Consider the following 72089-nt stretch of genomic DNA (forward strand, 5'->3'; position numbering starts at 1 on the left):
TCCCCTTGCCTCTTAAATTTTTCTACTATCAGGATATATGTTAAAGGTTATCAGTGTTCCCCATTAAAGGACATTCCATGAAAGCACAATATGTGTGTGTCTGTGTATGTGTGTACATGTAGGCTGTGTAAGCATATATAATGCACTAAGAAATTATATGAATGTGTTAGGTAAAGTCTTCCATTATATCAGATATCAAGAAGTTATCAAAGTAATACTGCATTAAAATCTATAAGCAAATAAAAATAATGGAAATTAAAATGCTTTTTATTAAAAGTTGATTTTAACTTCCCTGTTATAAAATTTAAAATGCCTATCAAATATAATTTTTTCAAGGCAATGCTCTTAAAACAAAGCATTGAACTTTTAAAACACCTTTGATTTTTAAGCTTTTTAAATGATAAACATTTTGAGCAAGTTTTAGTTATCAAACTTTAGTTGCTAAACTTTAGTTAAAAATTTAGTTAGTTCATTCAACTCTTGGAATATCTGTCTCCTATACTGAATTTCTCCACCTCTATAAAACCTAAAAACAAGAAAAAACTAAAACATTACCCAACTCCTTTTAGAAAAGAGAGAAGAGGACCTTTCCAACTTATTTTTGGGGCTTACGTAGACTGTACCTAATGACAACACATGACAATCAGATTACATTTAAAGAAAGCTGTGGAGGAATATCCCTCATAAAATGTAGACACAGAAATCCTTAAGACAGTGAATTCAAATAATTATTTTTTAAAAATGCATGCCAGAACAAGTAGGCCTTATCCCAAGAATGCAAATTTAGTTCAACGTTCAAAATTAATTAATGTGCTTTTCCACATTCATACTATAAAAGATAAATAACATATGATTACTTTAAAAGACACCAAAAAACGCATTTGACAAAACTCTAACAGTCATTCATGATAAAACTAAAGCTTTTTCTCTAAGACTTAAAAGGAATTTTCACAATCTGATAAAAGGCATCCAAGGAAAACTTATTGCTTCAGATTAGTTCATTGTTCAACATGCTCTCAATAAGTCTTTTGCTATCTTTACTATTTCCCTCAATATATGATCTCTAGTGAATTAACATATGTAAAGTTTTTGCAGCTGTGTCTGGCATATTATATGTGTTACATAATTGTTCGCTTTTAGTATTTACCCTGAGGCACAGGTCCTTTTTCTTCCTGAAGTATTCCATGTGTATTCTTATGTAGGGAAATAAGGTATCTTTTATAGTATCACATCTCCTAGTCACACCTTCTAGTGATAAAAGTGTTAAAATAAGTGTCCAGGGAGACATTGTATGTTTTTTCATTAAATCATCCTCGTGCCAGGACTTATCATTATAGTCAAGGTAATATTAATATTGTGTTTTAATTTTCTATTGCTCAAAGCTCTTCCCTGCTTTCACTATCTTTAAAGGACTCAACTGATTAGGTAAAGTTCACTCAGGATAATTTTCCTTTTGATTAAATCAAACTCAATAGATTAGATATTTTAATTACATGTGCAAAAGTCCCTTTATCTTTGTCATACAGCATAATCCAATCATGGGAGTTACATACATCATATTCACAGATTCTACCCACACTCAAAGGAATTATAAAAAGCACATGCACACCAGGGAGTGGCAATCTTCATGGCCATATTACAATTTTGCCTACTACTTATTAGAAAGTCTCTTTTTACTCTGACCTAAAATTCATGTTATTCCTTATTCTACTCCAAGTCATAAGTAACCTACATTCTCCTTTATTCCACCAGTCTTCACTATGTGACCAATAAACTTCAAAGATTGTGGCTAGGGATATGTATTTATGTTGCTGTTATACACAAAATGAGGTTTACTTCTTTCCCCTCAGTAGAGGTGACTGATAGAGAATCATAGATAATAATAATAAATGTAGTTAATTTCATTATTAATAAAAATAACAACAGTAAATTAATGTGCCCTTATATAGATTACATAATGTGTTAGGTTAACTGATTTTGGTCTCTAGATCACTAAGCCCAATAAAAGATGTTCATCATTTTGCTCTACTTGTAGCATGGTAGAATATAGTAGTGTTCATCTATCTTCATTACCCTCTCTGTGATACCAGTCCATGCAGGAGTATTATACAGTGTTTCCCTGTTGAACTTTAGACACAGCTATAACATGCTTCATGTAACTGAATGAGAGTAGAAATGACATATGTTATTTACAGACTGAGGATTTAAGAAATAGTGAATGGTTTACCACATTTTCTCTTCCCTTTTTCTGAAATTATAGAAGTATGTATTGAGAGGGAGCCCCATTTGTTATTGCAAAATGGACATATTGGATGAGGAATAATTACATTTTTTGTAAACTATTGGGATTTTTTTTGATTATTTGTTATATTAGCATAATTTAACTTTTTTCAACTGTTCTCCTTAGTTGTGGGGCAATTTTGCACATCATTTTTATTATTGTTAATCTTTTTTGATGTCGTTTTGTTCATGTGTGATATATGAAAACACACTTTCATTAGCTTCCTCCCTTACTAAGTTACTTGCAAGTTAATTTTTTTTTTAGATTATGGACCTTCATTTTGTTTACTTCATTCAAATTCTATCATGTGGTGTGGTCACTTTCCTAAATAAAAAAGTTTTTCAAAACTTTGCTTTATTCTAAGTTTCCCGCCTCCTCTTTAATTGGCTTTGATGTATATTTTGTGTGTGTGTGTGTGTGTGTGTGTGTGTGTGTGTGTGTGTGTATGTGGGGGGGGTTGTTTTGATCTCCACCTTAACTCCTTCATCGTTCCTTATAAGTACTGTTTACCACATGTCTTTCTTGATGATGTCTCACTTGCTCTGGCTTCTGACTTTCAATCCTCACCTCACTACAATTCATTTTGGTCATGTCGCGAATTTTTTTCTCATCCTTTTAGCTCTTGAGGATCAACCAGCTTGGCACAGGCACATTAATCTGCATTTTTACCAGGTTCAGCCACAATACTTAACAGATCCTTATACAAACTTGCACAGAGCAGCACATTTTTCACACATGCTCTCTTTCTTACAATAGAATCCAGTCATTGTGAAGGGCAGTAGCTCAATGCTCTTTCTGTTTATTGCTCTATCATAACTGTTCAACCTTATCAAGGACAAGTCAATTTATTTTTAAATGTTGAAAGTAGGATGGTACATGTCACTTGTCCTCTGATATTTTGTGAAGCCCTAGTAACATTTTGTTCTTTTTGTTCTCACATTTAGATTTATGTAAGAAACGAATAGACCTGGAATCAAGGGAAATTTTAAACTAGCTTACAATATTTTCAGTTCTTATAAAAATATACAACGAAACCTGAGATTTTGTCATTTTAAAATAGAACACCAGGCAAGCTTTGACAGACATATTTCAGGTGTGTCATGCCATTCTTCTGAAGTGAAACATCAACTTTATGTCGACCTAATATTACTCCTAATCACTAATAATCCTTGGATGACATATCATATCAATGTACCACAAAATGAACTAAAGCACGTGCTTGTACCTACAGAGTCTTAAAAAATGAAATAAAGGTGTTAGGTTTGACCCTGGGGTAAGCCTCTTGAGTATGAGTTGTCAAAGGAAAAATTTTTTTAAGTTGTTTCAAAAGACATACAGCAGGCTTATTTTTCTCTCTGTAGTATTTTGACAGTGGTTATAAAATGTTTGATATTTAAATTTTGAATTTACAAAATAAAATAGACTATAAATTTAATTTTAATGCAGTGATAAACATAAGGCATAGAGTATTCATTAAAATGGCAGGGTTTTGTTTGCATATAACTCTACCTACCTTTAAAATAGCAGTAGTCCACAAATATATCCATATGCATTTATTGAGGGCCAGATTATTATATTTTTGTCCTAATTTAACTATAAGAGGCATCTTTTCCCTTCCAGTTGCTGACAATTCAGACTCAATTGTGTGTTTGAAGGTAGGAGAGCTGAGACATTCATATTTTCATACCCAATAATAATTCTTTCAAATAAAATTTTAAAATATTGCACATAAAGGAAATAGGAAGGCAAGATTAATACTAATAGAGAGAAGAGACTGCATTCAGTGAAGTCTTCACAAAAAATAGCATATGATTTTAGAAGGAATTTTAAATAAGAGATGAGAAAAATACATGTAATAAGGTACATGTTATCAGTCTGTGCAGCAGTTCAAGACATGCTACTCCAAAACATGCTGCTTTAGTTTATTGATTATTTTGAGCAGAAGGCATTTGAAAAAACAGCAAATGCAGGGAAAGTCTTTCTCTGAACTCCTGTTATTGGTCCAAAGACAAATCCTCTAAAGGAACCAGATTGTCACAAGTGCCCTCTCCAGGAGTTTCATCAACCAGGAAAGATTGATACTTATCACAGAAGAGGAGACTAAAATTTGATCCCACACCCAGACAAATTTTATCACAAACTCTTGTATCTCCTGTCTGTCATTCTAAAGCCCCCTTTATCTTTCCTAAAAGTGGTATACTCTCTCCTAAGCTACCTCCATCTCCCCTCCCGCTCCCCTATTAAGATGGTACATAAGCTCTCCCATGTTTCTGCTTTTTTGGGGGTATTCACTTTTCTTCTGTAATGCCCTCATGCATGTGATATTAAAAATTAATAAACTTATGTATCTTTTCTCCTGTCAGTCTGTCTTTTATCAGTTTATTTCATAGAGACAGCTGTTGAACCTAGGAGGGTAGAAAGAAAGTCTTTCCTCCCCTACATCAGCTAGGGCTGCCATAACAAAATACCACAGACTGGTAGCTTAAACAACAGGAATTTATTTTCTCAGAGTTCAGAAGGCTGAAAGACCACAGTCAAGGTGCTGGCAGCATTGGTGTCTCTCCTTGGCGTGAAGACAACCACCTCCTTGCTGTGTCCTCACATAGCCTTTTCTTTGTGTGCTTGTACCCCTGGAGTCTCTTCCTCTTCTAATAAGGACATAGTCTTATTAGATTGGGGCCCCACCCTTATGATCTCTTTTAACCTTAATTACCTCTTTAAAGACACTATTCCAAATAGTGTCGCATTCTACGGTACTAGGGATTAGGGTTTCAACATATGAATTTTAGGGGGGGAACATAATTCAGATCATAACAATACATTATAAAGAAATGGACAAAGAAGGATAGTAATGAACTTGGAAAGTTAGGCAGTGATAATGCATATAAAATGGGAAAGATGTATAGGAATATAAGAATGATATTATTTTACACAGTTTGGTTATAATGTTTTCTGTTTTGCCAAGGTGTGTATGTGCGTGTATACATGTCCATGTCCTTTGCTTTTTTTTTTTTTTTTTTTTTGCGGTACGCGGGCCTCTCACTGCTGTGGCCTCTCCCGTTGCGGAGCACAGGCTCCGGACGCGCAGGCTCAGCGGCCATGGCTCGCTGGCCCAGCCGCTCCGTGGCATGTGGGATCTTCCTGGACCAGGGCACGAACCCGTGTCCCCTGCATCGGCAGGTGGACTCTCAGCCACTGCGCCACCAGGGAAGCCCCCTTTGCATTATTTTTAAAATCAGAAACAAGAGCTGAATTTTTTTCGAATGACTTTTCATTCATGTAGTATGAGGTTTTATTCTAGATTGCCTATTTTCTTAGTAGTTATAGATATAAATTTAACTATTCACTGAATTTCATTTAATATTTCACTCAACATGTCATCATCTGTATTTATAGGTGTTTTCATTTTTATAATTTTTGGTTTTATTTTTATGATAAATACTACTTCACAAAATAAATCATTTTCCATCTGCTATTATCAAAAATAGTTTACACAAAATGGCAATTGCTTCCTTTACCTATTACTGCATCACAAATCACCACAACCTGAAGTGACTTAGAACAACAATTTACTATTTCTCATAATGCTGTGGGTTGTCAGTATGGATAGGTCTTCTGTGGGTCATGCCTGAGGTTGCTCATATGGCCATAGTCGCACGATGCCTTCACTAGGATTGGAGTGTCTCAGATGGCCTGATTCACAGGTCTGGCAGTTGAGACTGATTGTTGGCTGTGGTATCTCTGTTCATCTCCATCTTCCAGGAGGCTCTTCAATTCACCTCCAGGTGAATTCTGTTTTCTGCCAGGCACTTAGTGGCAAATACAATTCTTTGCCTTCTCTCAAAATACTTACAGTCTAGTTTGGGATAATTATATGTATTTAGATAAATTGTTTTATATGTTATGATAGAAGAATGCATGGTAATATTTTAGCAGAGATAAGAATTTATTTTTTAACCATTTCATAAAGAAGACACATTTAAAGTGAATTACGAATAATGAGTAGGTTTTCAACAAAGAAACAATGGGTATAAAATTAGTTTTTTACTTCTTTCCTCTTAAATTTTAGCTTTTCTTGTCATTCTATCATTGGCCTACTTATTTCTACTTCTGAATTCCTTATAATAGGAGCATTTATTGGAAGTCAAAACTATAAACCACTGCTAAATGCTAATTATATGTATAGACAGACATATAAACAGGTGAACTTATAGACAGAGAGATTTTTTTCCAGCCAGGACCTGCCTATTAAATATAGGTACAATGATATTTAGACCAAATCAAACTCCGGAATGTAATAACCTCCACTAGATTTCTGTAAACTTTAGAGGACTTACACAGTGAATAACCTTACTTGCACTAACTTATTCTTTTCTGTTACTTTCTTACTATCTGATATGTGTTTTTTGTTTTTAAATTAGCAATGTCTGGGGTCAACCCATCTTGAGTCTTTTATTTAAAAGAATCATTGTTCAATTAATTTCCATAAGTTTGTATTTAGCTTAATATTATATCAAATTATTAATACCTAATCATGGTTTTGAATACTAAACAAAGTATTTCAGGTAATAAGTAAACTTTAAAAGTTGCCAGATGCACAGTCAATATGATTAAATTAAGTATATTTCTGAATAGTAGTATCAAACAATTTAAAAGTAAAATTTTAAATACCATTAATAACATCAAAAATATAAAATCAGCAGAATACATTTGAGAAGATTTCTAAAACCTACAATAAAGAGTATAAAACATTGCTGTAAAAACATTAAAGAAGTTCTAAATAATTGAACAGATACCAAATTTGTGAAAACATTGTAAAAGTATCAATTTTCCTCATATTCTTATATAGTCACTAAAATCTCAATGAAAATGTCTAAGATTTTTTTAACTTTTGTAGAAAGTGAGAAGGTGATTCTAAGATTTAGTTTGAAATGCAAAGAACCTACAGTAGTCAATATATTCTTGAGGAAGAATAAAATTGGAGGACATACATCCCAGATTTGACAAATTAATGAAAAAGCTAGTTATTAGCATCATAGTGTACTGGCATAAGAATAGACAAACAATATCAATAGTACTAAAATAGATCCATATATTTGGGCACTTGACTTATATCGAAGATTAAACAGGTGAAATTATGTTGAAGCAATAAATTAATGAAAGATAATTGAATCAAGTAATTTTATCTCTATAATGGTAAAAAATAAATAAAACTTGACAACTATCTTATACCATTCAATGAAATTGACAAAACTTAGAAAGTGAAAACACCAAAGAAATAGTAGAAGAAAATATATATTTGCTATATGTATGTGCTGTAGGACTCATATTCAGAATATAGAAAAGACTTCTCCAAATCAATAAGGAAAAAAATAAAAATAATGGGAAATGTCCCTTGACAAGAATTTTCATATAAATTATATTTAAATAGCTAATAAGCATAATAAATATAGTCAACATCACTATTCATCAGGAAAACACAAATTAAAAATACAAAGAAATACTGTTACATAAATACAAATTAAAAGTACAAATAAATACAGCTACTAGGACAACTATAATTAACTAAGAAAGAAATTACCAAATGTGTGGGATAGGTGGAAAAATTGAATACATGGCTGGTAGGGATGTAAAATTATAAAACTGCTTCAGGATAGCTGGCCATTTCCATTATTTCCACTCCTAAATGTATACACAAGAGAAGTGAGTCCACACAAAGACAAAAATATTTATAACATATTTATTCATAATAATAAGCATCTGGGAAAAACCCATATGCTTAACAATAGAGAATGGATAAATTGTGGTAAATCTTATGAAGGAATATTACAGAGAAGTACAAAAGAATACACTTCGAATATATACAACATGAATAAACCTAACAGACATAATACTGAGTGAAGTCAGCTCAAGACAAAAGTAGTAACTGCTATATGATTCCATTTATGGCAAGTTCTAGGATAGTCAAATCTAATTGATGAGGAGAGAATTCAGAATAGTAGTTAAATCTAGGGGCTAGTTTAGACTGAGAAAGGGCAAGGAAGTGCCTTCATGGGCACTGAAACAGTTCTGTATCTTGTTCTGGGTGGTGATTACATGGGAGAATACACATGTAAACATCATCATGCTGTATTTGTAGATTTAGTTCACTTCATTCATTTTACCATATGTATTTTGCCCCTTGATTTTCATAAGACAAGTAAGTACTTACATATGTGGAAAATGTATCTCAGGCAACTACTGTTATAAACAAACTCATTTTTTCCCTAAGAAATGTAATATTCAAAAAGAAGAAATAGTCTGATTTCTTCATTATCAAAACAATAAATCCTTATTCTTGTCCCTAACAATTGATATAAAATAGGTTCATCTTGTTGCTAATAATCAATTTGGAGATAATATTATATAATAGAAATGGTATCGTGTATAGTCTCCTAGAGAATTTGCTATATGAATGCTGGCAGAAGGGTGGACTTAAGTATGTAAAAAATACAAAGAAAATAATCAAGAGTATTTCCACAACAATATTTGAACACTAAAGAGTAGCCAGATGATCTAGAACTTTAAGTAGTTATGCCAATTCAAAGTTATGTTCAAAGAGAAATACACAGTTAAGCAAGTCAAGTTCATTATCAGAAAACGGTCTGTCTGTTCAGACATAGCATGTAGTTTCACACATTTTTGTTTCACCTTTTGAAATTTTCAGTCATTAATAGAGTCTTCTCAAAAAGCTTTAATCCATTGTGAGATTCTTTTCCTGATAAAAAGAGCATTATAATTACAAACTTTGATGTGGAAATTTAAAAAGCACATGGCAGACATAGTTCCAAAGTATGTCTTCTAATTAGTCATTAGGGATGCTTTGGCTAATACTTCCTCACTAATGGTCCGTCTTTCTACAAAGTTTCAGACTTTATGGAAGGAACTCTTCCCCGTAATGAGAACCTGCCAGCACATTAGTAGTACTTACCCTATCCTTTTAGAAATTCATGATTAACACATATATTGTCCTCTACATTTAATTGTTTCATTCTTTATGTAATATTAAAGAAACCCAAAGGAGAATTATTTTACTTATAATTTTTTTTTTCAAGCAAGTATTTTCATTCCAAACTGATTAGGAAGTCCAAGACAAGAAGTATTTTGACAAATGTGACCAGAACTAAAGTAAAACCCGGGAAATCTGGAAAAAAATCAACTCTTTGATTCACTTGCAACATTTTGCTACAGAAAACGTAATAAAACCTTAACCTCTTTCTTGCACAAGGCTTTTAACAAACGATCTCACTCAGGAGAAGCCCATGATAAAATGACTCTCTTCCATACACACGGACCATTTATTCTGGGATGATGGCTGTATGACAGCATGATGTAAACACACTAATCCTACAAGTCAAGTAGTAGCAGCTACTATCTTCTTCACCTGACCCTCAATATCAATAGATGCTATTATCCCCATTTTACAGATTGGGAAATAGAAACTTTGCTAAAATCACAGAGCAAATTACAAACATTACTTAAGACAGAACCCAAGTAGATTAATAACACCTCCCACCAGCACAGACTTTGCCACCTTCCAAGCCAACCTATCACACCAACATGAGTTTAGATATTAATGCTTTGTAACAATTCCTCACAAAGGTCGAGTGGTCAAAGGCTTAAAAATCACTTATAATAAGTGAAAGATCCTGCCAAAATTGGAAATTAGAAAGCAGTGCAATATTCCAGGGATCTATATCCTGCACTGTTTATACCTGGGTTATACCAGGTCTCCATGTGTGAATTTCTTCAGCAGACACGAAGCCAAAGCCCCCCCAGAAGTTCAGGAACATTACACCCTCTTGGAGGCTCTATTCATTCCATGGTTCCGAAGAGCTTCTTTCGAACAGTCTGGGAGTCTCAACTATGAGCTGAGATGCATCAGGAGTTATTCTCCCCTGAGGGAATCAGTCCGCAGTTCCTGATCTTCCCGCAAGTTTTCTTTAGCAAGAAACATGCATTTCATGTTATCTTTGATGTCGAAGGGCACTTGAATGGTAAGGACTAGTGTCTGGATGTTACAGTCTATGCCATTAAACATCTGGTGCAGAGCGTCCAATGCCAGGACACAGCAATCCGAGCTAACCCAGTCTTCACCTGTTGCTCACACCTCAGAATCTGTGGCGGGCCAAGCAGTGAGAAGCAGTGGGAAAGACAGGAAGCTTTGCTATTTCAGACGTGAGCATTTTCAGCAGGATGTCTCATGCAGTCTTGACTTGTCACAAATCCAATTTCTTCAACTGCTCATATGTCACAAAGAAAATAATATTCCAAGGACCAAGTCTCAACCAATTTGTCCAAAACCCTTTATATAGAGCAAAAAACCCTTCATTCTTCCATGTCTGTAACAAGCAATCCAGGGAACCTGTGTAGCCAGGGCATCTGCCATCTCGAAGGACTCTCTGATTCATCATACGTGTTCTCACCACATCAACAGGGTTTGAGGCCAGGGCCCCCGCCAGCCCACAGGTGAAGCTTGAGAGGAAATGGGTATACACAGTGTCTCCCATCAAGCCCGAGAGAATAAGATGCTTCTTCGTGAGGTCGTAGACCGGCAGCTCCACACCAACAACAATAGCGGCCCTCTGAGCAGTAAGGGACACGCCCTTCCAAAGTCCTCTTGTTCCCTCTTGCTGGTAAATGTGAATGAAGTTGCCTATCATTCCTCCTTGAAGGGAGCTATTTTGTACTTGCATCCGAATTTTCAAAACATCAGTTGGATTAGCAATGGTTGAGGATATGACTACAGAGAGAATTCCACAGACCACATTTATCAGAAGGGTTTCATCTTCCGGGCGCTTGACAAATAACCGCTTCAAGCTCTGGTAGGCGCCTATCTTGATGGTGCCATAGGAAGCCTGGCGCAACATCGCAGGAGCAATCCCTGAATACAGTGCTTTTAGGCCTTCCTCTCTGTCTATCCTCACTAACGCATGCAACGTTCCTCGATACCTGATTTCTTTAAAGTTTGCATCATTCTTCTGGCCTTGAATCTGGAGCCGTGTCTTGGTTAAATCAATTGGAAAAGTACCGCACTCCGCTGTGATGGAGGCCAGGCCTCCGTACACGAAGGACTTCCAGTTCAGGGCTGACATGCTCACCGCTGTCCCTTCTCCTTTGTTCACAGACGCATAGCCTCCAACAGGGTTTTTCCGGGTGGCGGCTGCCCTGCACCTCCTACTCCCCAGGCGCAGCAGCTGCCAGTTCCAGCGGCCGCACGGGAACTGGAGGAAAGTATAATTTTTTAAAATAGGGAAACTGAGGGTCACAGAGGTCAAAAGTTCAGAATTACAGTTAATAGGAAGTAGCAGTAAGGCTTGAAATCATTTAGATTATGTTTCCAGAAGCTAAGTTTTATGGGAATGAGAAGATTTTGTTGCTAAATTTTCTCAAATCATTATGGAATTTTAAAAGACAGTCTTATATATCAATTTTCCACCATAAGCCTGTGAATCAGTTCTCACCATGCTGAGCAAAAGAATTGATTTAGGGTCAAAAGTCACAGATTGGATGTGACCTACATTTTTCATTTGAGTTCTTTAGTTACTGTCTCATTTATTGTGATCATCTACCATGAAAGATATTAAATTTGTTCTTGAAGTACTAACGATAACCCCAGAAAGATGCTGTTATAATTTAAGCAGTGTTTTAATATTCATAGAAGGAATAAGTGATATGTAGCAAGAGAAGAAAGGCACCTTCACTGTGAAGGATCTTACTTATTGTCTCAAACTACATTATTTAAGAGACAAGACTATAAATCACACAGAGGGAGGCTAATGAAATTTACCAATCCACATTTTTTTTGGAGCACTTGACTTAACTATATTGAGGTTAATTCTGAAATAAAAAGAATTTACTATCTAGTACACCGATTAATAAAAAAAATCACAGTCTAATGATGACAATTAAATACTGAATGTAAAAAGAAGAAATACAGTGTTATTTTGAGTAAGGTGATAGAGATGTTAAGAAAAAATCAAATGGAAAGAATTAATGATTTTTTACTGTTCCATAACAGTGAAATTGTGCTAAGTACTTAAATACCAACATTAACAAAGTTTTCTTTCACCAAATTAAAGATTTTCAAAGATATTGATAGTGACAAAATACTAAAATAATAATAGTAATAATAATAATCTTAATATTATTTCAATGTCAAATAAAACACAATATTATTCATTTAAAATCATGCTAAACTACTAATGTATGTTCTACTCTCCATGTTTCTATATCTTATTACCTGAACATGAAATAAGCATTTAATATTTAATGCAAGACAAAAATTCGTATTTTGGACTTAAGGAACAAAAGCTAAGACATGGAAATTTAAAACCCTGTATACTATTAGAACTTAGTATTAAGACATTAATTGATTTGACTTTATTTATATGATTTTTTTATTTCCAAAAAGCCAAAAATTAAATTAAGAAAATATTTTAATTGAATGTAATCATAAATATATATGAATATATTATTTATAACTTGAACTGAAAGTAAGGAACGTCATAAATTACTTAAATATATATTCATGTCTGTCTGAATGAGCTTTTGCAAAAAATTATACTTCATGGATTTAGCTGTATTATTTTCTTAAAGGGGTTTATTTTTAAAAATGTATTTTCACAGTGTTTGAATTTTCTCTCCAATTGTTTTACATCTATCTCATTTATCTTGAAGAATATTGGGAACAAGTCAAAACTGGAAATGCTTTATACTTTTTCATTACACATTTATATTTACCTTATACATTATTCAGTAATTCTATGCAATGAAGTCTATTAAAGTGACATGAACAGGGTACAAACATCTGTCAACTTACTTGGGTGATAGATATCATTCCTGCACTACTGCTGGGAGCTTTTATACCCCAGCCCTTCTTAATCAATCTCTCTCTCAACTCTCTCTCTTTCATTCTCTTTTGCACATATAACACATAAAATTCTTAATCTTCCCTTCCATTCACACATAAATTAAATTTGATCAACAAACCTAGTTGCACCTTTTGCATATTAAAAAAAATCTTAATAAGATCATTTTATTGGCATGTGCTTTCATAAGCTTAATCTTAATTTTCATGAAGCAAATTTTAAAATGTAAAACGAATTTTAAAAACTCAAAAATGGGAAAATATAAGAACTTTCTCTAAAAGGATCAGCTTATTTTGTTAATAACTGGATCTTTGTAATAGCTGTTTAATCTTCTTCTAAGCACTTATTATGATTTGTATTTACTTACCTTTAATATTGTTTTTCCTATTTTCTCCCAGAATTGTGAGCTCAATGAGAGCAGGAATTTTTTTTTTTTTGGCTTTTTAATCACCATAATTCCATTATCTAGAACAGTGATTGGCAAATAGTAGGCACTTTGGAAATCATTGACCAGATAACAGGAGATAGCTAATAATTATTTGTTGGATAATAAATAAGTAAACACACAAATAAATCTAAAATTAGAACTGGAATTCCTACTAAAATATAATCTATAGAAACTAAGGAACTCTCTTTTGAAAATTGTCTTGAGTAACATTGAAAATTTAGAATTTGAAAGACCTATCTTTTTTTTCTGTCATTACAAATCTGAATTGATATTCTGAAATAAATATGAATCTATTATTTACATATTCTTAAACTTGCTGAAGTTAATTTAAAGAGCTTTCTGTGTTTTGCTCTAATTTGAAACAAATCGTGCTACTGGAAATAACCAATAATCTTTATTAAAATAAAATTATTTAAATTATATTTCTATTGTTTCATTATTTATGTTTGTAAATAATAATTGTGAGTAAAATCACATGCAAATTTATTATATCAATAAAAATTCCATTCTTCTTAGATAAAGAATAGAAAAGTATCTAGATTGAAAATTCACTGAATTGAGACTTTTAACAAGGATTAATGTTTTACTTCTGCATTCCCAATGTTTTATGCTCCTTCTAATACTAAATTAGAGTGACTGGAGTATTAAACTACCAATTGGGACCCTTAATTCCAGCTATAAATTCCCACAATTTATTCACAAATCTGTAACAGAAATAAACAAAAAAAGTTCTCCTTCCTAAAAAATGGAAAGATACTATAGTAGCTATGAATATATGTATTCTTAAGTTACATTTTATTTTAGCAATATTATAGTATATATCATTTGACATTAATATGCTATATTTATAATGACATTGTTTTACAACATTCTTAAAATATAGGGTTTCATTTTTTCATTTCCTTATTCTTAATCATCAATAAGGTATTAAATTAGATGCTGGAGTAAAATGTCAAAAAATCCTAAACACTTTAGAAGGAGATAACTTTGTTATAGTTGCAAAACTAGTCTCTTTAATGCATCATATTAGGTTCTGACATTTCAATCTATTACAAGAATCCTTTGTTGACTGGATTTATCTCTTTAAATCCAATTTATCTCCACCTAAGTGCTACTTTTCTTGACACATAACATGATTTACCTGGATATTAGAGATAAAGTCTAATAATATTTCATCACTTGCTTAAATATTTGCTACATGATATTAAATTTTCCTTTATTACTTTGGAAAAAAACATTATATATAAATTTTATACTGAATGAATAAGGAAAAGATACATAGTAAGTACCTAATATATTTTCCTTTCCCTTCATATTTTAAAAATTTAATTACCCTCCTCACTAAGTTTCTCAAAAATCACATGGTTCAGTTTAGTACTATCAAGTTTTCACTTTTCAAAATACAGAACATTATTTAAGTAATCACCAAAAGAAGGAAGAAGTAAAAATAAAAACTATTAAAAGTATTTGTCTCCAGTAAACTGGGCTACTTTCAGGGAGTGGTGAAGTAGGGGATTATTGCTTTCATTATAAATTGATTTTGGCCTTATAACTTAAAATATCTGGTACAAATTCTACTTACAATAACAATTATAAAAATACTAATTCTCAAATATCTGGAATTCAAAAGCATTTTTAAATTTAGTATTATGTGGCTCATGGAAACAGACTATGAAAAACATGTGCAAAAAATAAAATGAACAGAATTATTTTAAAAAGGCATAAATGCTAAGAAAGCAATAAAATAGCACATATTCCTGAGAGTGATAAAGGATTAGGAGTTCGATGGTCAAGAAAAACTGAACAACAATTCTCTATTTTCTCCTTTCCCTGGCCTTTGGTAACCACAATTCTACTCTCTACTTCTATGAGTTTGACTATTTTAGGTACCTTATATAAGTAGAATCATGTAGTATTTGTCCTTCTGTGACCAGCTTACCTCACTTACCATAATGTCTTCCAGGTTCATTCATGCTGTCACATATGGCAGAATTTCCTTCTTTTTTAAGCCTGAATAGTTTGACTCATGAAAGATGAATAAGTTCTAGAGATCTGTTGTACAACAAGTTGCCTATAGTTCGCAATACTGTCTTATGCACTTAAAAATTTACTAAGTGGTTAGATCTCACGTTAAGTGTCCTTACCACACTTAAAAAAAAAAGAAAAGAAAAGAAAAAAAGACATGTTGGAAAGGTGAAAAGGAGCAGATACATAAATGAGGGAGTCAGCTTTCGGAAGATCTGGTGGCAGAATATTCCATAAGAAGTAAAGAGAAAATATATCTTTAAAGTGGAATAATAAAAAGACAAGTGACTATGGGAAAAGGGGAAATGAAAGTGAGAACAGAGAGGTAAACAAGGTCGGACTGGGCCTTGGAAGACGTGTTTAAAATTTAATCTCTTCGAGAATTCTAATAGGGTTCTAATTCCAATGGGAATTCACTGTAGTGTTTGAAAATGAGAATGATGTTATCTAATACATACATTAAAAATACAAAAAATATTCTCAAAAAAAATGAAGAAAAATTCTAGAGGAAAAAAAGTTGTACATGGACATGTGATTGATTACTTCATGGGTCTTTATAGATTTCACCAGCCAGAAATTTTCAAGGATGCTCTATAAATGGGGTTCAATTAATTATGTCTTTCCTGTCTTGGATGGTGTCCTTGGTTGATCATCTTATTCTTGGATGGTGAAATTGAATTCCTAAATAAAGTCTGTCACTCTATTAAGGGCATTTAGTTATTGTCAAAATAATTGTGAATAATTCCTCACATCTAACCCAAGCTCCAATAAAGTTTCTAGATAAAACAAAAAATATCTGAGTTCAGAGCTGCTTTCCAGACCATTAAAAAAAACCCATGAATCATTAATATAATATTTTTCTAAGATTCCCTTAGAGATAAATGACACATAGTCAATTGTTCCAAATGACATAAACCTAACTAAGAAAATAGAAGAAAGAATTTGAGAAACGACTTGAGTTGAGAGTCAGGGGCTAAATAGCAGAATAACACTTTGGAAGCCAACTCTAGAGCTGTAGATGTAAATGATGGAGAATAATCTCAATGTTGAACTAAGAGATTTGAAAATCGCTCCCAAGATAGAAGGGTACATTCCATCTGTCATGTTTTGAGCTTCCTGTTCATAGTAAATTGTGAAGAGAGAGAGAGAGAGGAGGGGAGAGAGAAAGAAAGAGAGAAAGAAAGAGAGAAAGAAAGAAAGAAAGAAAGAAAGAAAGAAAGAAAGAAAGAAAGAAAGAAAGAAAGAAAGAAAGAAAGAAAGAAAAAGAAAGAAAGAAAGAGAAAGAAAGAAAGAAAGGGGAAGGGTAAGAATGGGAAGGAATGGGAAGGGATGGGAAGGAGGAAGGAGGGAAGGAAGGAAGGAGGGGAGGGAGGAAGTTAAAAAAAGAAAATTAAATAAAGAGAAAATGAGCACAGTCTTTTTCTTCAAGAATTAGTCTTCCTGATTAAAGCAAAATTTTAAAGTATTTATTTAAGATTTAACCTAAGATAAGAACAGTGAAATTACCTGGAAATATAAGGTTTTGGAGTAAATATTTGAATTTTTTACTTTCCTGTAAGATCTTGAAAGGTTTCACCTCATTTCTATTCATATACTAATACTGACACCAATTCATGCTAATTAAAAAAAACAACAGTAAATATAGTAAGAGTGGGCTTAACAGAACTTTAACTAAAATTAGGATGTAAACTCATAAGTTAAAATGTAGATATTTGTCTATGATATCACTATCTGAAGTTTTACTGCTGAATATATGTGCTTTAAACTGACTATAACTCTACTAAAAAAAAAACAATTGGAGGCTTGGATTTGTGAAATCTCCCACAAAGAGAATACACTGATGCTTTCATAAATTTTCATTATCTGCTCCTTCATGCTGCTCTGTTCTACCTGGCTGTCTCCAACCATGATACAAATTTTGAGGCCCAGTTTAAAATGCATCTCCCCTGTAGTAATCATTTAGTTCCATTGCTTTCATAGTAGACAACTATAAATTAATATACCCTCTTTCCTTAAATATATTTGTACCATTTTACCTCATACTGTAATCATCTTTGGCATGTTTTTCTAAACCCCACCTTCCTTCCTAGTGCACACTGATCTGAACCAGGTCAAATAACAAGGTTCTTTGTGGTAGATGATACCACTGATATAGTTGGATGAAAGCTGTAGGTTTCCTCTCTCCCCTAAACATTACCAGGAGGACGCTAAAATTAAAGCAAGTACCAGAAAAAAATCCACCACCACACACACCCATATTTATGAGTAAAAAGACACAAAAACTTGTACAATCTTTTCTTAAAGATTCAGTAAATTCCTAGCTTTCTAGCCTTTATCCACCTTCATACAACTTATGTAGGGTTTGTTTCTGACAGAAGTAAAATTACTTTAGTGTAAGATGAAATTAATCTCAAGTGGCAAAATCCTCTGAATCTAAGCCCTAGGACAATAACAACACTCAAAAGTGTGTATTATATTAGGTTTTTCTGTAAATTCAAAGTCAGAGATGTTGTTATAATATTTCTAAGAAATCAATATATCTTGAATGTCATTTATTAAAACAAATAAAAAATTAATTTCTTGTAAAATTTTATTCAGATTAATAAATCTCTAATATTCATCTAGGAAATCTAGAATTTCTGGAGCATAGATACAACTGACACTTTTCCTCTCTTCCTCTCTGCCCCTCACCCCGCACTCACATTCAGCTTTCATTCTTGAATAGGACACTTAAAAGTAATACATTTTGCATGTTGATTAAAATTCACTAAGAGATTTATCTATAATTTTAATTTCATTTCTGCTAGAATATTTGAAAATAAATTTTAGATAGCATATTTCACAAACATCATATTTAAAATTTCCTCAAGTCAGTATTGTACAAATTTATGATTGTAAAATCCTACAATTTTAGGATTGTGTTAGTTTACAAAATATTTGTTGTCTCTTCACGATGAGAGGACTTACATTCCTATCTCATTAACTCCAGGCTTGACTATTGTACTTACACTGAATTTGACCAATAAAATATGAATAGAAGAGGGATGAGGCACTTCCAAGGAAAATCTTTAAGAACTTTTGATGGTTCCATCATTTTATCTTTTCCATTTCCCATGAAAACAGAAATATCTTTAACTGGGACTGGTCATATAGCTCAGTTCCTTTAATAAAAATGAGAAGCACATCCACAGACAAAACATCATGAACATGTCACAATAATAGGAAATGCATCATTTTTATTTCCTTTTTTGTATGTGCCCCTGAAACTTTATGGTTTATAACTTAAGCATAACTTAGCTAAGGCTGACCAATGTGAGTACACAATTTTTTGTTTATTTGTTTGTTTTGCATATATATTGCTCCAAAAAAGAGGAATGCTATTTTTCAAATTTTAGGTGCTTAATAATTATTTTTCCTATGACTGAATTTTGCTGTCATGTATTAAGTATAAACTTGCCATAGAATATTTAAATATATTGTTTTTCTCTATTTTGTTATTTAGGTTAAAACACAGTTACTCACATCTCTTAAACCTTATTATATCCCTAAGGAACGTGTGTACGCATAGATAGATAGAGCAGCTCTATTTTGAAAGTTGAATCAAAATCTCTGAAAGAGGGACCAGATATTTGCATATTCATCAAGCTTACTCAGATAAGTATAATGCACACCAAAGTTGTAGAACTGTTGTTAAATGCGATGACACCTAAATCTTTTAACCATTCATGAACATAAAAATACAATATGGCAGAAATAATTTTAGTTACTTGCCATTAAAAGCAAAGAAAATTAAAATGTATATGCAATGTATAGATGTTTTTTATTCAGGACTATTTACCAAATATATATAATTTTATGTATATGTAATTTTATATATAAATTTCAAAATTTATGCAACCTATATATAAAATTTTAGAATCTATAAGTAAATTCTGGTATTCTCCACATTAATGCATTTATCACTTGAATCTTTCAGAATTGTTTGTCAGAGTTTCTCTGCCATTTCCTGTTTTTTCACTTGGAGTCATTTTCATTTCTTTAAACGAACAATTACAGATTATTTAAGAAAAAGATTTGTCTTCTCATTAGGGAGAAAAAATAAAGATTTATTAATTGCAAATTCCTCCTAATAAACATGTGGGGAAATTTACATTTTACAAGGAGATATCAATGTTTTTCCTTCTCTTTTTTAACTTTCCACTACTACTGTCCAAATAAGAATGACATATTAATTAAGCAAAATCAAGATGTTACCTATGAATCTCACATTTTGATAAAGATTGCTGTTCTTTTGATTACATTCCTCCTCAGCTTAGCATTAACTTATCATTCACCTTCTCTCTTAACCAGATATGACATATTATGGAGATACTACTACAAAGAAATGATACAATTTAGAAGAAAATGCTGGATAGGTTTTAGGACGGGTTCTGCTGCTAACAAGAACAAAAATGTTATATACGTTTGAAAAATTGTCAAAATAGCAAAAATTGTCAGGTCAAGATTTGAGTAAAATAAGAAAGCCACAGAGGTAACATACAAAAAGATAACATACAAAATGTGCAATAGATTTTTAAAATTATATTGAGATATATCACAATACACTTTAGACTGAGGTTCCTCAGCCTTAGCACTATTAACATTTTGGATCAAATAAGGTTTGGTTGATGGGAAGGTTGTCCTCTATATTGCAGGATAGTTCGCAGCATTCTAGTTTCTACCTACTAAATGTCAATAGAAAAAATCCTGTTGTGACCAAAAAAAAAAAAAAATGTCCCATTGAGGGCAAATTAGCCCTCATTTAAGAACCAGTGCTCTAGGTCAGTAAATAAAATTGAGGTTAAAAAAAAAATGTTTTTTTAAATTTCTGGAAATACATAACCTACAAAAATTGACACAAGAAGAAAATGAAAACTTAAACAATCCTTTACTCATAATAACAAATTAAATAGTACTGAAGCCACTATCCTCATCCACAAAAATTCTCCCTCCAAAATAATATTTCTAGATAGACCACTGCATAGAGGATTTCTACTGTGCCAACACAGCTAGGCTGATGCTGTCTTTTTCCAGAATTCTCTTTCCTACATAATTACAGGTTAGCATAGACCAAATGAAGCACTTTGCAAGAAATTTGGAAGGGAGAACTATGTAGCAGACACATTACTTTTACATTAGGAAGGTTTTTTTTTTTTTTTTTTGTTTCTTTACTTTTATGGCTTCCAAATGGGCTGTGAAATTTGGAGCAAAAAAAATGATGAGTTCACAACACTAATTTTCCTGCCCAAATCTCATATAAGGGAGCTGACTACCATAAAATAAAACCTCATCTTCTATAGACATAGTGCTCATATTTATTAAAAAATCATACCTGTGTCAAAGAGTGTTTTCCCTGTGTTTTCCTCTACGAGTTTTATAGTGTCTGGTCTTAAATTTAGGTCTTTAACCCATTTGGTGTGTATTTTTGTGTATGGTGTTAGGTAGTGTTCTAATTTCATTCTTTTACATGTAGCTGTCCAGTTTTCTCAGCACCACTTATTGAAGAGGCTATCTTTTCTCCATTGTATGATCTTGCCTCCTTTGTCATAAATTAGGCAACCATATGTGCATGGGTCTATCTCTGGTCTTTCTAACTTGTTCCATTGATCTATATTTCTGTTTTTGTGCCAGTACCATATTGTCTTGATTACTATAGCTTTGTAGTATAGTTTGAAGTTGGAGAGCCTGATTCCTCCAGCTCCACTTTTCTTTGCAGTATTGTTTTGGCTATTCAGGGTCTTTTGTATTTCCATATGAATGTGGTACTGATGAATATAGTGGCAGGGCAGGAATAAAGATATAGATATAGGGAATGGAGTTGAAGACACGGGGTGGAGGGGGAAGCTGGGGTGAAGTGAGAGTAGCATTGACATATATACACTACCAAATGTAAAATATTTAGCTAATGGGAAGCATCAGCATAGCACAGGGAGATCAGCTCGGTGCTTTGTGACAACCTAGAGTGGTGGGATAGAGAGGGTGGGAGGGAGGCTCAAGAGGGAGGAGATATGGGGATATATGTATGTATATGGCTGATTTAGTTTGTTGTACAACAGAAACTAACACAGTATTGTGAAGCAATTATACTCCAATAAAGATCTATTTAAAAAATCATACCTAAATTATAAGATTACAGAATTGAATTCTCAAGCTTGCAAGGCTTTTTATGATAATTTAGGGTATTGATTGGGAAGGACTGGGGTCCTAAATATTAGGATAGAGGCATATGGAAAAATTCCAAATAAGATTGGAAAGTTGAACTTTTAAACTCTGCTAAACTGCCTTTCTTTTAGAATTATCTCTTCAACCTCTTGTTTTAAAGACGTTAGTTTCCTCTTGTTTGAAAAACTATAATTTCCTCCCCACTGAGACATTTCTCTTGCAAGAAGAGACTTCTAAACCTCTCCATATCCTGTCTCCAACAATTCTTAATGCTCCTAGATCTATAACCAGAGTCAAGTTCCAACAGGGCCCAGAAGGTAATGTACAAAGTATGATATGGAAAGTATTACACATACCAAAAATTTTTCACATATGATTTTAACATTCTACATTTACCAAAACCTAGGTAGACAAGTGAGAATTAATCCTAAGGCTTTTAGATTAAGGTAGAAGAAATACAAATTTGGCTCAGGCTGAGTAGAGCGATAAGGTCTCACTTAGCCAAGATTCTGGATTCAATATGTTAAATCAAAAAGATAGGAGTAGCTTTAACATTTTCCTTTGCAAATGACTAAAATCTGGGACCAAAAAGTGCTTACATTTAATTAAATTAAATGCTAAAAATTCCCTGTCATATTACTGAGGGATATAATCAAAGTCTTAGTGAGATCTGAACAGTAGAATATATTTATGATGTCATATTTGTTTATTTATCTCCTAATGCACCCCTCAGGTGGATCGGAATACATTCCCTTCATTAAGTCTGGAAGAAATATATTCATGGGGAGTCCCCAGTGTCCTTAATGAACTCCTTTGTGATTACATATTTTTTTCTTTTTAAATATTTATTTATTTATTTATTTAGCTACATCGGGTCTTAGTTGGGGCAGGTGGGACCTTCGCTGCGCCCTGAGGGATCTTTCATTTTGGTGCATGAGCTCTTCATTACCACGGGCAGGCTTCTCTCTAGTTGTGGTCCACAGGCTCCAGAGCACACAGGCTCAGTAGATGGGATGTGCAGGCTTCTCTCTAGTTATGGCTCATGGGCTCCACAGTGCACAGGCTCTGTAGTTTGCAGCATGTGGGCTATCTAGTTGTGGTGCACGGGCTCCGGAGCGCACAGACTCAGTAGTTGCGACACACAGGCTCAGTTGACCTGTGGCATGTGGGATCTTAGTTCTCCAACCAGGGGTGGAACCCGTGTCCCCTGCATTCTTAACCACTGGACCACCAGGGAAGTCCCTGTGATTACTTTCTATTGTTCAGAAATATAAGCAGAAACTACTGTCATGGATCTGAGCTCCCAGAAATCAATGGGGATAATGGAATTCCAGGGTGGCAGATGGCAACTAGAGGCACTTAATCCCCAGAGATAAAATAGTAATGGTAACTCCACTGCAGAGCAGAGCTGAAGCAGGAATCAGAATGTCTATGCTGCAAAGATTTTGGTGTTGAATAGTTCATCATTATGTACCTAGAACTAAAATAAATCAGTAGTCTGTTAAATTTGTAAAAGTAAAAATTCCCAAATGTGTTAACCGTGATCTGTTTTAGAACACAATACAGTCACAGACATCCCTCACCCAGTTTACAGTAACCAGAGTCATTTTAATGAAAAGAAGACTGAGTACTCTTGAGGAAAGACCTAGCTATATAGTCCAAAATGGATATTGTTAATATTTCTCCTAGCTTTTCCCCAAGGACCTGCAAATATTTACCATGGTTACTATGAACTGGTGAAGGTGAAATCATCAGACTTTTCAAGGACATTTGACATTGACTCTGACCTCTCACTGATGCCTGGAGATAAAAATAGAACTGTAATGTACTAGTCAGAAGAGAGGCTTATGAAGGTCAGATAATCAATGGAGTGTGTCCATTTCATAGTAGACCCAATGGACACCTAAACCCACACCATGACTATCTTCTGAGTTCCAAAATACATAATCAGATAGCACATGCTCATCAGTGGACTTGGTTCTTTAACCCATGGAAAGGGCATTGTTATGGTAGGGAAAGCCTAGTGAAAAACACTAGATCTTCCTTTACACATAAAATATAAAACCAGAAACAGCACCACATCCCAAGAGGGATTTCAGAGATTGTCACTATCAAGCACCTAAAAATGCTGGAGTTTATTCCTACCACAGCTAATTCAACTTACCTATTTTGCTTGTGCAGAGGACAGATGTAAATAACCATTATGAAATGAGATTATTGAAAATATAATCATGCAGTGACTCCAATTGCATCTGCTAATCTAGACATAGTTTCATTGCTGGAGCAAATCATTACATCTCCTGTCAACTGATAGGCAATGATAGATATGGACAATGCTTTTCTTCTCTAAACTTTTGAGCAAAGAGGTAGTTTGCTTTCAGCAGGTAGAGCCAGAAACACAATTGTACTATTCTAGCTCAGGGGTATATCAACTGTTAAGCTTTCTGTCATAGTCTAGTCTGTAATGACCTGAAACACCTCTCAATCCAAAAGGATGTCATGTTTATACATTACATTTATGATGTGATGATTTTGCATCTGATGAACAGGAAGTATCAGCAACTCTAGAAACTTAGGTAAGACATGCATGTTAGCATTTGGGAATGCATCCCACAAAATTCAGGGACTTGCCACCTTGGTGACATTTCTAGGGGCTCCACCTTATAGGAATGTTGAAATATCCCTTCCAAGATGAGAGATAACTTGCTGCATCTTGTCCCTCTACTATTGAGAAAAGTTTTAACAGTCTATGGGTCTCTTTAGATTTGGGATGCCACATATATCTCACTTTGCTGTATTATTCTTGCCCATTTATTTAGTATCCTGAAAAGCTGCCAGTTTTGAGTGAGACTAAGTTTCTGCAGAATGTCCATCTGCCAAGAAAGCTGTTCTGCTGCTTGGACCATATGACTCAACGGATCCAATTTTGCTTTAAGTGTTTATGGCAGAAAACAAATGTTGTATTGAACATTTTGCAGGCTGGTACAAATGATTCACAGAATGGAGTTTTGGAATTTTGGAGAAAGCTATAACAGTTCCTACATATAACTTTCCTTCTGAGACATCACTTCTTTTTGATACCTTGCCTTAGCAGAGATGAAGTGCTTTAACACAGGGCAGTCAGTTATCATAAAGCCTGAGACGCCCATCATGAACTGGGTTTATCTCAAGGAAACCAATTACTGCTAAGAAAGTACATGAATACAAAAATTCAAATTTACAAAGTTCTATACAGGATGGAGGCTGACTTTTGCAAATAATACTTTAATTTCTTTTGGTTAAAGGAAAATAATTTTTATATTCAAATGCATATAAATCTTAAGCAACTTACAGAATTTATCGTTGGAGTAAAAATGATTTTGGGAGCAAGACAAGCACCTCAAGGAGGAGAAGCAAAGATTAAAGAATTGGGGGCTTCCCTGGTGGCGCAGTGGTTGAGAGTCCTCCTGCCGATGCAGGGGACACGGGTTCGTGCCCCGGTGCGGGTAGATCCCACATGCCGCGGAGCGGCTGGGCCCGTGAGCCATGGCTGCTGAGCCTGCGCGTCCGGAGCCTGTGCTCCGCAACGGGAGAGGCCACAACAGTGAGAGGCCCGCGTACCGCAAAAAAAAAGAAAAAAAAAAAAAAAGAATTGGGAGCCACTGTAATCAAGGCAGGCTCTGCCTCCCAGATACCCTGCTCCTGAGCTGTGTTCTTTCCCAACAAAGCCTGCTTCCTGACAGCACCAGCCCCTGTACAGAAAAAAAAAAAAATTGGTTTATTTGTTTTGTTGAAGTAAAACGACAAATGGTCTTGAATCGGGAGGGAAGGGGGCAGGGCACAACCTTTAAAAGAATGATATAGCCATAGGACATGACAAAAACTGTTTAGAACCAACCAGGTCCAAGATGGCAGAAGATTTGACTCCCAGTGGACCTTGGGTTTCATTTTATGCTCATTGTAATACATTAGCATGCTAAATGACACACCCACCAGCACCATGACAGTTACGAGGCTAACTGTAAAAGACCAAAAAGTGGGCGGTGGCCCAATTTCTGGAAATCCCCACCCCTTCCCCCAAATAGTTGGAATAATCCTCCCTCTCATTAGCCTATGAAATTACTCACCCCTATAAAAACTGACAACCCTGTACCCTGGGGCCTCTTACCTTCAGAGATGGCCCACACTCTGTCTGTGGAGTATGTATCTCCCTGAATAAACCTTCTTTCACTTTACTATAGCTCCCTCTTGAATTCTTTCCTGTGCGAAGCCAAGAACCCACACTTGGCAGCCGTCCCAGGGACTCTCTCGCTGAGACCCGGGACGTGACCATCTTCTCGCACTCCACTTTATCTCCTGCAAGTCTGAATTGAAATAATAAATATTAAATTAGCTTTCTTCTAAAGGGATTTGTATATCTTCTTTAGTTTATGATAAGCCTAGAATGTGTGGTAACTTGGAATAAGAAAAAAAAAAAAGATTTGAATGCAAAAGGCTGTGATGAACTACAAGGGGATGATTGGGTTCTATGGATAAACTGAGGAAGATAAGGATGCCAAAGATTCCACAGTTAAGTCATTTGCTGTTTTGTGTTTGGTTATGAGTTCTCTCCTGTGTGGTCAGGTCACTGGAAGTTGCTGTTCTCTTGCTCTCTGTACATCCCCAACTAGACCAGTGCCTGGGGTCTAGCTACACCCTACTCACATGACTGACCTTCCTACATACTGTCCCCAGGCCCCAGCTAGAGATTGTTCTTATCAAAGAGGAGATGAGGGGCATGCCTGCTGCTAGTTTCCCTGGTAACCAATGAGCTAACCTGACTTCAATTCCCCTTATAACTGGCAATCTCCTCTTCCCCCCAGGAGCAAAGACTGGCACCATGTGCTGCCCGCCATCTGCTGCACATGGTGGGGTGTTGCTTCAGAAGTATAAGATCCCGCTATCCATTAAACCATTGATGTCTCTGTCACTGACTCCGGGCTCTTTCTCTGTCTTGAAGTTGGGCAACTACAGGCCTTGAAGGCCAGTAGGGTGCAACCCAACACCTCCTTAATGCCCATATCTTGTTTACTGCATACAATCAAAGTTGTTATTGAAAATTTGGAGAGTAATGCAAAGGACACATTAGTGGTAGGATGTCAGCAGTTGCAAAAAATAAGCCTCAATTTTGGTGATTTCAGATTGAGCTGGAATAGAACTCCCTTGGAAAATTTTAAAGTATATTTATAATAATAAAACCAACAACAATAGTGGTAGTTGTAATAATATAAACAATGATAATGACTGCCAACATTAATGCACACTATCTGACTCAGGTATCGTTGAAGTGCTTTACTTGGATTATCACTTAATTATCACTATAATATATGAGGTAAAACTATTGTTCCCTCTGTTTTCAGTGAAGAATTTGAGTCACCAAAAATTTAAGAAACTTGCCAAAGATCAAACTTCTTACAAATGAAAGACTCAGAGAGTCAGAGTTGGTAGACTTAGCTAATCACCCCTACACTAGTATACTCTCCATTTACAGAAATGAGGGGAGAGGGAATTTAACCTTTGATTTATATTAATTGATAGAGTAATTCTAGAACACTGAGCTTCTTTGGGTTATGAATGCTATATTTGTGTTTATTTTGTATTTATTTCCTACCTTTTAAGATTATTTTTCATTTTATTTATGTGCAACACAATTGTGTCATGAAATAAATATCACTAGAAATATATTTCTCATACTGTCAGCTGGTTGCCAAGCCACGTACTTATAACTGATTAAAACTGAGCAAGTACTATTATGTAAACAGATGTTTCACCCTCCATAAGACTGGTGATTTATGAAATACATTTTGTAATAAGTTAAGAAGACTGTAGAAATATCACTTCCCCATAAATGAAACAAAAGAATCGATTTATTACACAGAAAATGGGTAATGTGGAAATTGGATTCTGTGACAACTCATTGAACAAACAATCATGAGCAACCACAATAAAATGTAATTTCCTTTACCTTAAATTCTTTAAAGTTAGCAGTTAAAGCTGGATTCTCATATATGCCATTCCATATCTTCCAAGAAAATGATTTTGTGTGTCAAATATCTGTAGCAAGGATAATTCATGAGCTGAGATTTTAAGGGTGAAGAAACCAATGAAAAGTTGCACTGGAGTTCCTTTGCTTCAGACTTATAACTGCACAATGTTAATTTTTTTTTCAGTTTTGTGTGAGCTCATGTAGCGGCAGGAAAGCATAATATAATCAAGACAGCAGGGAGCTTCTCTCTACAACTAGAATGAATTTACGTTTGTCCATTATGTAAATGATTCTTCACCATTTTCCTATTTGCCTATTTGAAGTAGCGGCAGAGTGAATTTCCATGTGCACTTATGAAAATGTTTTCAAAGTCTTTCTACAATGATACAAAAATACTCATTTTTTCATTAATATTAAGATAAGTTACTGGTGTATTTCTATCAGAAATAAGAAATTGGTCAAATGTGTTCTTATTTTCTTTCTTTATCTTGTATATGATTTATCCTGCAAAGCTAAGTCTGTTAATAGATTTATTTCATAACCTGAATTAGCCATGATTATAGTTTTAATAGTTGGAAGTCATTAAATATTTTGTATAATGTTTTTATAATAATTAGTAAATCCTCTAAATTTTTCACTTAAAAGGGTGTGAAAACTATGTGTTAAACAAGAACAAAAATAAAATAAAAAATATTATCACATTTTTGACAGATATCTTTAATCAATAAATTCTAGAAATTTATCAATTAGAAAGTTTCCAGCCTCTGCAAGTTTTGAATTATATCCTTCTGGTTTTATTCTCTTGTAAGATAAATATAGTTGAATGAATTTTGCTGTAAATATGAAAAATACTTTCAACCCCAGAAGTTAAAGTGCATTTTAAAATGAATGCTTTTCAACATATTTCATTTAATAGTCAACTTTACTTTTGACTCAGTGAATGCCATATATTTTTTATTCCTGAAATTTAGTTCACTTTATAGCAGTTGCACAAGTAGTCACTCACTCAGTCAGTGCAATTAATAACATACGGCAGGCAAGTAGTAAAAGTGTTTAAACCATTTATTTTCTTTAGTGCAGACTTGGTGAGGTTTGCTATGGCACAGATTTTTCACTAGTAAGCAAGTTTCTGTTGAGTAGTGTATATGACATTTTTTTCTGAGTTTATTTTCCAAAGAATAGTCTAAGCCCCCAGCTCCATCCTCCTCAATGAATATTTCTCCCAAATTTCTCGTCTACTTTTATGCTTTAATTATCACGTTTGTGGTCACAAACCTCATATTAACAACCAGTGCTCTAATTTTTTGTTTCTCTAATTATCTATTCAAAGCTACCTTCAAGGTATCTCCACTTTTATTTTCTCCCAACCACACAAATTTAATAGTCATAAACAAAAAGCTGTCTTTCTATTGCTCTTGTGCCTCTTCTTTCCCTAGACTTTTCTTTTGCATCTGTAGATCATGCCCAGTCTGTCCTCTGCCCAGACTTGAAGGCTTCAATGTCTACTTCAGTGTCCACTTACGTCCAGTACCTTCCATTGCTCTGCTCTGGGCTTGTGTTCCTGCTTTAATTTGTTTCACAAAATGCCTTTATCTTGTAGTACCTCTGTCATCAAACTAAATCCCTTAGGCATCTAAGACTTTTCTGTAACTAGCAGAATGATTTCTTTTCAGAGTCATGCTTATTTCTTATAACTATGCAAACCAACACCTTTAGTAAAGTCATCTTTATCAATACTACTTCTCCCCTTGTATCTCCTTCTACACACACACACACAAACACACACACACACACACACACACATACACACTTTATTCATATCGGCAACTGTTCCTTTCCTCATTTTATGCCTCACATGGGCAACCGTTTCTAATATGCTCAACTAATTCAAACCATATATTTTACTCTAAAGGTTGCCTAAGAATTTTCTTGCAAATTCTGAATTGCTTATGCTTAAATATTTCAATACTTGACATTCTCTTTTTACTACCTCATCCACTGTGTGATGCATGGTGACCTGGAATTTAAGGAAAAATTCTAGAAGGAATTTCTAGAGGGTGGATGTTTTCTTTCATTTCAATTTTAATTAAATACATTGACATTTTTTTAACACAATTGCACTTGTTTAAAAATGTTTCCTTATTTATAAATCAGTTAGATATAATAGTAAAGGTCATAAAAACCAATTGTAATAAAACTATAAGTTTCAGGATTTCTATGGGGACCTAATGCAAAATGTAATTCAGAAGAGGAAATATGAAAGCAGATTCTGTAGAAATTCTCTGAATTCAAATATGTCATCGTAGATTTTCACTCTGCTTCCAAATGACACAAGCGTGATTTAAAGTAAACCTCTTTAAATTTTTTATCATTTAAATTTGTGGATTTATTATCCATTCCAGCTTTTTAGTGTTTTTTAAAGACGTGGGTGGGATGCAGGCATTACTTCTTGCACCATTTTGGCTTCATACCACTAGATTTAAGCTTTTAACAGTTGGAAGCCTCTTACATGTGCATTTGTAGAAAATGAACTAGGGAGGATGGTTTCATAGTGACTCTCCTACCTTCTCTCTGCTCCAAGTGGAACATCTGCTGGAGGTATGTGCACTCTTTCTGCAAAGACGTGATGTCCTTGTACCCATTTTCAATTTCTTAATGATTGTCAGTGAGAACTGGTGAAGCGTGAAGTAGAGAGTGCAAGTTTGGTTGTCAGGAACAGCAATGATCTGTGCTAGATAGGAAGGTTAGATAGGAAGATACAGGTTAGATAGGAAGAAAGGAGTTGATGTATTAAAAACTATGCTGGATTGAGGTCCTCTGGAAACCAAATCGGAGACATTTATTTGCATGAGATGTATCAGACAGTGCTCTTAGTCACAATTGCCATAAAGGAAAGGAAACAATGAGAGTATGAACCTTGATGTAGTTGAAACAGAGATTTCATTCACTCCTATGAGAAGCTCTAGTTTGTATGGCAAAATAGACTACAAGATCAAAATGAAAAATTGCAACAATGACATAGAAAATTAAAAAGAGGAAAGAAAGAATGAATGAAAGGGAGAAAGATTGAGAAGAGACTAGTGAATAGCTGTAAAACTAATCAAATTGAAAAGGAAAATTTTTTTAAATGAATAAAAAATCATAAATATCATGAAAAATAAATTAAAAATCATAAACTGTATATCTTGGCAGAGCATAACAGGAAATATCTCATAAAACTTTGTGCACTGCACTAAATTTGGGTATCTTCACATAGTAAAAATCTATTTTAGTATTAACATAAAATTTCATGTTGTAAAGCCTCCTAAATAACCATTAACAAGATATAAGGACACATTTTTAACAGAATTAACTTGTAATTTTTAATGCCTGGATTTAGGAATAGTAAAATAAATACTGGGTTTTGATAAGCCCAGTGGAACACCAGGATATTTGAGAAGATAAAAAATTATTAATTTTAGTCATGAATTAAATTAATCAATACATAAAATATCTACTATGACATTAACAACACTCAAATACAACTGATTTTTTTCAGGCAGTATAGACCTTTCTTCTTTCTTATGTTCCCTATTTAGCAACTTTTTGCTCTTTTTCAATTTTTTAAATTTATTCCTTGTTTTTTCCATCTGCCTCTTTCTAATGTTTATTATTGAAGCTAGATTTATGGATGTCAAAGGAACATATTAAAAACCACAAAATTTAGTAATAATGACTCCTCTGAAAATATGAAGTAAAGGCCAAATGTTGTTGAGTGGCATGTAGATGGAAATTCAAGAAAAAATAATACTTATTATAAAATTAAGCTTATCATCAAATTTGTAAACATGTAAATGGTGTTAGAGACTAGATTTTTATGTCAGTTTCTCTATATCAGTAGAAAAGGCAACAAGTGCAGAAAAATAAACAAGCAACAACGAAGACCTTCTACATGCTACCTGCAGTCTCAATATTTTTGTACTTATTTGACATAGCAAACTCTTAATGAAATGCATGCTGGGGTAAGGAATGGCGCTGGGGCAGATCGTTGTAACACTCTGCTGGTAAATAACATTGCTCCCCTCCTAATTCTAAGAATCATTCAGTTTCTCTAAGGAAATATATATATTTTGTTGTTGTTGTTGTTATTGTTTGTGGGAGGAGGATGAGATGTCAATTTTGAAGCAATGGAAAAGAAGGAAATATGTAAAGATAAAAACTGGAAAGACTAATTCCAGAACTGATCTTCAAAATTGCCTGAGAAAAATAATCTATATTGTCAGAAATCAGGATAGTGATTTCCTTTGGGAGTTGCTACTAGAAGCAAAGATGAAGAAGGCTTCTAGACTAAAATGTTTAACAAAATTAGTGTACCCCCTAAAACAGTAGCTCTTTTTTTTTTTTTTTTCAGTACGCTGGCCTCTCACTGCTGGGGCCTCTCCCGTTGTGGAACACAGGCTCCGGACGCGCAGGCTCAGCGGCCATGGCTCACGGGCCCAGCCTCTCCGTGGCATGTGGGATCTTCCCGGACTGGGACACGAACCCGCGTCCCCTGCATCGGCAGGCGGACTCTCAACGCGCCACCAGGGAAGCCCAGTAGCTCATTTTTAATGTTCAATAATACTTATAAATAATTTTTTTTAATGATTAATGTAAACTATGGAAATAGCACACAAAATAAGTACACAACTAATCATGGTAATTCATACCTGTTTTTTGTTGTTGTTTTTGTTTTTTTCAGCTGTGCCATGCGGCTGTCAGGATTTTAGTTGCCTGACCAGGGATTGAACCCAGGCCCCCTGCCGTGGAAGCCCAGAGTCCTAACCACTGGACCACCAGGGAATTCCCTCATGTCTGTATATTCTAATCATGTGATAGAGAAGATTCTAAGATATTCCCCTAAGATTCCTGCACCATAGTGTAAATGACTTATATAATCTCCTTCTCTTGAGTGTGGGTGTAGTCTGGAAATAATGAGATATCACTTCTGTGATTAGTTTACTAATAAGCTGACTGTGTGTCATGCAAAAGGGAGATTATTCTTGTGTGGCTGACCTAATTATGTAAGCTTTTAAAAGAAGGTGAAACATCAGAGATGGAAGAACACAAATGAAGATAAGAATTCCATCAATAGTCTATCATAGAAATCAATTAATGAAATTTATTTTGAGTTCATAGATTTTTATTTTATTGCATTTTCTCTTTAAAATTTTAATCTAATTATTATTATTAATTATTATAGGTACAATTATCTTATTTTATTAATTTCCACTCTTACCTTTCTAGTTTTCTCTCTTCTACTTTCTTTGGGTGTAATTTGATTTTTTTTTTCCAGCATCTTAAGGGAATAATTTAAGTCATTGTATTCATAATTCTTTTTTTTCTAATATAAATACTTAAAGACACATTTCTCAAGACTGTTTTAGCTGTATTGAACAAATTTTGATCTACTGTGTTTCCATATTTACTCATTAAAATATTTTCTATTTTCCTGAGTATTTTTTTGTCCCAAGTGTTATTTGTAAGTGAATTGTTTAGTTTCCGTACACTTGAATATTTTAATATGCCCTTTTTTGTGAATTACTAATTTAATTATGTTGTGTAAATGGACTCATACAATATGTCATATTTGTGGATGTCTTTTGTATCTGGAATAAAATTTACAAGGTTTTTCTATATTGTAGCATGTATCATTACTTAATTCTTACAATGAATAATATTTCATTGTATGGATATAACACATTTTATTTGCTCATTTATCAGTTGATGGACATTTAGATTATTTCTACTTTTTGTCTATTAATAAACCATGCTGCTGTGAAAAAGTGAAGAGAAGTTATGGTAGACATATGTTTTTATTATTCATAGGTATATACATATGAAAATACCGAGGAGGGGAATTTCTGGATTATATGGTAACTCTATTTTTAACATTTTGATAAACAGCTGAACTATTTCGCATGGAGTCTATATCATTTTACATTCCTACCACCAATTTCTCAACATCCTGGCCAGCTAGTTTTATGATCTGTCCTTTTGACTTTAGTCATCCTAGTAGGTATTAAATAGTGAATATACTGTGAATATCCTACTATATCAGTATCAGAGATGATCATGTGCTGTGTGTCATTTAATCTATTAATAGAGTATATTATATCGATAGTTTTTACGTATAAAATTGCCAATGCATTCTCTGGATGAAGCCCATTTATATAATTATATATAATTATATACATATATATAATTATATATTATATATATTATATTTATATAATTATTTTTATATATTGTTGGATTCATTTTTTCCGAGTATTTTTTGAACGTTCTTTGTCTGTATTCATTAAGAATATTGGTCTATAGATTGTTCTTATAATGTCCTTATACTAGATGGAAAATAGCCACCTGTCTTATTTCTATAGCAAGGAAACATTTTTTCACACTGATTCATGAACTCATTCTGTTCTATCATGATACATGCAAAAATAATGCAAGTTTATATTAACATAGGAAAATTAATCATCATTATCATGAGGTGTTTCTTTTCAGTGAAAGAGAAGCATGTAATTTCCATGTGCAGATGCACATTTAATGGGATCAGCTGTATGGTGATGGACAGAAACTACATTTTTGGTGGTGAGCACGTTGAAAAGTATGCAGAAGTAGATAATATCATGTTGTACACATGGAACTTATATAATGTCATAAACTGACATTACCTCAATAAAAAACAAATTTAAAAAAAGCACACTTAAGAAGAAAATTACTGTCTTGCTTTATGGTGCTTTTAAAAATGATTTTCCTCCTTCAGTGTTGTTACTTCAAATCTAATAAATTTAAGGTGTATATGTAGGGTAGTGTTTATATCTCATATGTGGTTGGCCCATAAATATTATTTAAAATATGCACAGTTTTACATTAGGGTATTATTTCCTGACCTCTCAACTAAAGTTTATAAATAACTGATTCTGACATTCTGTACATTGTAATATAAATGAGCATGGGGTACAATATCAACCTCTTACCATAACTGATCATTAACACTCAAGAATGTTTTACGTTGGAGTGGAAAAAAGTTGACTATCATTGAATGGAAAACAGAAACATGATTATACTTAGAAAATAAAGGCAGTAAATGGTTCATTTGCTCTCTTTCCATTTGCAGAATTGTAATAAAAATGCCAACTAGATTGATATTTAGGCAAAAGTACATTGCAATGAAGTTAAGATTACAAGAGGAGCTGCATTAATATACAACATTCTTGTTTGAGCCTGCTTTTCTATTACAATTTCAAGAGTACTTGGGTATATTAATTTCAGTTATAGATACCCATTTAGCTACTGATTTAAAGAGAACTCTCTTTTCTATAAAATAAATGTTAACACTTCTAAGTTATTCCATTTTACCATGTTTTCTTAGATTTTAATCTTAATATTAAAAAAAATCACAACATTTGAAAGAAGTTACAGTCCTGTATATCACACAGAGTACTGAATGCCTTCTAGTTCACACATTATTAAGCTGCTGTAGCAGCAGCTGCATAGGATTTAGCACAACAGATGGTGTTGATTCTTTCTCTTTTTTAATGAAAATCTGATTTATAAATCTCTTGCAACAAACTGGTGATGAAATGTTTAACAAAGCTATAACACATATTACTTGATATTTAAAAATGCCACCTTTTTTTCTCGTGAGCAAAATGATGACAGACTTATGAAGGTAAGCTAAAAGAGGAGCGGAAATAAAATGGAAGGGAAGAATGAGAAAAAATGTAGAATTACAAGATAATAACTAATACTCCCTAAAATGAGTCTCATAAAATAATGTTATTTTTATTGGTTAAATAATTATTTGAGTTGTAATTTTAGAGTTTTTAAAAAATTTTAAAGTATTAAGGTTGTAATAAGGTGTTTTGTGTGTTTTATTGAGAGAGGGTAGAGAGGTAGTACAGCAGCTAAAGAAAAACTACACTATTTCAGGATGTGTTAGAATGCTATGTGAGACATTTCAAATAAATGTTCTTAACATGAACAATATCAATTTTTAAAATATAGAAAAATTGTATTAGCAATTAAAATAAAACAAAAAGTGTCATACAGGCTCTAGTTATGCATATTCCAAGAAACAAACCTTGATGAAGATTGCCTTTCTTATTCATCAGTTCCTATTTTTCTATGCCCATGGCATTTATTCTTTCTAGAAATTAACTAGTGACTTGATATCATCTCATGTAAGAAATGATTCTGACTAAAATATTTTTCTTATATTCTTGAAGATTCCCTGTTATGGTACCTGTAATCTTTCCACTTAGATGAGGGACTACTTAAAACATCTTCCAATGAAAATATATTTATCAAGAGGAGATTTAAGAAGGGAGAAAACTATCCTTTACCTCGAAAGTGATATAATGCAGGTGTTTTAAGGAAAAATAAATTTTCCTTATACATACATATATGCAGAGAAGCTTGATTCTCAATCTAAGTTTTAAACCTCCTTACAACACAAAACTAATATTGTTTATTAAGATGCTATCATAAGCTATACTAGCAACCCTTCTCGCAAACAACACTTACATCATCACCAGTGGTGGTATCTTATTTTTAAATGTCACTGGTAGATTACAGACTGGGAATTAGACGTGTTTTTTTTATAACCATTTACTTAGTGCCAAGTATTCATATGTTCATGCAGTCTGAGCTTAAGAATGTTGGGAATGACAGTTTCTATTTTCAGGCTAATCTTTTCTCTCTGTTGACCAAGTAACCTTTCCAGTCTTCACTTCCTCTTTATTCAGAATAAGTCCCCATCCCCCAATTCCTGCCAAAAGAGAGCCTCCATATTCTGGAATAATCTTCCTCACCCTAATTTAGATGTGTCAAACCATGTCTGAATACTAGAGCGAGCGTGATTCAGCCACAAGCTGGTAACTCCACTAAGACTAGTGAAGTCAATATTAGACCCCTAAGAAATAAAGCATTTAGGGCTAGCAAAGAAGGGATTTTTGAAAAAGAAAAATACTAATATCTATTGCTGACTAGTGAATTTTTATTTATTTTATTTATAATAAACAACTTAGATCTTATTATGCCAATTGATCTTATTAAGCCAATTAATAACGCTGGTACAATATTTATAGGTGTTTCTAACGGAATTCATTTTATGTATAAATGGCCAGTCACTATTCTTGTTCTCATTATTACTACCGTTATGCTCATCCTCACTGAACACAAATAATTTACAGTAATCTGTGATCTCTCTAGAAAAGGAAATGGCATTAAGGGAAATCACAGATCGGCAGAGAGGAGGAAATTAATTAAATATTAAATTAAATCTTGACAGCAAGCTTTCAGAGGCAGCAAAAATTCTCCGTTGATGATACAAAGCAAATACACTTAACATCTTTCCTCATCTGTAGTAGCTCAATAGATACTATACAGATCTAATACAGACCTAGATAACAGATCTAATGATCTGTCACATGAAACACCTGCTCCAAAGTTTCTATTCTCCCAACTCCTAAAAACATGAGTTCTACAACCCAAGCTAGTAGGTAGATTTTTGCCCCTTTTTTTCTTCTCTCACAGTGCTTAAGAAAGAGGCTTTCTACTTCAGTTGTCTATAACTCCAGAGTAGTTTAAGTTATTCAACTTTTTCTGAATTTCATTTTAGTGCATCTCAAGAGGCTGACATTGATCAGACTCAGAGAATCTATCTTTTAATTCAAAGACTGGGTAAAAATCTGTAAATGCCTGTGCGTGAATGCATAGCTGGGTCAATATTACTTTTTCAGTTCCCATACCTTTACACTGCACCTGACCTGTTGCACTGATAAACACTACCAGGTATTCTAGTTTGCAAAAACTGTAAGGACCACTTCACGTGCATCTCTGGGGAACTAACTATTGGAACAGTCCTCAACTTTGTCTTGCTGAGGCTAAAGTTTTCTTATCTATAAAATACTCTTCAGGGACTTCCTTGGGGGTCCAGTGGTGAAGACTCCATGCTTCCACTTCAGGGAGCACAGGTTCAATCCCTGGTCAGGGAAAAAAGATCCCGTATGCCATGCCATGCAGCCAAAAAAAATAAAAATAATAATAATAAAATACTATTCATTTTATTCATTACTTAATTAAAAAAAATAATGGGGGAAGCAGTAAAAGCCCTCAATTCCAGAGGGTGAGAAATCTTGGGGATAGAGAGCTGTGAAGTTCTTTTAATTAATCCAGCACAGAAAGACTGATTTACCTAGAAATACCATTTGCTTAGTTTTCATGAAGTGCTTACTTCTGTGTCTATGACCCTTTCTTCCAACCCCAGGCCCTCTTTGCCCCTCTTTGACAGCTGAGTCCTCTTCACCTGGTTCTGGATTCCAAGGCCAGGCCAGTCTAGATGGGATCTCTCTCACCTGAATATGAAAGTGATGATGATTCATATTGGACCTAACTCAGTATACAAGGAGACACCGCTGGTAGAATCTATGTTTGGCCATAGTTTGGCACCTCCGGTAGAACAATACTCAGTAGCCATCCAGATTGCACTGGCCATTGTGCAGGATTTTTGTTCCAGAAAGTTGGAAAACTTACAGCAACAGTAGGCTGCTGGCCATCTTCATCAGATTTAGCAGTCAAAGTAACTATGTGCAAATCAACTGGGACAGAGTTGAAAAAAGATATAAAGAAAGCAGGAAGACCTGATTCAGAAATGAGCAAATAAAGCAGCACCTGAAATCAGCAATATAATTGAAGCAGCAACAGAATTTATCAAACAGGACATTGTGATGTTCAGTGGATTTGTGAGAGGCTATTTGCTAGGCCTTGCCTCTTAAGGACATGAGTGTTCTGTCACAGTGGATTCAACCTGAGAGGAGAAGGGGTGGTAACACGATGATGTCTCTACAGTTCCAGACACCAGATTCTCCAGGGTGTGAAGAAAAAAGTAGTTGGGCAAAATGGAACTCACAACTTACTGTTGGTCTTCTGACAAATCCTGCAGCGCAGCCAAAAAATAAATAAAGTGAATCCACTTTAAAAAATATATATGTTTGCAATAAACTAAAAGGATTGTAATGCCCTTTTGTGGAAGGTCTTAGAAATAATAGAATTATTGAATATATTAAATAGATTCTACTGATATAAAATAATAATAACGGGGGAAAAATCACTGCTGTTCTAGTCTCTGTGACATAATTAGTGCAGCTTGTATCTCCCAAATCTTACAATTCTGTTTCTCTTGCAGGACCAGAATACGGCGCTGCCCTTTGCATTCTTTGCTTCCCAGCACAGAAAACACTGGCAAAGAACAGACAAGGAAGCTGGACATTTAAGCCACTCTAAACTACAGATTATTCTTGAAGGAGAATCTTTTAAGGAACTGAGTTTTTGGTTTTACATGTATAGTAATGAATATATACAACTGAATTTTACAGTTATTTTTAAACAGTTGTATAAATGTTTTCTTAACTGAGAGATGACTAATTTTAGTTTTTCTGTTTTCACTTGTATTCATTACAACGTTTTTTAAATTATAAGCCTTGAATCAATATACGTATGTGAGTGTTGATAAGAGTAATCATTTCTAAGCTTGTTTGTCTCATACCATAATATATACACATATTTCAAGATATTGAATTCATAGAAAATATATAGAAAAATATATGGAAGTGAATATTTAGAGAAAAAATCCCTAATGATCACACCTCGTCAAATTATAAGATATGACAATTTCCCCTAACTATTGTCAATACAAATGCTATTAATGCTTTTGTATATGTAATGAAACTTTTGAAAATTCATGTAGGAAAATTATATCAGACAGCTCACAGATTAGATTGTACAAATATTGAGTACATTAATGATTATTCATTAAAAACAATCCTAGGTAAAAACAGTAATAAGATGTCAGTATTAAGCCAATCCTTTGAAGTAAAAAGTAATGGCATAGAGGGTATTAATAGATATTAGAGACATAAATCAAAGTGACTGGGCTAACTAAGGCTATAATGCCACACTAGCAATTCAGATTATTATGAGTGTTTTGTAGTGTCAGCCTGGGAATGCTCAAGGAAGTATATTCCAAACTTCCTTAATGATAAATGTCACCAGACTAGATAGCTAAACGTAATGATTACCAGACCTCTGCCCCAAGAGATTCTCATTCAGTAGATTGTATTGTGACATTGTTATCTATAGTGTATCTGTAGTCCTCCTGGGGACTCTTCAGGCAAGCTTGAAAATCGCCAAGGCTGAGAGGTCTGTGACCTTGGCACACTCTGAGCCTTTTAATCTTCCTCATTTGTACTTAAAGTTTATGAAATAGGTTATAATTGTCAGATTATATAAACTATTTGTTTTATTTTACAGCATTTGCTCACCTGGTCTTATTTGTGACTAACAACTCTGTGAACTACTTGATATATATTTCATATATTCTTTACTTGGATTTAAGGATGCACATGCGTTCTCAAACTTAATGTGCATGAGGATCACTTGGACAAATCATTAAAATGCAAATGCATGCTCTGCCACATAGATTTTGATTCATTTGGTCTCTGGTGGGACCTAGGAATTCACATTTGAAATAAGCACTCCTGCTGATTCTGATGAAAGTGCTGTACAGATTACATATTCAGAAATCCCACTGTAGAGGACTGATGAATTAAAATCACAATAACTGTTGGAAATCCACCTAAATCTAAACAAACCCTGTGGAAATACTTTTGTGTTTGGAGCTTCCTACCAGCTGCCAACGTATTACCTGAATTTTACTATAAATGGTGCACTTGAATGTCATAAGACATTATCTTTATTCATTGGAATTATTTTGAGATTCATTCTATTTAAAAGACACTACAAGGACAGAACTTCTAGGTGATGTAATTAAGACAAAACTCCTATTATTTGCTATTTAGGTAAACTATATATTTTTTTAATGTCCAAGCAAAAAAATTGTTTGTGATTGTAATTATACTCTTTACCAATGTATCAAAAACTCCACAAAGAAACTGGTGTTATATTTTCCTACAGGAAATCTTGCAATTTTGCAGTTCACATTTTCAGTTAGGTAAAATACAACTTTCATTACTATGCACAGAGAATAGAGAATTTAGATTCATGTGAGAATTTAAATGTTTCTGATCCTTTCCACAATAAAATGTTATGTACATGCTTTAAGACAGTTGAATTATTATGCTTCTCACTAATGATGGAGTAAAATTTTACATGAATGTGTTATAATATTTCTGAATCTCATTAAATATTACATTCATAGAATTTTATTTTAGAACAATAGCTATCATCTCTTAATTGTTGTGATCCTGAAACACACCAAATGCATTTCACTTGGTCAAATTTGCATTGTAACTTATTTTAAATGTTTAATCTTAGACATCTGATTTATTAGAAGGGTTGATTCAAAAATCGAATGTGTCTGGCTTGCAGAAGAATGAAACTGTCAATCCTATAATGATTAAAATAATGGATAACAAATGTGCTAACCATATTAACAGTGGCTTTTTATATTGGTGTATCAGTGTTTTAAATTAGGTAAAATTTGTCAATGTAATCAGCTTTATTTTTTTTACTTTCAGATGATATAGTCCAATTTAATGAGGAATAATAACACTGGCTTTCTCACAGAGTTATTACCACAATGCAATCAGCAAAGTATATTAACAATTTGGATAAACAGTCCTTTGTGTGTGTGTGTGTGTGTGTGTGTGTGTGTGTGTGTGTGTGTGTGTATGAAAGTGCACATATACCTGTGTGCACACAGAGTACATGTTTAATTATAATATTGATATTTTAAAATACAGTTATATTTATCTGTGTGAACACGTTTATTTCTATTTTGAACAGTGTTATTAATTCAACCACGCTACTGACCATCTATTTCTGATTTCCTAAATAATTATTTTAAACAGAAGTCATGTTCCTTTATCCAGGTTGGTTTTCCTCATCGAAATTGTGTGTAGAAGAATAATATCTTGATGAAAAAAAGAAGAAAGACTGCACAGTCTTACCCTAATTTTAGAGGGATAGCTTTTTATCTTCATCCCCCTAATTTTAGAGGGATAGCTTTTTATCTTCATCCCTGACATCACAACAGGAGGTATCATAACATTTTAAAGCTTGAGCTTTTTATTTGACCGAGATTAGAAAATAAGGAACTCTGGATTTTGTACTTGTTTACCTGAAAACATCAAATTTAATACAACTCAAAAGATGTATTATATTCTAGTTTACTTTTCATATGTCATTGTTATAGTCAAATGTTCTCTTTTTTCCAAGAAGATAAAGTTTCCCTTTGTGAATATTATTTTTTTTAACTTTTCATTTTATATTGGAGTATAGTTTTTTTGTTTTGTTTTGTTTTGTTTGCCACACCATGCAGCTTGTGGGATTTTAGTTCCCTGACCAGGGATCGAACCCAGGCCCTTGTCAGTGAAAGTGCAGAGCCCTAACCACTGGACAGCGAGGGAATTCCCTGGAGTATAGTTGATTAACAATGTTGTGTTAGTTTCAGGTGTACAGCAAAGTGGTTCAGTTATACACATACATGTATCTATTCTTTTTCAAATTGTTTTCCCTTTTAGGTTGTTACATAATATTGAGCAGATTTCCCTGTGCTATACAGTAGGTCCTTGTTGGTTATCCATTTTAAATACAGCAGTGTGCACATGTCAATCCCACACTCCCTAACCATTCCTTCCCCCAACCCTTCCCCCCTGGTAACCATAAGTTCATTCTCTAAGTCTGTGAGTCTGTTTCTATTTTGTAAGTAAGTTCATTTGTCTCATTTGTGTTTAAATTTCACATATAAGGTATATCATACAATATTTCTCTTTCTCTGTCTGACTTAACTTCACTCAGTATGACAATCTCTAGGTCCATCCATGTTGTTGCAAATGGCATGATTTCATTCTTTTTAATGGCTGAGTAATATTCCATTGTAGATATGTACCACATCTTCTTTATCCATTCCTCTGTCGATGGACATTTAGGTTGTTTCCATGCCTTGGCTATTGCAAACAGTGCTGCAATGAACATTAGGGTGCATGTATCCTTTCAGACCATGTTCTTCTCTGGATATATGCCCAGGAGTGAGATTGCAGGATCATATAGTAGCTCTATTTTTGGTTTTTTAAGGAAACTTCATACTGTTTTCCATAGTGGCTGTACCAATTCACATTCCCACCTAAAGTGTAGGAGGGGTCCCTTCTCTTCACACCCTCTCCAGCATTTATTGTTTGTGGATTTTAAAATTTGTATGGAGACACAAAAGACCCTGAATAGTCAAAGCAATCTAGAGAAAGAAAAACGGTGCTGGAGGAATCAGGCTCTCTGACTTCAGATTATACTACAAATCTATAGTCATCAAAACAGTATGGTACTGGCACAAAAATAGAAATATAGGGCAATGGAATAGTATAGAAAGCCCAGAAATAAACCCACACACCTATGGTCAATTAATCTATGACAAAGGAGGCAAGACTATACAATGGGGGAAAGACAGTGTCTTCAATAAATGGTGCTGGGAAAACTGGACAGCTACATGTAAAAAAATGAAATTAGAACATTTTTTAATTCCATACACAAAAATAATGTCAAAATAGATTAAAGACCTAAATGTGAGACCATAAACTATAAAACTCTTAAAGGAAAACATAGGCAGAACACTCTCTGACATAAATTGCAGCAATATCTTTTTCAATCCATCTCCCAGAGTAATGGAAATAAAAACAAAAATAAAGAAATGGGACTTAATTAAATTCAAAAGTTTTTGCACAACAAAGGAAACAATAAACAAAATGAAAAGATAACCCACAGAATGGGAGAAAATATTTGCAAATGATGTGACCGACAAGGGATTAGTCTGCAAAATTTACAAACAGCTCATGTGGTTTAATCATCAAAACAAACAACCCAAACAAAAAATGGGCAGAAGACCTAAATAGATATTTCTCCAAAGAAGATATACAGATGGCCAAGAGGCACATGAAAAGATATTCAACATTGCTAATTATTAGAGAAATGCAGATCAAAACTATCGAAACAATGAGATATTACCTCACACCAATCAAAATGGCTCTCGTCAAAAAATCCACAAACAATAAATACTGGTAAATATTATTTTTATTTTGTATTATAAGTAATTGTTTTTAATAGCTAAGAATTAATACATTTATAACAATGTTTTAAAAACAGAGAAAATCACAATTTGTGAGAATTTAAAGCCAAAATAGATCTATTTATTTCTAAAACATAAAATTGAAAAATGATTATTATTACAAGTATTCAAGTGCGGCATGAGCAGTGTTTAAAAAGATTTATAGACTTGTATTTCATCTAATATAAGAAATCATTCTAGATACTTATTTGTCCAGGGGATTAGTTAAACAAATGTCCCTAACCTATTTAAATTTGTCATCTCAATTGAAGACAGGTCTCAAGAAGTGAATTGGTGGACTCTGAAACACATGGACACACTTTGTGGCCGTCCTATTATTAGAAGCTAAAAGGTAATTACAAATCACAGAGGTGGCAGCGGCTCGAAGGGGTCAGGTTAGAAAGACAAGGAGAAAAATTATGGTCTAATTTTTTTTAAAAAAGGATGTGTGTTTAAACCCAATTGAGTTATTTAATGAGTAGATTTAGAGAAAGGATGGTACCCTGTCACACCACTTTAGCGTACTGAATAGCTCAAGGGGAAAACGTTGCTAGGAAGCTTTAATTAATTTCCTTCATCTAATCCTCTGTTAACACTAAACAAGCCTCTGTCACATGCATCATATGAATTACAAGGACAAAGTAAAAGCCATTTAAAAGTAGTCATATCCCAATAAGGTTATTAAGAGACCATTTCTAAGTTCCTCATTAAAGTTAATGCATTTAACACTAATACTGTTCAAAATCCATATTACAGTCCAGCAATTTCATAAAATATTGATTGCTTTGGTGTGTCCTTATATACTAATGTATTATATTTTTAAGTAACTTAGTGAGGCAAAAGTCCAGCTTATTTAGTTTCAGCTTGTTGTGAAAGATTGCAACTCCTGTAACAGCTTTAAATTGCAATAGCTCAAGCCTTTGGGTATATCAGTTTCTGTATCTAAAATGGAGTGCCAGCATCACAGCCTCTGTATTTTGTCTAGAGCTTTTCTCTCTCAGGGTTATACAAAACAATAGGAGATTAATGGGGTAACATATTAAAAAGTTTTATGAATGATAAATATTATCCCTATTTTTCTGTAGGAAAAATGGAGTCATATGTAGGTTAAGTAACCATTAAAACTGTTATAGAAAAGGATCCATTTATGCTGCACTTAACTGCATTCCAAGCACTTATTCTTCACTAATCTCCTTAACTGTCACTTTGAGTGCCAAAGGTGAGGTAAGGGTACGTATCCTGTATAAACATATGCAAATTTTGAATCATTTAAGCTGTCTTTTCAAATATTGATCAATATATCAAGTTTGATGATCAAAAATCAGAATTTTCCTTACTCTTTGCCAAAAAGCCCCTTTTAGTGAGATTTCCTTTAATGTAATGAGGCGGGGTTGGGGGGAGGCATAGGTTTGCTTATAAATGTATTTCCTATCAGTAAACTTACTTCCCCAAATATCTAGTACTATCGTGTCAACTGAAAAGCTTGTGTAGAAAGAGTGTCAAAGTCCATGCTGGAGAGTAAAATCCTTCCCCACTGAAAACTGTAGAGCATGTCTGAAGGGAATGACAACATCTCTCGCTATCTTAAGGAAATTCTTTTCTTTTATTTTTTCCTGTCAAAATGCAGCTTAATTCAGTATGAAGACTATGTATAGTGGCTTGTTGCATAAGGTCCTACAATGTTTTATGCATAACGGTAATAAAGTGTTTTAATAATACATTTTTCCATTAAGACTTTGGAAGAATATATTGTTGGCATAATGGGTAGAATGAGAGAGTATCTTACAGTGTATGACAAGAGGAGGTGGGAAAGTAAAAGAAATAAAAATATCATTGTATATTATTTTACATGAAATAAAATTTAATTAATAACAATAATTTGTAAAGTGATGAGCATAGCCAAACATGAATGTGAGTGAAATGAAACTAATATCAGAGACTAAAGAGAAATCTTCATAGATTCACTCTTCTGTAGAAATTGAAGACAGATAAAGGGAAAAGGGCATGGAGAGAATCAAGTTTTTAATTTTCATACAAAACATTAAAAATCCATTGATATCAGATAAATTCTTTGTATTTAGACCTCCAATGTGAGTGGTGGGAGCTATTTCAATGTCCCTAAATTCTTTCTCAATGAATTTCAGATTTCCTCTACGTATATTGAAGAGAAATGTCATGAATTTTTTAAAGAAATTAGCTCAAATGGAAAATAAGAAGAAATGGAGAAGAAAGAGAAGACAGAGGAGAGGTGGAGGATGAAGAGAAGAAGAACAAGGGAAAGCACATCATTAACATCTATGAAAACATATTGTCAAGAGAAAAATACACTCCCCCTACAAAGAACTGGGGAGATCAGTGTCTGGCCCTCTTTCTGCCAGTTTACTTTGTAATTGTTTTGTCCAATTTACCTTAGGCTAGCCATGTATTTTCTCCCTACTTTACACACGCATGGAAATTGCACATTTTCTAGGATTGGGCTGAAATAAGTTGTGTCTTGAACACGTGGCACATTTCCTACTCTCTTCTAAGCAAAGTCAAAATATGCCAAGAAAATATACCACAGGGAGGTATAACACAACACAGGGTAAGGTGCATTTGGAAGCAAGCAAAGAAGATTTTCTTAACAGATGAAAAACTTTCTAGAGCCCAGACCTCCTGAAAAAGAAAGTTCAACATGAATATAAAGAGAGGAAGAGACTGCTATGGAATGAGCTTAAAAGAGTAGGAAGGGATCATATCAAAAAAAAAAACACCTGAAATTATTCTTAGTTTGCAGTTTTATTAAGTAGAAAAGAGAAACTGTGGAAATATCTTACATGTGATAACAGTAGGATGAGTTCGTGTTTCTGTAAACGGTTTCCTTTGCAGTCTGAATGCTGGATTGGAAAGCAAGGAAAAAAAAAAGGAATTCAGATCAACAGGTTAAGGGTCATTTCAGCAGTTAACAGAAAGATAGTGGCAGCTGCAAAGAGGTAACAGTAGAAATGGAGAAAATAAATAATGTAAGAGGGAGAATAAAGAATTTTTGGTGCTTTGTGATAGGTGGGCAAAGGTGTCTTGCGTGATAACTGTATTAATGGAATGTCAATCCATTTACTAAGAAAGAGATTCAGGAATAGGAGAGATTTTGATGGAATAATATCACAAGTTAAGTTTGGAACAAGTAAAATTTGAGTGGAGCTGTCTAATTGTCTGCAAGATATTATCAAGTAGAAAAAATAAGATTTCTGGGCTATAAAGAAAGTATGTGAGTACAGTGGGCTTATAGACAAGCAGAGGTACTGGATAAATTGGGTTTAAAAGCTTGACCATTTACAAACAATTTTCCTAATCAAAGGATTATACCTCAGTTTCTTCACCTGCAAAAGTGGGATTGCAGTGGCACCTCTTGACATTGATTTTAGAGGATTATTATGGAAATTCAATGAGATATTATATGCAAGACACTTGTCATACGTCTAGAGTTTTATACATATTCACAAATGTTAGCTATTATTGCCATCACTAACATCACCATTTAAACATCTGGGAATGTATGACTCTCTTAAGAAGAAGAGATGTCTCGAGATTAAATGAGCAACCTCAGCATTGGAATACAGTTAGGGGAGGAGAATCCAGAACAAAAAACTGAGTAATATGGGCAGCATTGGAAGTAGATATATAACTATGAAAATGTTATGCAATAGATATGAAAACATTTCAGAGTCCAAAGAAAATGAGGGTTGAAAAATGTCCACTTTATTTAACAATAAGGACATATTGAATACACTTGCAAAGCAAATTTAAAAAATATATAAATGTATCATTGGCATGGCTTAGGCATGAAATTTTTGGAGAGTAGCTATGCATAAATAGCCACCACTAGTAGATAGCTAATATTAGCAAATTTTTTGTGCATAGCAGATGACACAGTTTTGGGAATTGAAGAGAACAAAAGGAGAAGAAAAAGAGAGAAGCTGACAAATTTATCAATTAATTAATTGGAGAAATAATCTTGCCATTTTTTTGGAGGAGAGCAAGCTTAGGGTTATAAGAGCGGCATATGGTCAAATAATCCTTTAGATTTGCAAATATTGGCAATGGCTTTCTTCAGTGGAGTAGAGATGAGTAATATGATCTCTATGAACTGGTAGGACTAAGAAAAATTTCTGTTGAAAGTTGGAACAACTTATTTGGTCAATGATCCATACTGTTCCATACATGGAAATGTTGTAAAATATCAGTCAGATATCAATCATATAGATCCAACATCATTCCTTCAAGAGAGACATTTTACAGTGACTCAATCTTGGAATATTTATTCCTCCATATTTCGGAAATTCCTCCATATTTCTCCTTCAAAAAGAATCCTCCTCATCTGCAGTTGTTCATGTTTGTCTCATCAAATTAACCAAAATCCTGCTTATTAGCAAACTCACATAAATTATCATATTATTTCTCTCCTTTTCTTCATTAACAAACATCTTGAGAAAACTTCCTACTTTTAATTTCTTCTACTCTTTCTTTTTCACCTTTGTTAATTTTTCTCCATTTGCTTCTTAAATGTGAACATTCCAGTAGATTTTTTTTTCTAGCTTATAGTCTCTCCTCATTCTACATATTCTCATGCAGCAATTTGATTTTCAGACATGTTTTCAGTCTGGATGATATGCAGACACGTTCAGCTCAGACTCAAATCCAACTGCTAACATTTTTACTTCCAAACCAGGAGGTAGGAGGCTGACAGTGAAAATAAGTGGAAAGTCAGACAAGTAAACTGCCCCTGAAACCAAGGCTTCCCTGAAGGCCTATGATGGTATATTTATCCCAGATCCCAAGGTTGAATAGCCTTAGAGGGAATAGGAGACAATATTTTGTACTGACACAAGACGGTCAGCTGGAATCGATATTTTGGATGAAACTGGGACTTTGAAAGGGTTATACCTTTATGGAAAAATCAGCAGGAAATAAAAAGTGCATTTGTTTACATGACAGAAAGCTTCTAAAATGGCCTGAATGCTAGATGGAGAATGCAAGGCAAGCTCTCGTGAAAAATCATATACCGTAATTCTGCTATTTTGTAGGATTTGGGTTTTAAATTTACGTTACTCATAGAGTCAAGGAAATACAAACTCAAAAAGTTAAAGATATGACTAACTGGTATCACTCCAGAAACTTAATAGAAACAAAAGAAAATATTTTCCAGATTAGCCATTCTGATTGGTATAAAGTGTTATTTTGCCTTTTCCCCAACATCTAGGGAAGTTAAGCACCTTTTCATATATGTATTGGTTATTTGGATATCTTTGTTTGTAAAAGGCCTGTTCAAGTGTTTTGTTCATTTTTTCTATGATTTATTCATAGAAATTTATTTGAATAAATTCAAATTTATTCAATTTCTTAGTAAATATTTATGTGTATCTTACAAATATATGAATTGCAAATATATTTTCCCATGCTGAAGCTTGCCTTTTTAGACTCTTAAAGGTGTCTCTTGATAAGTAGAACGTCTTTATTTTATGTAGGTAAACTTGTATTTTTTTTTCCTCTATGCTTAGTGGTTTCTGAATTTAAGAAATCTTTCACACTCAACAGAATAGGTAAAATGAAAAGAAAAATAGTATCAAGTGTTGGCAATTTTATGGAACAACTGAACATCTAGTGTTCATTGACCCAACTATTTTGGAAAACTGTCAGTATTGTACTAAAACTGAACAATATTATTCCATATTACCCAACAATTCCACTGTTAGATAAGTAACCTATTTATAGAAATTATTATACATATTTACCTAAAACTTTGAACAAAACTATTGATATCAACACTACATATAATGTAGCCAAAAAATGGAAACAACCCTAATGTCCATCAGTAATAGAATGAATACACAGATTTTGCTACAGTCACACAATGGAATGATAAGGAATAAACTGGGTACACACACATAGTAGTTCAAAAATTATTATTATTATTTTGTCTTGAGTATGCTAAGACTCTTTATTCAAAAGGTCTAATAATTTCACTTTGGATATATCTTGGCATTGATTATTATGACTACATTTACTAGGCAGCTTTAGATATTTCTTTATTTCAATAAATAGTTACAGGAGTACACAGGTTTGAGAATATTTTTGTTGTTGTTTTTTGATTTATTTTTTAACCACTATGGGAAATACTTAAGTATTTTTATACATACAGAGAAAAGAGCAACTGATAAGAGAACTAAAAATATAGAAGAGAGAAAGTCCTAAATATAGGGCAATATTTCAGTACTGAAACAGATGGAAGAAGATAGAATCCAATGCAGAGACAGTTGATATAACCTTGCAAAAGAAATGAGCACCCAGACTTTGGAACTGAGGAAAAGGAAGCATGTAGTTGAGTTTCTGAATAAAAAGTACTACGTGATTGACAAAGAAAATACCTATCTTGTGTCTTCTGACCCTAATAATTCTAGTGAAGTACAAGGCAAGGTCAAGAGCTGAGAAAGAGGATAGCAGTGACATAGAGGTTACTCTGTATTAATGACATCTTGCAATAGCTAATTCATGGGAAGCTTTAAGGTATGAGGAATTTGAACAGAAGGGTAGTTCAAATGATTGGTGAGGGTTTAATAGAGAGCTGTGATCAAAAAACAAGTATCGCATCAGAATGAATGGGTTTGAAACCCACTTCTACCACTTCGGTATTTTGTGACTTTGAGTGTCAGGTTATTCATCTGTAAAATGAGAGTAAAAAAATTGATATTCCTATAGGATTACTATGGAGATACAAAGAAATAATATTAGGTAAAATGATAGACACACTATCTTAATTAGTTACTTGCTTTATTTATTTATTTATTTTTTTTGGTTAGTCAGTGGATCTATAGTGACAGGATAAGAAAGTAGAGAGATTAATAGAGTAGGAAAATGGCAATGGATCAAGACTCATGATATATTCACTTTTATTTTTTTAGATCAAAAGTCAGTGAAGTAAGGAGTGAAGGAGATAAAAGGGTAAATGGTTTTAGTAAAACAAAAAAGAAGTAGATTAGCAGTCATCATTTAAGATATGGCAAAATTATGCTTGATGTCAATGTGTAAAATGTAAAAAAAAAAAATTGCTAGAAAATGGAAAATTGTAAAGATTCTTAGTGGATTCAGGATGCCTTCATCTACATACCTACTCACTTTTTAACCAACCTCTATGTGTGTTTTGCACCTAACACTCAAATGGCTTCGCTTTGCTAAGATCCGATATCTAATTTTATTTGATCTAGCAACAACATTCAATACAGTTGAACTCTTTTTCCTTTTTAAAATACTCACATTTCTTGACTGGCCTCCAAGTTCGTACATTTTTTTCACAGTCCTCCTACATCCTTGTCTGCTCCATCACTATCTTCTATGAAAATACGGCCGCCTTTCCAATGATCCCAAATACTGAATTTGGGTGTCTTCAGTGTATAGGTGGTATAGTTTACTTAGTTCTGGGAAAAAAAGTGTGAATTGAGAACAGGAGAGCCCAAATCTATATCCAGAGCAAATTTAATATTCATAATTGCTTAGAATGGAAGATTCTATCTTTCTCTACTATGATGCTGGCTGCTTGAATCAGTAAGAATAGCCATCCATCTCCATGTCTTCCTCTTTCCCATGGTAGGGAGAATAATCATGATTTACTCCAACCCAGCCCTTACTAAAGTGTTCTAAATAATCCATATGTATTTTCCATAGAACTCCTTAGCCCTAAGCTTCTTGCATTATTCTTTTCAGGCCATTGACCTCATGGCAGAGTTCTCTACCACAGCACAGAATTTAGAGTATTTCCACACATCAGACATACATATTGGATAACTAAGTGTATTGCTTGTATCTTTGTCTATTAGTAGTATTTCCCATCACCAAAACCCTGGTCAGCCCAGGGAGAGAGGGGGCACTGCAATGAGATAGTAGTTAATTTTTCATAGTGGCGCTAGACCATGCCAAACTTTCAACCAGGCCTTTGTCTTTTCCACCTCTATCTATACAACTTCTGGTTGTAGAGAATCCCTTAAAACTCTGCCTAGCATCCTTACCTACCTCAGATATATTTATTACCATCAGATCTGCTGGATTATATACCTAAGTGGTAGGCTGCAATATCATGTATCACCCTCTCTATGCTTCACTCAAATCAAGTAACCTTCTAAAATACCACATAAAAACACCAGAACAGTAACCACAAGCCCTCTAAAATTCAAGTGGTCCACTAAAAACCACATCTCATTTTTTATAGGCTGGAAGTTCAAAGTATAACAAGTATTATAAATTAGGAGAATTTCCTCTAATGTCACAGAGCACTAGACTCACATAAACGTCACAAATAACTGCAGATGGATGAATCTTTGAAACTTTATCTCTCACCCTCTGGTTTGCCTGTGTCTTAGTAGATAAGACTACATGCTACTTACTGCTTCCCTGGTCTAATGAATATATCACTAATATAGTGAATCAGCATGTTGTTTTCTGCAACATCAAAATGGTCTGGGTCCTAGTGAACTACAGAACAAGAGACTTAACAGGGTCTGGTGAAAATTAAAGGTTTGAAAACTGAGTGGTAGAAGTAGGAAAATTCTTATCAACAGTTTTATGCCTCAAGAGATGAAATTCTCATCACTCCATCAGATAAATGAGTGAGAATAAAAATGTTTTCCAAAGGTGAGTGAAATCTAGAATGAATGGTAAAGGAAGTATAAGATAAATATCAACTTTGATTCTAGGATCACCTGTGACATCAAGGAATATATTGAAGGATATTGACATTGACCTCTACTCTGAGGGATTGTAGTTGCTCCTTCTTTCTTGAGATAGAATTCAGGGCCTCTTTTACTAATAACAGATTTGTATATCATAAGAGTGTATGCTATTTAATTGGCATGAAGTGTAAACTGTTACAGACCGAGTCAATACACCACTCATAGTTACTTGGGTCTCATTCATTTCCCTCACTTCTAGAGTGAAGGCAATGATTTTAAAATCCTGGCTCCAGTGACTGCCTCTCATCTCTGAACACCGTAAGTTGTCCCAGGGTGCCAAAGGACCAGGGATGGATATTAGACATGACCACCTGTGTACCCTCCAAGGCATGAGCTACAGCAGCTCCAGCATCCAGTCCACTTGAGCTGGACTCATGTCCAACTGAAAATTCCTGCCTTCCTAGTGACCCAATTTAGGTGAATTAATGCCTCACAAAGATTTTGATTATAAGAGACAGGAGGTGGAAAGCAACTAACAGAAATGTGTTTCCTTTCTTCCTTCAAGGAACTGCTCTATGTGGTGCTGTATAATCTCATGGAGATGTTCCATAACTGAGCAATCATACTTGTTTTTTTGAAACTATGTTCAGTTTGATAAAACGTGACATTTTATTTCCTATCCCTCTTTTTCTACACATTTGCTTTCAGTTGATTACCACTCCTCCAACAATAATTGAATATGTAAGATTTTCCTCATGTTCTGCTTTCTAGGAAACCAAGGCTAAAACATGATGCTTATCAGACAGGTAGATAAGATAAAATTGAGGGCCAAGTAGAAACTATTTAAGCATTTTATAATCCTATGATTATCTGAGGCACAGAATTTGTGCCTTTAGTTACACTTACATTCCAAACCTCACAATATTATTGAGACTACAGGCCATACCTAAAACAGCAGAACTATGAGTCTTTACTACAGGAAAGACTTTTACAATTATGTTTTCCAAAAACAGTTTTTCTAGTGTGAACAGATGCAGCAAATTATTTTTTCTTCTTGTAAATCTATAAAAATATTGCAAATAACCTGTCAGTTATGACCTTTAGAATGATATTGACCTTTTAATCTCATAATGGTGGAAATGTGATAAAGTATAGCTGCACATAAATTGTATTTCAACCCCACCCACCCGTGAGAATTGATAAAACAATAAGCAGAAAAATACAGAGCTGTTCAGTACAATCACATACCAGGAGTAATGGACACTGGGAGTGTTTAATGGACAATTAATTATTTTTCACATCCAGAAAAGAAACATGTGTGTGCTGCTCTCCTCTGTATATAAACTAGGTTTTTACACAATGTTCGGCAACATGCAGACCTAAGTTCAAGAGGCCTGTACTACTGTTAGAACGAATGTGAAGAAGACAGTGTTATAATGAAAAATATATGAAACAGTGAAAAGTTCATGTCTACTTAAAGGCAACCTTATATTACATTGAAGTTTATGTACCAGTACTAATGAAAAGGGGCAATAAAAGAGGTTCTTTTATGCTAAATTAAAGAATAGATGTATATCAGAGACTCTTTCTTGTTAATGCTTTAGCAGAGGATCACCAAAATGATCTCTCTCTCAAGAGAATACCTGCATTGCACATAGGCAGCAACTGGATACCTGTGTATCTATGCTAAAGCTCCAGACATGTTTCCCTCAAGTTCTCTGACAAGGATAGAGGCTCCAAAGCCACCTGTTTGAGCTACTAAACCTCCTTTATTTTGCACCAGGTTCAAGGCTCTTGATCAAATAGCCAGTTACTTCTGGAAGGTAAAGGAATTGTGCAATGATGTAAAGGATGCTTATACGTTTCTGCTCCCAGCCTCTTAAACTTCAGAATTTTTTTTTTTTTTTTGCCACACCGTGCAGCGTATGGGATCTTCCCCAACCAGGGATCGAACTCACGCCCCCTGTAGTAGAAGTGTGGAGTCTCAACCACTAGACAAACAGGGAAGTCCCCAACTTCAGAATTAAAGCCTTGCTCCAACCCACAGTCTGGTCTCTAGCATAGTTGACTCAATTTATAGATATTTTAACCAGTGAGTCAGGGAATTTTTAAGAAATAGCCTTATAGACTTTGGGGTAAAAGGCCTGGAATCAATGAGATATGTGGTGTTAAGTCTTTTCTGGATGGAAAGGTAGGTAGGGGCAACTCAATTTGAACTCTTGGCCATGTTAGAGTGTGATACGGAAATAGGTGAGCCAGACAACATTCAGGGGTTACCAACTAGTAAGGAACCCTGTAATATAAATAAAATAATCGAATGTGATATCAGTGAACTGCTTTACTCTTATAAAAATGACAAACTGGGCTTCCCTGGTGGCGCAGTGGTTGAGAGTCCGCCTGCCGATGCAGGAGACACGGCTTTGTGCCCCAGTCCGGGAAGATCCCACATGCCGCGGAGCGGCTGCGCCCGTGAGCCATGGCCACTGAGCCTGCGCGTCTGGAGCCTGTGCTCCGCAACGGGAGAGGCCACAACAGTGAGAGGCCCGCGTACTGCGGAAAAAAAAAAAAAAAAAAAGACAAACTGTAACTTAGGCCCACTCTAACCTAAACAGAACACGTCATTAAAGACAATTAATGTTCTTTGCTAACTCCTATTTCTTCTGTTGGCCTTTCACATTTCCCAGTCTCAAGCGGCATAGTCATGCGGAGCCTCATTCCTACACCAGCCGCTAACAGAAAAGAGGAGCCAATGGGCACAGTCATTTTTAATTCCCAAACATGTTTAACAAGAAAGAACAGTATATTTAATTATTTACATTTAAACCATTACTATGTTTTTTGAGAAAAATATATCAAATAAAATGCAAAGAAAAATTTAGAGAATATGGAAACTGCAATCAAGTTTAAAACATTTTCCTATTGAGGTAAGTCCAATTACAATTACAAAATAAAAGAAAAATGACAAAAGCAAAGTTTCAAACTTACCTGTAGAATAAAATGTGGAACCCTGCCTATGTATGTTACCTCTAACTTTAATGAGTATGGGTGTTTTCTGACTCATGCGTTCCATGTATTAATAATGGATAAATGCAAAATTATAAGCAGTACCAAATAAGCAAAAATGCTAGGATACATTTAAATCTCTTAAGTATTTATAAAGGAATTTTTATAGTAATTTCATTAATTGAAAGTCAATTTATCCATACTCCCACCAAATGAATTTTCAACAATATCAAAAGACTATGAGTTTGAATTAGGATTTTTAAACTATTGTGCTATGACAAAGTTAACTCATAGTATGTAATCCAGGAAGTTCATTGCTTCTATGAAATATTTCTTGCCTACAGCTCCCACATTATAATGAGAACTACAATTGCAATATTCCTCTTACTTATCCCTTTTCATCTATACATGCTGTTTTTCCCCTAAGAAAGTGATGACTTCTTCTGCTAGCCTAATCTTTTAGTTTGTTTAATTTGATATGAATGTATCTTTCCTTATTAGATTGCTCTAAAAGACGATATTTTATGTTACATTTCCAAATTGTGTGTGTGTGTGTATGTCCTCAATTATCTGCATAGTTTCTAAGGCCAGCAAACAAACCCTTGAGTCATCATCTGACCCAGATTCTAGAAACACCTCATTGTCATTTGATGGATCATAATATTTTATACCAATGACTATAGGTTGTTTTGCTGTATATGTTTTATTTGTTATATACATTATATGAAGTATGATAATGATTATAAGAAGGCATGAAAATTTTTTTATTAAATGGACTTTTCCAAATGTCATCATTAATAAATCAATCTATAGATTTAACACAATCTAAATTAATACTGCAGAAAAATATTTTATTATTTTTGTAGCAATTGACAAGTGATTTTAAATATTTTATGAAAATGCAGAGGGCCTGGAAAAGCCCAAATGATTTTCAAAGAGAAAAAAAAGTTGGAACACATGTACTACCTGATTTCGAGATTTACTCTAAACATACTTTAATACATTGGTATGGTATTGGTGTAAGTATAGAAATATAGATTAATGTAACAGACTATCAAGAAATAGATACACTCATACATGGTTAATTAATTTTCAACAAAAATGCCAGTGGAGAAAGGGATGTTTTTAGAACAAATCCTTTTGGAACAAGTAGATATCCATATGAAGCAACAGGTAAATAACCTCAACTTTTACCTTAATCAAACAGAAAATTAGTTCAGAATGGATCATAGACCTAAACAGTAAAAACTAGGAATAACAAGTAACTTTCTAAACTGGGTAAGCTACTGCTAATATTTTATGTAATGGTGAAATTATAAAATTTACTCCTATGTTTGGGCACAAGAAGGTTTTTCCACTCTCACTAATTCTATTCAAAAATGAACTAGAAATACTAGTTGGTGGAATTAGGCAAGGGAAAGGAATAAGGACTGTGTAGATTGGATAGAAAGAAATACAACTCTCTTCATTCACAGCTGACCTGTTTGTGTACATTGAATATCTTAAGGAATCTATTTAAAAAGCTACTGGAGCTTGCAAATTTGTTTAGCAAGGAAACAGAGTACAATATTAATATACAAAAGTCAATTGTTTTTATATATACTAGCAAGGAAAAATTGGAAATTGAACATTTTAAAAATACCATTTATAGTAGCATCAACAAACATGAATACTTTGTGATACATTTGATAAAATATATGTAAGTGCTGAGGACTAGAAATTATAAAGCATTGCTGAGATAACTAGAGAAAACTAAAATAAACGGAGAAACAATATTATGAAGTTATCTCCAAGTTGCTCTGTAGACTTAATGCAGTCTTTTTACAAAGAAATAATCAAACTGATTCTAAGTTTTATATATAAATACAAAAGATCTAAGATAGCTAAAACCATTTTGGAAGAGAACATAACCTACATAGTTTCAAGATTTATTATAAAGCTACTATAATTAAAATAGTGTAGTATTAACATAAGGGCAAACAAACAGAATAAGGAGTCTAGATATAAACTCATACATATATGGTCAAAAATGCTGAGATTGTTCAGGGAGCAAAAGATGATGCTCTAGTACATGTGATGATGGAAGATAGGAAAATTCAAAACACACATAAAATAGGAACTACTTTGAAGCTGGTAAGATATTAACATACATTTTCGGGAGTGAGCTTTTCAGATCTTTATGTAGGTTTCAATGCAGCAGGCTGGAGGGATTCATAGGAGGAGAAGCACGTGAAGGACATGGAGTAACAGAAGAGTTAGAATAAGCTGCCTTTCAAAAAGGAACAATACTCTGTGTCAGACCAAAGGCACTAAAGGCATGGTTTGATTATTTCACAAGATACTCTGTAAAGGTTAAAATCTTTAGGAAGAAATCAGATAAGCAGTGTTGCAAATACTACACCAATCCACAATTTACTGACTACAAGCTCTGTGTTTGTGGAAGCGTGTGTGTGTGTGTGTGTGTGTGTGTGTGTGTGTGTGTGTGTGAGTGATTGAGAGAGAGAGACTATCTCTGATATTCCCTTCTAGCTACTTAGAAGACATCTTAGAAACTTTGGGTCATCTCTTAGGAGTATATATACCATGGCATTGGCAGCTAGAGGGTAATGTGAAAAGGAGGTCTGAAAGATGAATTTTTCTCCTGAGAGCTAACATTTGCAGAACAAATTGGGCAGCTGAGAAATATTCACTCTCCAGACCTCAGAAGACAGTTAAAATCAGTGATCTCAGGGTGGTCAAAGAAAACAAATACCAAAGGCTGACTCAGAACCCAAACATTTGTTGTGACTCTCTTCAAAGAACTCTTGGGTGATATTTTTATTTAAATCAATGTTTACAGATTTTGTCAAGTTTTCTGAATTTGTCTGCCGAGTACACTCAAGCACTTTTTCAATAAATAATTGGAAAATTATTTATTTTCAATGTAAATGAACAAAAATTGTCCAAGATAAAAATAGAAAGAATAAAGCATGATTTGAATCAAATCCATATATTCTTTAGTACATGGCATGTATAGTATATATAGTTCAGATTGTTTATTCTTATTCATATATTTTGTTTTATTTTATTTCACTGAATTCTGGCAACAACCACTCTGCTCTTTATCAATAAGTATTTTCCATTTAATAGGAGAAGGAATGATGAATTTCTAAATATAATCTTATTTATCTGCATGTTCCCTACTCTTCAAAGAAAGGAGTTTGTCATTTTTCCACTTACGTTATATATTCAGGTTTAAGAACACAACAGAGAGGGTACTGAGAATAAATATTTAAGAATATTTATGGGCATCCCTTGTGGCGCAGTGGTTGAGAGTCCGCCTGCCGATGCAGGGGACACGGGTTCGTGCCCCTGTCCGGGAAGATCCCACATGCCGCGGAGCAGCTAGGCCTGTGAGCCATGGCTGCTGAGCCTGTGTGTCCAGAGCCTGTGCTCTGCAACTGGAGAGGCCACAACAGTGAGAGGCCCGCGTACCAAAAAACAAACAAGCAAAAAAAAAGAATATTTATAAGATTTCTAGTAAGTTTGATATTCTTGGAAAAATAAATTTTTATACCAAATGGCATAGCTTGAATTCTTAAGTGGAAAAACAATGAGAATTTGAAGTGTTGTTATATTTGTTCAAGGACATTGCTCTTAAAAATTGGAGAAACAGTATTTAATGTAATTGTTAAGAGCACAGATTTGAGGTCAGACTATTTGGGTAAAATAAATACATCTGCCTTTTATTGGCTGTGTTTACTTGAGCAAGCTATTTAATGTCTCTGGGTCTTTGTTCCTCATTTGTAAAATGGAGATAATATATTCATATCTGTTGTCAAGGATAAATAAATACACGAGAAACACTTCGAATGCAGCCTTATCTACATTAAAGTACTGTGTGTTAGTGATTATATTTAGTCTATTTTCCTATCCAGTGATAAAAATTTTCATTTCACATTTAATTTCCTAGGGGTATTTTATAACAACTAGAAACCACAATAAAAACAAAAAAGTTCTCAACACAATTATTTTCACTTCCACAACATGCTTTCTGTATGTATGTTTTTACCCCTTGATTGATCTACATTCTATAGTTGTTTAACCTACTTTACTGAAATTTCTCCCTGATGATATTGTCCTCTCAAATTTCATTTCAGACATTCCCTCCTTCATCCTAAAGCCCAACTAAATCCCCTGATATAAATGATCATCTCTCCATCTTAAGTCCCATAATAATTATCACCTCGGTTGTAGCAAAGATTTCATTCTGCTTTGACTTTTTTTCATCCTCATCCAGATCTTAAATAACTTATCTATGAGCTTTGAGTTGAATCGTTCTCCATCACATGTATAACTTGAGCTTTTTCTTTGTTGTTTCATAGGTAATTTTTTAATTTTTAAATTATAAAACTAATGATTTTAGAATATTCAACTTAATACTTTATATGTATATGTAATACCTTATGTAATGTATAGTTAGAATTCAGATTCAATTATTTTCCAAATACTTTTATTTGTGGGTATCTATATAAACATTTGCCCTTGCTCTGTTTTCTAATTTTAACTTTAAGAAAAGGTAGTAATTTTCCTCTGTATTTACTAGTGGTTTTACAATATTTTAAAATGTATTTTTCTCACATAGTGCTCATCCATAATATTACAAACATTGGGTATTACATTAATATGACTAAGTTGCTGTAACTTTGTTAATAAGAATATATTTCAAGAAGTATACTGTCCAATTAGTTTTCTATTTGAATAATTTACAAACCTTCTGAAAATGGATAATAATGAATAATAAAAATGTCATACAAATTAGTAAGACTTCTCTCTAATTATATAACTATATGATATATTCTAAATCTTTGGGCCTTAAACACAAGATAAATCTAAAAAACCTTATAATTTAGATAAAATACGTAATAACAAAAACAACAGCAAAGACAAACATTCCTATAGTTCCTACTATTTATCACACAATTTAAGAACTTTACTAATGCATCTATTTGAAGTCAAACAAAAGCTTAACACTGACTATGTCTAGTGCTATTACATGTGATTATTTCTCCTTATACTTTTTTGTTTTGTGCAAGAATTTTGTTAACAAATATGTTACTTTGGGGCTGAAAATTTTTGCCTTTTATGCCTTTTTTCTTTATTTTATTTTGAAGAAGTTACTTTCTGTTTTTCCAAATAATTGTACCAGAGTGGGTTTTTCATACATTCTGATATTCAGTGGAGGAGACTGTCATACACAAATGTTTTTTAATGATTTTATCTTTAAAAATCTTATAGGATTTTTTAAATTTGAAATATAGGTATTTATTTCTAAGTTAATCTCAAGAGAAAGTCAAAATAACTGCAACTATAAGATATAAGAAATAGGTATACATGAAATGAAAGAGAAAAAGAAATTCTTAAAATCAGCAACTATCAAAAAATCTTATATATTTACTATATACCGTTTTCAACATACATATAATCATATGCCTCATTTTATGGAAAAAGTTGGCAATATTATATATAGTAAAAATGTAAAAGCAGCAGCGAGTTCAATGTGAGTCTTCTTTATTTATAGAAAAGTTTCAATGAAATGTTTTCAATCTCATGATCTATCCCTTTAAAGAGGTTCTCTGGTTCCACCTTATCCCCACCCCCATCTGTATATGTGTGTGTATTTGAAAAAGTTTTAGATTTTTATTTGGAAAAAATTTAAATGGTGTGATGTGTCTCTCTAATATGGGTCTCGTTTTTCAGGCTTTTGTATACTTCAGTCTGAATGCAAGAATTAAGGTCACTGGAGTTAAACTTTAAGGGTTTTGGGGCTTATTTTTGGATAACTGTGAGACTGGGCCCATTTTCACATTAGCAGTGACTTGAAAATTATTCCACTGGGTAACAGACATATTCAAAAACCACAATCAATAAAATTAATATTTTAGATACAATCATAATAAAATATTATTAATAAGTGATTAGGTGTGGGGGGAAATATTTTATGTGCATTTTGTTAATAAACGAAATATAACATGCATTCACTTTTAAATGAATAGCCAATAGCTCGAAGTACTGCCAGTATTGTAGTTTTGAAAGAAGAATTTCCCTTCACCAAATAAATGTTAGTCCCGGTATATTTCCTGAAACAATCTAACTTTTTATTTTCCAAGTTAGGTTTTTAGCCTATGAACTTCAGCATATTTTTGGCTGCATTGGGTCTTCGTTGCTGTGCGCGGGCTTTCTCCAGTTGTGAGGGGCGGGGACTACTCTTCCTTGTGGTGTGCGGGCTTCTCATTGTGGTGGCTTCTCTTGCTGCGGAGCAAGGGCTCTAGGCACGTGAGCCTCAGTAGTTGTGGCTCGCGGTCTCTAGAGCTCAGGCTCAGTAGTTGTGGCGCACGGGCTTAGTTGCTCCACGGCATGTGGGATCTTCCCGGACCAGGGCTTGAACCCGTGTCCCCTGCATTGGCAGGCAGATTCTTAACCACTGCGCCACCACAGAAGCCCGAATGTTTCTAATAATGGTGTACCATGAACTAATTCAACACCGATCATTTTCACATACTGGATTTTGTTGTTTAAAGCAATGAAAGTCACTTAACCACAAGGACATCCTTTATTGAGAAATAGGATACCACTTAGAAATGCATCACAATAGTTGCAGAATATATATTATCTAATATTCACTGGGCTCATTGTGAAACAGACTTGAGCTAGTAATAAAACAACATATTTTATTAATTTTCATTTACTTAAGGGTCATTTAGTCCAAACTAAATATAAATTATCATTAATTCATTCAACAATATTTATGGAGCACTGATTCAGGGGCAGGTCCTTCTCCAAGCTATGGAATTTCTGTAAGTTTCCAAAAGACATCAGTCCTAAACTCATGGAGCTCAGTCCTATAAATCTTAATTATATTAAAAAGTCTTTTGTAAAGAACTTTTGTTGTTGTTTCTAAAACAGACTCAATTCAAAGAATTAAAGATAAATTATATACTCATATAAAATTTCAGGTTGATTTAAGTTAAGAAAAAAAACAAGAGAGAGAAAGTATATCTTTCAAAAACAAAATTATCCATTTCTCATTAAAGCATTTACCTTGTGTAAAATAAGGATGCTTCAGCTTTTTCTCTCACTTCCATAGGAAGGGATTTTTCTTCTTTTAAGAGAGAATTTCCTGGCATTTTCCATTTTTTACTAAAAAGAAACTATTCTTATATTTTTTACTGGATTTTCACAGCACCAGGACCCGGGGTAATCAAAGTCATTCACCAGAATGACCGTGCATTGTAACAAGGCCTTCTACTGCTGCCGTCTGTCAAGAATGGAATCATTTTTTTAATGTAGAGAAGCCAGGAAGAAATAAAATGAAATGTCTGCCCTTTAACATTTCAGAACTGGGAAACTGATTCATTCTGCCCTATTCCAGTTAAATGTAATAGATGTATTTTTGTACTTGTTCAAACCACAGAGCTTCTGATGGACATTCTTTTAAAATACTCCTATAGATAGAACATATTCTTCTTCTCTGTTTATTTTCTTTGGAATGGCAGCTGCCTCAACTTAATGAGATTGAGACCATTTCTCTGAGGATCAGGTGCTAGTTCAGTGAGATTAATGAACAGTATGAAAGCTTAGTTTGATATTTGAAAAACTTATTTATATACTTATTTATGACCACTACTCATGGAATTCTGCTCCATAACCAGCGAATTCTAGTTCCTCAAGGCTGATTCAGGGTAACGTGTAGACTTTAAAATATGACCAATACTATCCTGATGATATTTTGACATCCTTGACTCTCTAGTAGAGTCAGTAGATTTTTAGCAACATTTATTATTTGTTCAGAGATTTCGAGTTCATTCATTTGCATTATCTATCTTATCACAGTGCCTGAGTGAAGAATGATGGTGATGGTTTCTATAAATACACATTCTCAGTTGAAGGAAACACTTTTCTAATCCTTTCCTATGGTCATTAAAAATATTTTGAAAGTAAATATTAAATATTTTCAATACCAGTTAAAATTAAAGTATTATATCTCTGTGTATTTATTAATATTGTAATTGCTTCATAGTAGGCTGAAAAATGTCTGCCCCCAAAATATTCACATCCTAATCCTTGGAACCTGTGAATGTTACCTTATATTGCAAAAAAAACAGAGGTATTTGCAGATGTGATTAAATTGAGATCTTAAGATAGAAAATTATGTTGGATTATCCTAAATTCCATCACATGTATCCCTATAAAAGGGACTCAGATTTTACACATATGGGGGAGAATGCAACGTGAAGATGGAGCAGAGAGATACTTAAAGACCCTGGAATGATGGGGCCACATTTGACGGGATGCCTGCAGCCACCAGAAACTGGAAAAGTCTAGGAAAAAATTCTCCTATAGAGCCTCTGGGGGGACCATGGCCCTGCCGCCATTATGACTCAGATTAAGTAAAACTGACAGAACTGTGAGAGAGTAAATGGAACACATTTTGCTTGTTTTAAGCCAAGTATCTGCTGAATTGTTACAGAAACTTTTTATGACTTGGAAAAATTATTCTTATGTTATCTTCTTGATTGAGGGCTTAGCTAATTTATTTCTTGGTTTTTAGTTAATTCTTGAAACATCAATGTCTTTCTGAGAACTATTTTTATCATATTATATATTCATCAGCTCATAATCCATATGGTTGCCATTTAAGCAAATTTAGTGAGATTTTTCTTAGTGCCCATATTCTATGTGTGTAAAACATTATAGATACTTGAATAGATTGAATGTTATTCATATCGTAGACACATATATTATAGGTTAATATATAGAGGGGTATGGATAGATACTTTTTAATATCAAGTAAAACCAAGTTTTATTATGATATAATTCCTTCTTTATTTTTTCCTCTTAGTTTTTTGCTTGCTTTGCTATATTTGAAAAAAACTGTTTTCTATTGACTTATTACTTACACATGTCATACAGTTTGTAGTGATTTCCTGTGAATTTAAAATATACATTGTTATATCTTTAATTAATAGACCTTTAGTTAACCAGTTTCTACCTATAGGTGATATGTTGTTTCACCTGTCATATAAGGTCTTTAAAACTGGCCTTAAAATGCCCTAAGGCCAACATTGTCACTGTTTTTTTAGCTTAAGACTTTTGTCTTGTGGTGGAAATAAAGGGGAAGCATCAGGATGCATATACTTGTCCCACCCACGTGGCTGTGTTCCGCTCTCCAGTCTGCATCACTAATAAGCATTTCTAGTTGATCTTTCAGACCTTTACTGTGAGAGGCCAATGGGGTTCATGAAGAAAGAGTCCTCCAGGGCATGCAGACTCGCCCAGTTTCTTCAGTGCAGGGTTGTTTCACATGGCATTCCCAGCCTGCAATTAACCTTCCTCAAGTGTCTGTCCTTCTAACTAAGTTCTTCTTACCAGCGTCCTGCTGTGTCTACCAATTTTGTTTACTTTTGTGTTGTTTTAAGAACTTGTTTTATCTGAATGTAACAGTACTATTGTAACAGTGAAGAGCTAAATTGGACTCCAGGTTAGATCTGTTTCTTTGAATTTAACCTTTGCTTTTCATTGCTTTTATTATTATATCATACATAATGGCCTGCCTCGAGGAACACTGCCCCTCTGCCTGAATGTTAAACTAAACTGCCTTTGTTCAGCTCACAGGGGGCCGATCTGACCCTGTCCACTTGTGAATGGCTGCAGATAAGAAGAAATGAACACATCTCCTCCTATTTTGCAAGATAAATGGCCTTTTTACTTTACTTCTTCACCTCCTCTCCCTCTCTATTCTATAAAAGAAACTGGCATCCAGACCCCCGATAAGATGGTTTTTTGGGAACCATAGTCCGAACCATAGTCCGACATCTTCTCGGTCCGCCGGCTTTCTGAATGAAATCGCTCTTCCTTGCCTCACCACTTCCTGTTCCGATTTATTCGCCTGTCGTGTGGCGAGCAGAGCGAGCTTGAACTCGGTAACACTATTGCATTATTTGGAACATTAGTTACCTCTTAGATGTCATTTTCTAAGAAAGACAGCTTCACATCTGACTCTGACAAATTGTAAACTCTTAAGTATGTCTTAACTGCTAGAATTTTCTATTTTCTATTTCTTATTCCACTTTTTAGAGTATTTCCCTCATTCACTTGTTGTGTTATATTGTGCAAGTTTTACACACTTGTGATGTTTCTCTGTTCTTGTTTATCATAATTTTTACTGATATAAAGCAAACCCCTTGATTTTTAAAGCATTTTTACCGTAACTTCTATTTTGACTGAGATTTATATTGAAAATCTTGTTTTAATCTTGCTTAAAATTTCCAGGTCTATAAATGGAGATACTTTTAAATGTCTTAAATTTTGGTTTTGATTTGTCTACTCTAAATAATATAGTGATAGAATTTTATGTAGTCAGTCGAGGAAAATTTGTCTTTTAATGCAAGCTTTATATCAATTCACAATTATTATGATCCATAATATACTTCATCTTATATCTGGTTTTCTTTAAATTCTTTTGCTTTTTCCCTTGTTTCTGCATTTTCTTGTGTTCCAATTTAAAAACTTTTTCTAGAAATAGTTTGTATTTTATATTTATGGTTCTTATTTTTCTCTAATACTTAAAAATGTCTATCCTCTCTTTATAAATGGTACATGTGAAACCGAGCAGGGCCCTTTTGAGGCTCCCGGGCATGGAGGTCTCTTTTTTGTCCCCTATTTCTTGTCGGCGAGACTTCAGCCTCCATGACCTTCCCTGAGTTCCACAGGGCAGATTCAAACAGTTGCTAATCAAGGGAGGACCAGCCAGGAAACCACTTGAGGCAAGATTAAAGGGAGCAGAGAAGCTCATCTAGATGAGGAGACCCACCACTGAGACCCTGCACAGACCCTAATCTTGTCAGCAACCCCACCCTTGGGAAGCATTGTTATAAAACTCCTTATCAAATCCTCCTGGGTGGGGACACACAGATTTTTGAGGCAGAAGCCCCCTGTGTCCCCCTTGCCTGGCAAAGTTATAAAGCTATCTTCTTCTATCTCATCCAAAACTCTGTCTCCAAGGTTCGGTTCGGCACTGGTGTACAGAGAAGCTGAGCTTTCGACATCACAAGTAACTGAAATGACCTTATCTAAATGTAAAACAACTTTAACTGCAGCATAAACATCTATGTATATATCCTTCGTAAAACAAACAAATAACAAAAATATCAATATGCTTAACTTCTCCTATAACATAGCAATACATTTTGCATGGAATTTCTTGATCCTTCTCCCCTCCCTACCTCTAAACCCAAGGGTTGGTCATACCATCTAAAACATCTCTTCTTGTTTATAAGTTTGTATATATACAAACAAAAACAGCAAACAACATGAACGTTCTTAAATGGTCAAAATGCTGAATAAATGATAGTACATATAAATACAGAAATATTACCGTTTTTATATGTGACTTGTATGTCCATCCTCACATGATATCTTGATTGATGTTTAAGTGGGAAATGTGGGTTTCAGAGTACTGTGCATAGTTTGCTTCCATTCTTTATGGAAGTAAACAGCAAACACATCTACATATGTGTTTGTGTGTATGTATGTTTTTGTATGGGTGCGTGGTATTGAAGCCGAATCCAGCCTCTGTACCCTGACACCGAATTGAATCTCAGAGACAGTGTTTTGGGTGAAGTAGAAAAGAATAGCTTTATTACTTTGCCAGGCAAAGGGGGATACAGCGGTATAATGTCCTCAAAACTGTGTGTCCAAAAAGGGAGGGGGGGTTGTGAAGAGTTTTATAGTCAAGGGAGCAGCGTTGCTGATAAGGATCCGGCTGTGCATTCCTTCAATCGAAATATCATCTGGCATCAGGTGGTGATGGGTAAACTGTTACCTTCTCTGGAATGAAGAGTGCTTCCTCCAGTAGTTAACATCTTCCATTTGGTGATGGTTTTAGTTCTGCAGAAGAGCTCAAAGATATTGTTATGAATATCCTTTGGGGGGGGTGGGGGGGACCAGGACCCTGCCCCCCAAGGCTGCACTATTGTTTCTTGACTGCTCCTCCCTTGTCTCTGCATCCCCCCCTCTCCTGATTAGCAACTGTTTGAACCTGGCCTTTGGAACTCAGAGAAGGGGACATAGAAAGGCGTTTGTGCCCAGGACCCCCATAGGGTCCTTCTGGGTTTCAGTATCTTTTTAAATTCGTGAGGAAAGATGTAATAAATTATATATTAAAAAAAACTCATTGCTTGAAGGAGCTAGAAAATGTTTTATTTCTGTGATTGCATTGAACTTGTATTATTTTGCAATACAAGTATTTAGTACTTAAATTGCATTACATTCCAAAGCAGTGCTGTCAAAAAGTATTTATGTTTTAGTCAGTTTTCTCCAGAAAAACAGAGCCTGTAGCAGATATAAAGATATACACAGAGAATTTTTTTATGAAGGTGACGTGATTATGGAGGCTGAGAAGTTCCGCGATCTGCAGTTGGCTTGCTGGAGGCCCAGAACGCTGGTGACATAGTTCCTCTTCAAACCCAAAGGCTAAGTGGAGGGGAGCCAATGGCGTAGGTACCAGTCTGAGTCTGAAGGCCTGAGAACCGAAAGCATTGATATCTAAGGGCAGAAGAGGACCTCCTGGCTCCAACAGAGAGTAAATTCACCCTTCCTCTGCCTTCTTGTTCTATTCAGGCCCTCAGTGGATTGTGTGATGCCCCCCTGCATTGGTGAGGGCCATCTTCTTGACTCAGTCTACTGATTCAGATGCTAATCTCTTCCAGAAACACCCTCACAGACATACCCAGAAATAATGTTTCACCAGGTATCTGGGCATCCCTTAGTCCAGTCAAGCCAGTTGACACATAAAATTATCTATCACAATTTAGCATGAGCTGTGTTTTGCTATTTACATATATATGTACATACATATGTAGTTTTTTATATATAAATTCATTCTCAGTTTTACTGAGCTAATCTATATGATTAATTTTCTTTTTCTGAAAAAATTATGTATGTAGTTTATTTTTTAATTTTTATATTTCTTCAATATATTTTGTTTTTGTATACTTGCTTAATTAGTTACAGAGTTGTTTTTTCAATATCTTTTTTTGACCACACTTTCACACGTCGCTGTATTGTTTTGGAGAATGGGGTCATCTCTCAATACATGTTTTATTACCTCATCAGATAATAAAGAAAATGTGACTGTTTTAAAGTGTAAATATTCTTTTTCTCTAGGAGTTTGTAGGAATTTATTATTATTTTGTTTGTTCATTAATTTTGTCTGAATGTTTCAGATGAAAGCACCATCGATCTTAACAGGGTTTTTGGGTTTTTTTTTTTTTAATTCAGTGATATGTTCTACTATTTATTTATCTAAATACCTTTTTCTCTTATATTCTCTCTATCCCTTAGTAGGATATTTGTTACTGAGGTTGCATGTGCATTTATTTTAAATTCCTAAGCTCCCTTAAAGAAAAGTTTCATATTCATATTTTGCAGGAATGCTATCTTCTCAAATATTACTAAGCATATTTATTAAGTTATTTGTGTTTATTTTTCCATTAATTTCTTTCCTTAATAGATAGTTCTTTCATTTCCAGCCAGTGTTCCTTTTCTATGTTCCCCTCAGATATCTGGTCATTATGGATTTTTCTGTGTAAATTTATAACAGTAGTTAGCATTGATCAATATTAGTAGTTTAAGTGGCTTCTTTTTATTCACTCAGCACAACACTAAATATTTTTCTTTTCCAAACAGCAGATGCACTTTTACTTTATGTGATTTCTAGCTGTGGTTGTAATTATGAACTTGAGTCTGGTCTGGTTTTTCTGTTGAACAGGAAGAAATAGCCTTTTTTCTATGGTGATGACCAGAAGTTTTCCTCAGCACACCTCTCAGCTTCTCTTTCCAGGTTCAACACTCTGGGAACCTGCCATACTTGATCTCTTTGGAGAGGTATTCTGGGACAAATCCTCTAGATACAGAAAATGTTAAGAGGTAACTGGCACAGAATTAACAGCTTTCATACTTGACTACAAGACAGTCTTCTCTAGTTTCCAAGATATTTCTTGACCTGATGTATTTAAGAACGTTTGAAATCACACTATTTTGAAGTGTCTTAATTTTGCTTATATTGGGTTGTGGAAGTTTCAGATTAGGTTTATCCTCTCAAGACAATCTGATCTTATTGGCTCTGTATCCTTCAGAAATAACTGAATAATTTATTCTTACTAGGGACTTCTCTTAGTTTTTCAGGACCTCCAAGTCTTTAACTGTTTATTTACTATATTTTGTGATTATTCTATAATCTCAATGGGATTTTTGAAGGAAAAAGAGATTAAAACATACCCTTAGTCAGCCATTTTGAACCGCAAGTCTCTCTTTTTTTTTAGGTAATATTATCACAGTGAGGGAACAGAAAAAACAGTTAATAACAATCAGAGTTTAATACAGAGTACGGTTCTGTGAGCTATACATGGACTTATATAAACAGCAGTTGAAATCTAATCCCTATTAGAAGGAAATGCACATTCTTAAATATGATTATTTTAACTTCATTATGATTAATTTTAATAAAATTACATACAGTTTTCTGGAATCCAGTTTATCATTAATTAAAATGAAAGGTATGATTAATACATCCACATTAAAAGTGTTTTTAAAAATTAAGCAAGAAAAAAATACACTAATAAAGTAAATGTGAATTTTATTAGTAAATAAGGAAAGTTAATTGGTTTGAAATAATTAGAAATAGACATATCCTAGATTTAAATTGGGTGTAGAATAGAAATCCCACAGAGAATGTAACTTTAATTCAAAAGGTAATACGGTGAGTTTTACAAATCATAACTTGATTGTGGGTGGAAAATCGCTTCGGTTTCTTTTTAAAGTGTGCATTCCTGGTCCTCATTTCAAAATATCCTAATGAGATTCACAAGAAACTAAATTCCTAACAAGAATCTCCAGGTAATTCTAATGAGAGACACTGTTCCAAGAGAGTATGTACTCATTTTATCACTCAATAGAAGAGCTCAACAGAAATAGTTAATCAGATTTGATAATGCTGCAGCAATGCTAACTATAAGAGTAATAGTAATAATAACAATTACAAAAGCAAACAAATTAATAGCTTTATAGTTGTCAGTCTGCTGTGAACTTTCTTTTAATGGTTTCTACTAATCCTTATAAAAATCTGAGTTCCTACAAATTAAGTTCATACTTCTGATAAAGAATTTCGTCTAAGAAAAGAGAAGCTATTTGTCTATGTCCTGTAAGTAGCAAGCATCAGCACTCTCTGACAGCAGAGACTTCTCCCATAATCCTCCCTGCTAGACCCTTCTATTTAAAATCATAATTTTAATAGTGCAAGTTGAAAACAATATATATTTATATAATTACTATGTACCATGTTAATGTATCACATGACTAATAGAAAGACACCTTTCTGATGTTGATTCTTCCCATACAAGAACAAGGTATTTACTTCCATTAGTCATATCTTTTTTTAAGACTCTCCATAATGCTTCACTATTTTATCTATTGAATTTCTAAAATGTATTGAATGAGTTATTTCTAAATATGTAAATTTTTATTCTATTGCAACAGAGTTTTTTTTTTCTTTCTATGATGTTTCTTATCAATTTTTATTAGGAGAAGTAATTTTGGTATATGATTAGATCACCAATTTAACACATTGCTTATTTTAATTTTTTGTTACATTACTAAAATTTTCTAGGTAATGTATCTGTAAATTGTTAAAATTTTATACCACTTATGCCTCTCACATAACCATATGATAGTTGAAAAAATGCATATTAATCAAGAACTGTGTCAAGCACTGCATTGAGTGTTGGAGTGAAAAAAACAAAAAGCAAAACCTTGCCTCATTAAACTTACAATTTACTGGTAATCTCAGGCATTTGCCAAATAACCATACAGAAATATAATTCCAAATTGGATAGGTTCCATTAAGAAAATACAGAAAGTTTTTTTTTTCAATAAATTTATTATTTTATTTATTTATTTTTGGCTGCGTTGAGTCTTTGTTGCTGCACGCAGGCTTTCTCTAGTTGCACACAGGCTTTCTGTAGTTGTGGCGAGCGGGGACTACTCTTTGTTGCGGTGTGAGGGCTTCTCATTGCAGTGGCTTCTCTTGTTGTGGAGCACAGGCTCTAGGAACGCAGGCTTCAGTAGTTGTGGCTTGCGGGCTCTAGAACGCAGGCTCAGTAGTTGTGGTTCACAGGTTTATTTGCTCCTCATGTGGGATCTTCCTGAACCAGGGCTCGAACCCGTGTCCCTTGCATTGGCAGGCAGACTCTTAACCACTGCACCACCAGGGAAGCCCAAGAAAATACAGGAAGCTTTTAATGTATGACACGGGGCATGTGATTAGCAGTTCAGATTTTA

At 34.0% G+C, this 72089-nt stretch overlaps 2 pseudogenes; one reads left to right on the forward strand and one right to left on the reverse strand.

Annotated features, from left to right (window-relative positions):
* Positions 1-10295: 10295 nt before the first annotated feature.
* LOC132422300 (kidney mitochondrial carrier protein 1 pseudogene) lies at positions 10296-11489 on the reverse strand (annotated as a pseudogene).
* A 26746-nt stretch (positions 11490-38235) lies between these two features.
* LOC132422301 (FUN14 domain-containing protein 1 pseudogene) lies at positions 38236-38671 on the forward strand (annotated as a pseudogene).
* The last annotated feature ends 33418 nt before the right edge of the window (positions 38672-72089 follow it).

The sequence above is a fragment of the Delphinus delphis genome, chromosome 3 (assembly GCF_949987515.2).
Source record: "Delphinus delphis chromosome 3, mDelDel1.2, whole genome shotgun sequence".
NCBI lineage: Eukaryota > Metazoa > Chordata > Mammalia > Artiodactyla > Delphinidae > Delphinus > Delphinus delphis.